This window comes from Arachis hypogaea, chromosome 13 (genome assembly GCF_003086295.3).
Source record: "Arachis hypogaea cultivar Tifrunner chromosome 13, arahy.Tifrunner.gnm2.J5K5, whole genome shotgun sequence".
Taxonomy (NCBI): Eukaryota; Viridiplantae; Streptophyta; class Magnoliopsida; order Fabales; family Fabaceae; genus Arachis; species Arachis hypogaea.
In genome coordinates, this window is record NC_092048.1 from 24,140,776 (window position 1) to 24,212,864 (window position 72,089).

At 36.2% G+C, this 72,089-nt stretch overlaps 3 protein-coding genes and 1 non-coding gene across 5 annotated transcripts; 2 read left to right on the forward strand and 2 right to left on the reverse strand.

Moving 5' to 3' along the window:
• Window positions 1-24,320: 24,320 nt before the first annotated feature.
• LOC112738713 (small nucleolar RNA R71) lies at window positions 24,321-24,428 on the forward strand. Its single transcript, XR_003169656.1, has one exon. It is a non-coding gene; the product is annotated as a small nucleolar RNA R71 (small nucleolar RNA).
• An 11,770-nt stretch (window positions 24,429-36,198) lies between these two features.
• LOC112737736 (acyl-coenzyme A oxidase 3, peroxisomal) lies at window positions 36,199-41,747 on the reverse strand. The gene is made up of 13 exons (XM_025787796.3): window positions 41,094-41,747; window positions 40,095-40,212; window positions 39,878-39,985; window positions 39,578-39,750; window positions 39,378-39,477; window positions 38,845-38,919; window positions 38,590-38,720; window positions 37,943-38,078; window positions 37,746-37,865; window positions 37,150-37,296; window positions 36,962-37,066; window positions 36,787-36,888; window positions 36,199-36,685 (listed from the first exon to the last, which is right to left on the reverse strand). Exons 1-13 carry the CDS (start codon window positions 41,570-41,572, stop codon window positions 36,437-36,439), a joined length of 2,043 nt encoding a protein of 680 aa, XP_025643581.1. The 5' UTR covers window positions 41,573-41,747; the 3' UTR covers window positions 36,199-36,436.
• A 19,473-nt stretch (window positions 41,748-61,220) lies between these two features.
• Window positions 61,221-64,852, forward strand: LOC112737738 (cinnamoyl-CoA reductase CAD2). 2 transcript variants are annotated; one of them, XM_072211492.1, is made up of 7 exons: window positions 61,221-61,466; window positions 61,879-62,084; window positions 62,175-62,344; window positions 62,427-62,618; window positions 62,800-62,968; window positions 63,322-63,508; window positions 64,491-64,852. In XM_072211492.1, exons 2-7 carry the CDS (start codon window positions 61,964-61,966, stop codon window positions 64,633-64,635), a joined length of 984 nt encoding a protein of 327 aa, XP_072067593.1. In that variant the 5' UTR covers window positions 61,221-61,466; window positions 61,879-61,963; the 3' UTR covers window positions 64,636-64,852. The 2 variants fall into 2 exon arrangements, with proteins under 2 accessions (XP_072067593.1, XP_025643583.1); XM_025787798.3 differs by lacking the exon at window positions 61,221-61,466 and having other exon boundaries at window positions 61,520-62,084.
• Window positions 64,853-67,747: 2,895 nt separating this feature from the next.
• On the reverse strand, window positions 67,748-70,792 carry LOC112737739 (ras-related protein RABA1f). The gene is made up of 2 exons (XM_025787799.2): window positions 70,308-70,792; window positions 67,748-68,422 (listed from the first exon to the last, which is right to left on the reverse strand). Exons 1-2 carry the CDS (start codon window positions 70,526-70,528, stop codon window positions 67,990-67,992), a joined length of 654 nt encoding a protein of 217 aa, XP_025643584.1. The 5' UTR covers window positions 70,529-70,792; the 3' UTR covers window positions 67,748-67,989.
• Between the last annotated feature and the right edge of the window lie 1,297 nt (window positions 70,793-72,089).

The following is a 72,089-nucleotide window of genomic DNA, read 5'->3' on the forward strand; positions in this document are numbered from 1 at the left end:
AGCTTGCAAAGAGGTGGAAGTTGTCAAGGAAGAACTCAAGGGAATGGAGCTGGAAATCACCTTGCCAAAGCTGTTGGAGACCTTTCCCCCAAAGCCATCACCATCCATTTCTTCATTCAAGTGGGTAAATCTTTCATCTCTAAGCTTAGTTAGCCCACTTGAATATGCTTTGCTTGAGACGGATGGGCAACTTAGAGCTCTTTATGGCTTTAAGAGTAAGAGGGAGATGGTTAGTGGTAGGAAATGTCATGCAAGGTTCAACATGGTTGCATGCTCCAAATTGAAGTACAAAGGTTGGTATAATTCTCAATTGAATGGGTCTAGGAAGCTGTTTGGATGTCTCAGTGAAAATTTAAATTGCATGCCACCCGGATGGAATCATGATGATCAACAAGAAGACGGGTGCAAAAGCAAGGTTTGGGACCCCGAAATTCATTCTAGCAATCAACACTCTTGGGGCCTTGTCACTTCCTTTGACTTGCTTGAAGGCTTTATACGCCTAGTTTGGGACCCCGGAGGCTATTGGAATTGCAAACATTGGTGGAGATTCCTGGATGAGTTCAAGCACAAGCCTCCATGACAAGGAGCTCACCAAATGTCCAACTTAAGGACTTTAACTAAAAGTGCTAGGTGGGAGACAACCCACCATGGTATGATCGTTCTTTTTCAGTCTTGGTTTTATTTTATTTTGTTTTATTCTTAGTTTTATTTTATTCTATTTTTCTTAGTGTTCATGCATATAGTCTGCATTTGCATCTGCATTCTGCATAAAAAAAAGCATGCGACGCGCAAGCATCGTTGACGCATTCGCATCATAAGTGCTTTCGCAACAAGAAGAAAAGAAACAGAGAGTCACGCGAGATCGTGGCTGGACGTGTGCCTTAAGCACAACCATGCCCACGCGAATGCGTTGCTGATGCGTCTGCGTCATTTTGAAAAATAGTCTCCCATGCGTCCGCGTCACCCACGCGACTGCGTGACTCTGCAAAATCGACGTAAATGGGTATGTGGCAGAGAATCATGATGGAGCTGGGCTAGAATGATGCTAGAAGCACTAGCCCTACCACGCGACCACACGCTCCACGCGGCCACGTCGTTTTCAAAATATGGCCATTCACGCGATCGCGTCAACCACGCGAATGCGTTACCCAGGCTTTTGGCAAATTGCATTTCAAACAGAGAGTTGTGCGTACACGAGGCTACACTCGCGCCAGTGGCACAAATCATTCCATGCGAACGCGTCCCTGACGCGTCCGCGTCACTTGAAAATAGCCCAACCTACGCGAACGCGTGCCCCACGCGTCCGCGTCACATGCAACGCACAGTTTACCCAGATCAGCGCCAGAATTCCTATCTTTTCTTCTCCAATCCTACTTATCTTTCTACTATCATTCTTTCTTCTTTCTTCTATCTTTTCTTATTCTTTCTTCCTCCTTTCTTACTTTCTTTTTCTTCGTTTATTTACCTTCTCATCATTATTCTCTTTCATTCTATTTTTTCTATTGCATTTGCATACTTTCATTCATTGCATTTTAATTTTGTGCATATTTTTATTTCCTTTTCTAAATTTATTATTTTTCCATTGGTGTTAAATTTTCTTATTCAACTGTTGTATCTTTTCTTGAATTATTCTGGTGCTTCATGACTTTTTTATTCTGATTGGGTATTATTATTCATTAGTCAATGCTAACTTTTATGATACCTGCATTCCATTTGCATTGATATGCACTTACACTATCTTGCATTACCCACACTCTTTCCCCCATTGTTGCAATTTTTGCACTATTGATATGCCATTCGCTTCTACTGTTTTCTCACTTGCATGTTGTAGCTACCATGTAATTGAGACCCTCGTTATTTGGCATTAACCCAACCATATTTTGTTTTTTCTCTTATCTTTATTTCTGGGTTACTTTTCTTCTTTTTCCTCTTCTTTCATGATGGCCACTGAGGAAGGGATACGGAAAACTTTTACATGGGGCAACAGACAAGTCCATCTGCACAAACTTTAGAGAAAAGCATTAGTTGAAACAACCCGTCCACTTGCACATCTTAGCATGCACCAAGGACGATGCAATCTTTAAGTGTGGGGAGATCGATACCGACTTCCGTGGGTTAGTACTTCCTGACTCAACACCAATGTTTTATTTTCTTTGTTTGTTCATTGTTGCATTTGCATATTTGATTGCATATTTGTTTGATTTTGTGCATATTTTACCACCACTTGGTTAAAGTAATATTTACTTTTTCAAGAAACTTTTTAGAGTATTTCACTAATTTAAATTAAAACTTTTTATTAAACTTTTTTGAAGGAATATTATACTGGAACATTGTTTAGAGCTCGAACACACAAAACCAGTGAGATTTTGAGCCTATTTGAATTGGTTGCATTCTATCAACCAATATTTTATTTTTGGTGTGTGTTTTTCTCTCTAAAATTGTGATCTTTGTCTCGCTTAATTCTATATTTTCATGGTTTGATGTATGCATGCACTTATATGATTGAGGCCTTTGTTTCACTGAGCTCACATACCCATATGGCCTTACCCTTTCATTATCCTTTACAAACTAATTTGAGCCTATTATACCCCTTTGTTCTTTACTTTAGCTCATCACTAACTCTAAGCGAAAAATAATAATGTCCTTAATTTGAATCCTTGGTTAGCTTAGACTAGTGAGAGTGCTCATGAATTAAATGTGGGAAAAGTGAGTTTGGAAATGTTTGGTTTAAGAATTGGGTGTTATATATCTTTATGAAAATGTGAAAGAAATGTTTAGGACATGTTCATGCATCCAATAATTTAATCATATGCATCGAGAAAAACAAAAGAAAAAGAAAAAAATATATAAAAAATAAAAAAAAAGAAAAAAGAAAAAAAGAGAGAAAAAGAAAAGAAAAAGAGCAAATAACAAAAAGGGGACAAAATGTCCCAAAGTAAATGTTGGTAGCAATGCATATGAATTGTACTAAAGTTGGGATGCATGAATATGTGGAAAACATGGTTAATGGATAGTTAGGTTTTATACTATAATTACATGGATTGTCCTAAGTTAGGTGGAAAGTTTAAGTTAATTAAGGATTCAAATTTTAGTCCACTTGGCCAAATACAATCCTACCTTGACCCTAACCCCACTACAACCCTTAAAAGACCTCTTGATATGTGTATTTATGCATTAAATTTATGTTAATTGTTAGATGAAGAGCAAGCCTTAGAAAGCAAGATTAGTAGAGAACTGAGAGATCGAACCTTAAACACCTGAGCGATTAGAGTGCATACACTTCCAGTGAGGGTTCGATGCTCGATTCTTTGTTCCAGACTTTCATGAGCTATTTTCTTCTGCAAGTTTACTTGTACTTTATTTTATGATTTGAATTAGTGAAATCCATTTTATGTTTGTCTTGAAGAGCTTATTTACTTTTAACCAAGTAGGTAGAAACATCATAGCATGTAGCTGCATTTCTTACATTCTCCCATTCCTCTTCACTCCTTTATAGCTTCTTTTGAGCTTAGCATGAGGACATGCTAATGTTTAAGTGTGGGGAGGTTGATAAACTACTATTTTATGGTTTATCCTGTGCTTAATCTAGTGGATTTTATCCATTATTCTCACACTTATTCATAAAAAATGCATGGCTTTACAATTTTCTTCCTAATTTTGTGCTATGATTGAAAACATGCTTCTTTGGCCTTTAAATTGATAATTTTAATCCTCTCTTATTACCATTTGATGCCTTGATATGTGTGTTAAGTGTTTTCAGAGATTACAGGGCAGGAATGACTTAGAAGATGTAAAGGAAGCATGCAAAAGTGGAAGGAATACAAGAAACTAAAGGAACTGCTAAAGCTGTCCAGCTTGACCTCCTGGTACTAAATCGACGATAACTTGAGCTACAGAGGTCCAAATGACACGGTTCCAGTTGTGTTGGAAAGCTAAAGTCTGATGCTTCACAATGATATATAATTTTCCATATCTACTCCGAATCCAGGCGACGCAAACGCGTGGATCACGTGAACGCGTGACCTGGCAAAAACCCAATCCACGCTAATGCGTGGACGACGCTTCCGCGTGACTTTGCAGCGACCTGTACGTACCAAAAATTGGTGGGGGCGATTTTTGGGCTATTTTTGACCCAATTTTTGGCCCAGAAAATACAGATTAGACGCTATAAAGTGGGGGAATCCATCCATTCATTCGAACAACAGAGACAACATTCATATTCACAATTTTAGGATTAGATGTAGTTTTTAGAGAGAGAGACTCTCTCCTCTCTCTTAGGATTTAGGATTAGGATTAGGATTTAGGATTTCTATTATGATTAGGCTACTTCTCTTCATTCCAGGTTCAATGTTCCTTTAATTTATTTTCTACTTTTATTTATTCTATTACTTTAATTGTTATTTATCTTTTCAATTTGGTTTATGAACTCCATGTTAGGATTGATTTTCTTAATTAATACATATTGAGGTATTTTAGATTTATGATTGCTTTCTTTAATTTATGTTATTGATGGTTCTAATTAATCCAAATTATTTTCATTCGAGTAGATTTTATTTTCTTTTGGCTTTGGTTGAGTAATTGGTGACACTTGAGTTATCAAACTCAGCAGTTGATTGGAAATTGGGATTGCTGATTGATTTGGATCCCTTTAAAGCTAGTCTTTCCATAGGAGTTGACTAGGACTTGAGGAATCAAGTTAATTAGTCCACTTGACTTTCATTTATTTAGTAAGGGTTAACTAAGTGGGAGCAAAATCCAATTCTCATCACACCTGATATGGATAACTATGATAGGATTTCCAGTTCTCATACCTTGCCAAGAGATTTTCTAATTATTAATTTATTTTTCTTTCATTTAAATTACTTGTTTCTTATTTTAAAAACCCAAAAATTATATCTTTTTCCATAACCAATAATAAATCATACTTTCCTGCAATTCCTTGAGAAGGCGACCCGAGGTTTAAATAATTCGGTTATAAATTTTATTGGGTTTTGTTACTTGTAACAACCAAATTTTTGTACGAAAGGATTCTCTGTTGGTTTAGAAACTATACTTACAACGCGATTATTTTTATAAAAATTTCTTTACTGGCAGAATTCCTAATCGTCAACCATGAATTATATTATGCTTTCTCCGTATAAGCGTCTGGATATGAAAGAACTTGGTATTTCTATCCCTGAATTTTATCCACTGCTCTATGAATTTCTGAAGCCATAGAAGTTCCTCCCGCACAAGCGTGTTACTAAATTCCTCAATCAACTGTTGTTCTTTTGCCGCATAGACAAATCCTCCATGACTTCTAGTCTTCTGAAGGAAATTAATCTGCCTCTCTAATTCACATTTCCTAATGAAAATGTTGCCAAACACTTTAGAATTAAACTCTAAAGAGTTCTTTGCACTTTTGAAAGCTTGCCATGCACCTCTCTGTAGCCAGCCCGCCATGACTGGTTCACAATATCTCTGTATCCCAGATGAGTTACCCAAGCCGCAATAAACTGAAAAGGTCTATTCTTTTTCGATTGGGGACGACCTGTACAGCGCACTAGGATAGGACAATGATCAGACTGAAGCCTATTTAAAATTTTTACATAAGTCTTTGGAAACAGAAATAACCATCCACTGTTAATACAAACCCGGTCAAATTTTTTCGCTACCTCAACACCATTTTTAACCCTTCTATACCAAGAAAACTGTCTCCCAATAGTCTTTAAGTAAAACAGATCACTATCCCCTAGAGAGGCAGCAAACCGATCTGCATGCGACTCGAGAAAAGGCAACCCTCAGATTCATGAGAGAATAGTACATCATTAAAATCACCAAGAACAATCCATGGCCCGCAGAAAGACAAGGACTGAGTAACAAGATAATCCCATAGCAGAACTCTGGTATTAAATTGAGGACTACCATAGATACCAATGCACCTCCAAATCACATTATTTACCTGAACCTCAACTGTAACACACTGATCGAAAGCATCAACCCATTTGCAGTGAACACCCTACATTGCAGAAAGGAACCAAATACCCCCCTTATGTCATGATGCCTCCACTATACCAAAAGAGTGATAACCAAGTCTTTCCCAGAACAATTTCAAGTGTTGAAAAAGACAGTGAGTTTCAACCATAATAAAAAAATACATGTTTAAATTTTCTAACCAGCTCTTTACAATTCACCCGGGCTAACTTATTAGAAGCACCCTAATATTCTAAACTATTATATTTAAACTATCTATAATATAAAAGATAAAAATATAAAACAAGGGAAACAAAGTGCTTCACCAACCTCAAACCGAGGCTTGCCCAGCAGGAGTGACTCTCGTGACCTTCATGTTTACTGGATCTCCATGGAATATCTCCTCATTCCCGCCTACCGGTGTAGCAACAACTGGCAACACGCCTTCCATCTCTAATGGAACCACTACAGTAACACTCTCCTTCACGACTGCAAGAGGACATGATGCTTCCACTGCTAGGCCTCCACTCTTCTCAATCGGTGAGCTCTGTAGGGACGTCGGCCTTGGTCATTTCCGGAGAGAGGAGCCATAAGGCACAAGGGTACGGAAAGCACCCGACCTTGACTCGTGACCCGACCCTGGCACGATTGGAGCTAGAACCATCCGTGTGAGGGAAGTGGATGGTGGTCCTAGTTACCCTACCCGAACCAGTTCTAGATTGAGTGCCTCTTTGGGACTTGTTAGATTGCTTCTGGCCCAGCTTGGTTTTACCTTTCCTAACAACTTGCTCCCAGCGCGGTTCATCATGCATACAAGCCTCCTCAATGTTATTTCCATGCAACTTATTAGGTGCCAAATCCTCTTGCAAATTCGGTGCGGGATTCTCGCCAATAACGCCGCCTACCACATCAGGTACACACACGGTCTGACTGTTGATTCTGACCCTCATCTCGGTTCCTCCGGCGGTGATAATACTTAGATATATGTCCAGGTTTTTCACAAGCATAGCATCGACCATTTCCTTTCGCCTGATGAAACTGGGCTTTGTTGTCCTTTCTGAAGGTTCCTTGACCTTGCAGATACTGAGGAGTATGTCCATCTTTCTTGAAGTTCTGTCCCCTTGGTCCGAGGTAATCATCGCGTTCCCTACTAGTGTTTCCTCCATGAGTGCCCCTTGACGAGGCTACCGTAATTGCATATTCTTCAACAACCCTCGCATTGTCCACCAATTCAGAGAATCTCCTAATCTCCAATGGAGCCACAGCACGGCTGATATCCCCTCTGATCCCTACTTCGTATTTGATGCATTTCCATCCCTCATAAGACTCAGGAGTACCCTGCCTTATCCTTGAGAATTTACAGAGTTCTTCGAACTTGCTGGTGTATTCAGCTATAGTCATGGACCCTTGTTTCAGCTGTAAGAGCTCCAATTCTCTGGCCTCTCTTATTGACTCATGCAAGTACTTTTTGTAGAAAGCTTCCTGAAATAATGCCCATGTAATCTCCACATTCCCATTCTATTGGTGTAGTAGTCGGCGCTCTCTTTGCCACCATTGCTGAGCTTCTCCCAATAGTTGATATGTCGCATATTCCACGAACTTGTCATATGGTACATGTTGAGTCTGCAAGACCCGTTCCACAGCTTGGAACCAGTTGTCTACTTCAGTAGGAGCTGTCGATCCACTAAAAGCAGGTAGGTTAGCTTTCAGAAAAGTAGCTAGAGTTCTCAGGATACCACTCAAGTTGTCTTGAGCACCCTCTCCATTTCCGTTCCCGCTTCCGGCCGGTTGGGCTAACCTTTGCATAGCTTGCAGAGTCACAGTAGCATTTGCTTCCATCGTGTTCGCCAGATTCACCATCGTCGCCATGAACTCGGCATGGTTATTAGCTGGTTGCTCATTCCTACTCTCTCGTGAACGTGCTTGACCTCGTCCGCGAGTGGCCATTGGGTTTCCTGTCTACACCAAACAGTTGATATCAAGGTGATCAGTCTCAATATCAAAAGCCAAGTGATTTAATTATCCCTAAACAGGCACTCACAAACAAGCATGTTATGAAATATCAAGTAGATAACCTAAATAGCATGAAAGAAAAATGACCCAGAGTATACAATGAAGCACAATCGGTCCATCCCTCAGGCTCACGAGGACGAACCGCTCTGATACCACTAAATGTAACACCCTAATTACCCTAAGCCTTACCTTTAGCTGTAAGGCAAAGGTTAATCAGAGGTTACGACAGTTCTAAGGCTTATACATACAATATATATAGAAAGAATCGTATAATCTATAAGCCCGATGAAGGATATAGCTCAAAACAGGATTTAAAAGTGCAAAAGGGTACTAACGATGCTACTAACTTAAAGTGCAAGAAACAGATGTGATATATCAAAAGATAACTATAATATCATAATAATCTAGCCACAGCTCGTGGAGTTTAAGCCGGCTAGCTATATGCAGACATACAGGAACCAGACAGTTTTAAAATAGCTTATACAAGTTTGTTCTCTCAAATACAAGCCTCTAGGCAAAACAAAATACAAAAGATGAGAGAAGTATAATCAAAATAGACAAAAGACCCCCAAAAGGTATCTGGATCCTCCGCTTCTGTCACCATCCAAGAAATTCACTGAGGTGGGTCGCGACCTGCATCTGAAAAACACAACAGAAATATGGTATGAGAACCGGAGGTTCTCAGTATGGTAACAGTGTCCAGTGATGTAGGATATAAGACCCCGGGACGCCAAAGGCAATCCTAGACTTCATATCCATCACAAGATTCATCTTAGGCATACTAGAACATTAAGGCATAAACATATAAAACCTTAACAAAACTTAAGACCTTAGTATATCAAGAGGGTAATCTATCTTAAAGGATTTCTACTCTAACCAAACACCGCTGTCCCACAGCCTTCACCAACCTATCCTCCATGCGATCCCATCGCCACCGCCTTCCGAACCTCCTCAATCCCAGTAGAAATCACAATTATATACAATGCAAGTAAATCACAAGTAGAAGCATATAAGGCAAGTAACTAAAGTAGCAATTAGACATGTTATACAAATAGGTATACAATAATTGCAAGTCGGCAAAGCAAACAAACAGATAGAAAATACATATGATGAATGCCTGCCCTATTAGCTATGATATCACATTGTCGGTTCAACTGCCAACCCGACACATCTCCATGGAGATGTCGCCCTTCGGAATCATCATTGGGAACCCCCGAGATATAGTGCTCGGATCACTATCCAGGATTTTGCGCATGTACACTCTAAAGATCTAAAGGGATGCAAGCGGGATACTCTTGCCTCAGACCTCACATCTCAACGTAAGCGGGATTAACCACCGTCCTTACGCCGCCGCCGCCACCTCGACAGGCGGGATTAACCACCGTCCCTGCCGGACGCATAGCGTCTCAAAATCTAAATACAAATTAGTACTTCAGTGGTTTTCAGAAAACATTTTCAATGTACATGGATCCATCATCTCTTTCCGAGTCCTCGACTCATCTCAACCATTATCAATCTACATTTTAGTTTTCGAACATTACAGTTCATCATTTCTCATATCATATATCAATCATCCTTCACATACCTTCAAACCATCCTCAGTACACCAAAAACCTAGGCCTCCATTTTCTAAGTTTTCCAATTAACAACCTCTAAAACCCTTAAGTCCTTTCCCATGTTTTAAATATCCCAAAACTAGGCCCAAAATTCATATGCACTGTCACCGCACGGCTAATCATCTGTCGATTTCCGCTAGCATCGGAATAGGACCATTGTCCTTTTGCACACTGTCACTGCACCCAACATTCGCAAGTTTGAAGCTCGTCACAGTCATCCCTTCCCAGAGCCTACTCGGAATACCACAAACAAGGTTTAGACTTTCTGGATCTCAGGAATGCTACCAATGATTCTAGCCTATACCACGAAGATACTAATCTCACGGACTCGGTCCGTGTATTAGATATCCAAGAGAGCATACTCCAGCTGTCGTCCAATGACTACGTTGAACATCATGTAGACGCTTTGTGGTTGTCAGGCACGCGATCTTGGCTAAGCGAGTAACGAAGATTGGGTGATTATCACGGGTCACCCCTTCTTTCTGACTTAACTGAATTAAAAACGAGAGTATATCTTGGAGAAGAAGTAGGCGTGAATTGAATAGAAAAATAATAGTACTTGCATTAATTCATGAAGAACAGCAGAGCTCCACACCTTAATCTATGGGGTGTAGAAACTCCACCGTAGAAAATACATAAATGAAAAAGGTCTAGGAATGGCCATGAGGCCAGCCTCCAAATGTGTACAATAGCATAAGATGGTAAAAGTCTCTAGAATAAATCTCTAAAAGTAGTTTTTATACTAAACTAGTAACCTAGCTTTACAGAAAATGAGTAACTAAGTGCATATAGTGCATAAATCTACTTCCGGGGCCCACTTGGTGTGTGCTTGGGCTGAGCATTGAAGCTTTTTCGTACTTAGGCTTTTCTTGGAGTTAAACGTTAGCTTTGGTACCAGTTTGGGCGTTTAACTCCAATTCTAGTGCCAGTTTGGGCGTTTTACGCCAAAATGTTTTAGTCTGACTTTGAACGCCAGTTTGGGCCATCAAATCTCGGGAAAAGTATATACTATTATATATTTCTGGAAAGCCCAAGATATCTAATTTCCAACGCAATTGAGAGCGCACCAATTGGGCTTTTGTAGCTCCAGAAAATCCACTTCGAGTGCAGGGAGGTCAGAATCCAACAGCATCTGCAGTCCTTTTTCAGCCTCTAAATCAAATTTTTGCTCAGGTCCCTCAATTTCAGCCAGAAAATACCTGAAATCACAGAGAAACACACAAACTCATAGTAAAGTCCGGAAATATGATTTTTGAATAAAAACTAATAAAAATATAATAAAAATTAACTATAACATACTAAAAACTATGTAAAAATAATGCCAAAAAGGGTATAAATTATCCGCTCATCACAACACCAAACTTAAATTGTTGCTTATCCCCAAGCAACTAAAAACAAAATAGGATAAAAAGAAGAGAATATACAATGAATTCTAAACTTATCAATGAAGATTAGCTTCAATTAGATGAGCGGAACTTGTAGCCTTTTTGCTTCTGAACAGTTTTGGCATCTCACTTTATCCTTTGAAGTTCAGAATGATTGGCATCTATAGGAACTCAGAATTTAGATAGTGTTATTGATTCTCTTAGTTCAGTATGTTGATTCTTGAACACAGCTACTTTATGAGTCTTGGCCGTAACCCTAAGCATTTTGTTTTCCAGTATTACCACCGGATACATAAATGTCACATACACATAACTGGGTGAATCTTTTCAGATTGTGACTCAGCTTTGCTAAAGTCCCCAGTTAGAGGTGCCCAGAGCTCTTAAGCACACTCTTTTTTATTTGACCACGACTTTAACCGCTCAGTCTCAAGCTTTTCACTTGACACCTTCACGCCACAAGCACATGGTTAGAGACAGCTTGGTTTAGCCGCTTAGACCAGGATTTTATTTCTTTGGGCCCTCCTATCCATTAATGCTCAAAGTCTTGGATCCTTTTTACCCTTGCCTTTTGGTTTAAAGGGCTATTGGATTTTCTGCTTGCTTTTTCTTTTTATTTCTTTTTTTCTTTATTTTTTTCTCTTTTTTTTCTCTTTTTTTTTTTTGCAAGCTTTTGTGTTCACTGTTTTTTCTTGCTTCAAGAATCAATTTTGTGATTTTTCAGATTATTAATAATATTTCTCCTTTTTCATTATTCTTTCAAGAGCCAACAATTTTAACATTCATAAACAACAAATTCAAAAATATGCAATGTTCAAGCATTCATTCAGAAAACAAAAAGTATTGCCACCACATCAAAATAATTAAACTAATTTCAAGATAGAATTCGAAATCATGCACTTCTTGTTCTTTTGCAATTTAAAAACATTTTTCATTTAAGAAAGGTGATGGATTCATAGGACATTCATAGCTTTAAGACATAAACACTAGACACTAATGATAATGTAATAAGGCACAAACATAAATAAAACATAAAGCATAGGGAATGAAAAACAGAAGAATAAGAACAAGAAAATTAAAGAACGGATCCACCTTAGTGATGGCGGCTAGTTCGCCCTCTTGAAGATCTTATGGAGTGCTTGAGCTCCTCTATGTCTCTTCCTTGCCTTTGTTGCTCCTCCTTCATGGCTCTTTGGTCTTCTTTAATTTCATGGAGGAGGATGGAGTGTTCTTGGTGCTCCATCCTTAGTTGTCCCATGTTGGAACTCAATTCTCCTAGGGAGGTGTTGATTTGCTCCCAAAAGTTTTGTGGAGGAAAATGCATCTCTTGAGGCATCTCAGTGATTTCATGATGAGAAATTTCCTCAAGCTCTTGTTGAGGTCCATGAGTGGGCTCTCTTGTTTGCTCCATCTTCTTCTTAGTGATGGGCTTGTCTCCTTCAATGAGGATGTCCCCCTCTATGACAATTCCAGCTGAATTGCATAGGATACAGATGTAATGAGGGAAGGCTAACCTTGCCAAAGTGGAGGGCTTGTCCGCCACCTTGTAGAGTTCCAAAGATATGATCTCATGAACTTCTATTTCCTCTCCATTCATGATACTATGGATCATAATAGCCCGGTCTTTGTGACTTCAGACTGGTTGCTAGTAGGAATTATAGAGCGTTGAATGAACTCCAACCATCCCCTAGCCACGGGTTTGAGGTCAAGCCTTCTTAGTTGAACCGGCTTGCCTCTTGAATCTCTTTTCCATTGAGCGCCTTCCACACAAATGTCCCTAAGGACTTAGTCCAACATTTGATCAAAGTTGACCTTTCTAGTGAAAGGATGAGGATCTCCTTGCATCATAGGCAAGTTGAATGCCAACCTCACATTTTCTGGACTGAAATCCAAGTAATTCCCCCGAACCATTGTGAGCCAATTTTTTGGGTTCGGGTTCATACTTTGGTCATGGTTTTTAGTGATCCATGCATTGGCATAGAACTCTTGAACTATTAAGATCCTGACTTGTTGAATGGGGTTGGTGAGGGTTTTCCAACCTCTTCTTCAAATCTCATGTCGGATCTCCGGATATTCACTCTTTTTGAGCTTGAAGGGGACCTCGGGAATCACCTTTTTCTTGGCCACAACTTCATAGAAGTGGTCTTGATGGACCTTTGAGATGAATCTCTCCATCTCCCATGACTCGGAGGTGGAAGCAATTGCCTTCCCTTTCCTCTTTCTAGAGGTTTCTCCGGTCTTAGGTGCCATTAGTGGTTATGGAAAAACAAAAAGCTTTAGCTTTTCCCACACCAAACTTAGAATGGTTGCTTGTTCTAGAGCAAAAAAAAAAGAAAAGGAGTAGAAGAAGAAGAAATGAAGGAGATGGAGGTGAGGAGAGGGTTTGGCCAAGGGGGGTGTATTGTGTATGATGTGTGAAGATGAAGGTGGTAAGGAGGGGTATTTATAGGGTAAGGGAGAGAGGGTAGCCGTGTATGAGGGGTTGGGTTTGGGAGGGAAATGGTTTGAATTTGAATAGTGAGGTAGGTGGGGTTTAATGATGGATGGATGTGAGTGGTGAAGAGGATATGGGGAAGAGGGTAAGATTTGATTGGTGATGGGTGTTTGGGGAAGAGTATTATGGAAAGGTGTGAAGAGGAGAGAAGAAGAGGTGGGATAGGTGGGGATCCTGTGGGGTCCACAGATCCTGAGGTGTCAAGGAATTCGAGTCCCTGCACCATTCTGGCGTTTAAACGCCCATTGTGTGCCAAATCTGGCGTTTAACGCCAGCCAGATGCCAGACATCCCTTTCTGGCGTTAAACGCCCAGAGTGCTGCCCATTCTGGCGTTTAACACCCAGAATGCTGCCAGGCTGGGCGTTAAACGCCCATTCTGCTATCCTTACTGGCGTTTAAATGCCAGTAAGTCTGTCCTCCAGGGTGTGCTATTTTTCATTCTGTTTTTGATTTTTTTTTTTTTTTTTTTGTAACTTCACATGATTATCAACCTAAAGAAAACATAAAATAGCAATGGAAAATAATTAAATATAATTAAATAACATTGGGTTGCCTCCCAACAGGCGCTTCTTTAATGTCAATATCTTGATAGTGAGCTCTTAGAGAGCTTCACAAAGACTCAGAGCTTGATGTTGGCCTCCCAACACCAAACTTAGAAGTTGAGTGTGGGAGCTCTATTTGACTCTGTGTTGAGAGAAGCTTTTCATGCTTCCTCTCCATGGTTACAGAAGAAGATCCTTGAGCCTTAAACACAAGGTAGTCCTCATTCAATTGAAGGACTAACTCTCCTCTGTCCACATCAATCACAGCTCTTGCTGTGGCTAGGAAGGGTCTTCCAAGGATGATGGATTCATCCTCTTCCTTCCCAGTATCTAGGATTATGAAATCAGCAGGGATGTAGCAGGCCTTCAACCTTCACCAAGACATCCTCTACAAGTCCATAAGCCTGTTTCCTTGAATTGTCTGTCATCTTTAGTGAGATTCTTGCAGCTTACACCTCAAAGATCCCTAGTTTCTCCATTACAGAGAGTGGCATGAGGTTTATACTTGAACCAAGGTCACACAGAGCCTTTTTAAAGGTCATGGTGCCTATGGTATAAGGTATTAAGAACTTTCCAGGATCCTGTTTCTTCTGAGGTAATTTCAGTTGAACCAGATCATTTATTTCATTGATGAGCAATGGAGGTTCATCCTCCCAAGTCTCATTACCAAATAGCTTGGCATTTAGCTTTATGATTGCTCCTAAATATTGAGCCACTTGCTCTTCAACAATATCTTCATCCTCTTCAGAGGAGAAATACTCATCAGAGCTCATGAATGGCAACAGTAAGTTCAGTGGAATCTCTATGGTCTCTGTATGAGCCTCAGATTCCTTTGGTTCTTCATTAGGGAACTCCTTAGTGGCCAGTGGACGTCCATTGAGTTCTTCCTCACTGGAAATCACTGCCTCTTCCTCCTCTACAGGTTCGGCCATTTTGGACATATTGATGGCCTTGCACTCTCTCTTTGGATTCTCTTCTGTATTGCTTGGGAGAGTACTAGGAGGGAGTTCAGTAATTCTTTTACTCAGCTGACCCACTTGTGCCTCCAAATTTCTAATGGAGGACCTTGCTTCAGTCATAAAACTGAGAGTGGTCTTAGATAGATCAGAGACTACAGTTGCTAAGTCAGAGTGGCTCTGCTTAGAATTCTCTGTCTATTGATGAGAAGATGATGGAAAAGGTTTGCTGTTGCCAAACCTATTTCTCCCACCATTATTGTTACTGAAGCCTTGATTAGGATTCTGTTGATCCTTCCATGAGAAATTTGGATGATTCCTCCATGAAAAATTATAGGTATTTCCATAGGATTCTCCCATGTAATCCACCTCTTCCATTGTAGGATTCTCAGGGTCATAGGCTTCTTCTTCAGAGGAAGCTTCCTTAGTACTGCCTGTTGCAGCTTGCATTCCAGAAAGACTCTGAGAAATCATATTGACTTGCTGAGTCAATATTTTGTTCTGAGCCAATATTGCATTCAGAGTATCAATCTCAAGAACTCCTTTCTTCTGAGTTGTCCCATTATTCACAGGATTTCTTTCAGAAGTGTACATGAACTGGTTATTTACAACCATTTCAATGAGTTCCTGGACTTCTGCAGGCATCTTCTTCAGATGAAGAGATCCACCAGCAGAGTGGTCCAATGACATCTTGGACAATTCAGACAGACCATCATAGAATATACATATGATGCTCCATTCTGAAAACATGTCAGAAGGACACCTTCTGATCAATTGTTTGTATCTTTCCCAAGCTTCATAGAGGGATTCACCTTCTTTCTGTCTGAAGGTTTGGACTTCCACTCTAAGCTTGCTCAACTTTTGAGGTGGAAAGAATTTGGCCAAGAAAGCATTGACCAACTTTTTCCAAGAGTTCAGGCTGTCTTTAGGTTGTGAATCCAACCATGTCCGACCTCTGTCTCTTACAGCAAAGGGGAAAAGCATAAGTCTGTAGACCTCAGAATTAACCCCACTCTTAACAGTGTCACATATTTGCAAGAATTCAGCTAAGAACTGATGAGGATCTTCCAATGGAAGTCCATGAAACTTGCAATTCTGCTGTATCAGAGAAACAAATTGAGGCTTAAGCTCAAAGTTGTTTGCTCCAATTGTAGGAATTGAGATGCTCCTTCCACAGAAGTCAGAAGAAGGTGCAATAAAGTCACCAAGCATCTTCCTTGCATCTCCACCATTGTTGTTGGGTTCGGCCATCTCTTCTTCTTTTTCGAAAAAATTCTGTCAGGTCCTCTCCAGAGTATTGTGCTTTAACTTCTCTTAGCTTCCTCTTTAGAGTCCTTTCAGGTTCCGGATCAGCTTCAACAAGATTGTTCTTATCCTTACTCCTGCTCATATGAAAAAGAAAAGAACGGAAAAGAAGAGGAATCCTCTATGTCACAGTATAGAGATTCCTTTATGTGAGTAGAAGAATAGAAGAGTAGAATGAAGAAGAGAGAAGATGAAGAATTCAAACACAGAGAGGGAGAGAGGGTTCGAATTATAAGAAGAAGAGAAGTGTTAGTAAATAAATAAATAAATGGAAAGAGATGCGAGAGAGAGAATTCGAATTTTAAATTAAAATAAAAGGAAAATATTTTTGTTTTTATTTTAATTGTTGGTTAGTATTCGAAATTTAAAAAGAGAAATAAAATAAAATTAAAATTTAAAACAATTGGTTAATTTAAAAAGAATTTTGAAAAGGTGGTGAGGAGTTCTCAAAAATTAAAGGAAGAAAAGTAGTTAGGTGGTTTTGAAAAAGATATGATTGAAATAGTAAACTTTTAAAATCAAACAAAAAGTCAAGTAGTTAATTGAAAAAGATTTGAAAATCAATTTTGAAAAGATAAGAAGTTAGAAAAGATTTTGAAATTGATTTTGAAAAAGATATCATATGATTGAAAGTCATTTTAAAAAAGATTTGAAAAGGAAATTAAAAAGATTTGATTTTGAAAATAAAGTTGATTACTTGACTAACAAGAGACTAAAAGATATGATTCTAGAATTTAAAGATTGAACCTTTCTTAATAGGCAAGTAACAACTTGAAATTTTTGAATCAAAATACTAAATGTTAGTAATAAATTTGAAAATATGAAGTAAAATTAAGAAGAAGATTTTGAAAATCAATTTTAAAAGTTTTCAAAAATATTAAGAAGAAAAATGAAAAATATTTGATTTTTGAAAAAAGATTTGAAAAATATAGAATTTTTAATTTGAAATTTTGACTTGACTAACAAGAAACAACCAAATTTTAAATCTAAATCAATTCAAAATTTCGAAATTTATGAGCAAAGTAAGGAAAAGATATTTTTTATTTTTTTGATTTTTTTATGAGGAGAGAGAAAAACACAAAAATGAAACAAAACACAAAAATTTAAGATCAAAACAAAAATGCATGCAAGAACACTTTGAATGTCAAAATAAACACCAAGAACACTTTAAATGTCAAGATGAATACCAAGAACTTATTTTTGAAAAATTTTTCAGAAAAGAAACACATGCAAGATACCAAACTTAAAAATTTTTAAACTTTAGACAACAAGAATTCAAAAATGCATATGAAAAACAAGAAAAGACACAAAACAAGAAAATTCAAAGATCAAACAAGGAAAATCATCAAGAACAACTTGAAGATTAATGAAGAACATAATGCATGAGTTTTCGAAAATTAAAGAAAAATTAAAAAGATGCAATTGACACCAAACTTAAAATTTGACACAAGACTCAAACAAGAAACATAAAATTTTTTTTGTTTTTATGGTTTTATTAAATTGTTTTTGGATTTTTCAAAAATTAATCAGGAAAGGAAAATAAAGAAATTCAAAATTTTAATAAGAATTCCAAGAATCATGCAATGTTAGTCTAAAGCTTCGGTCCAAAAATTTAGACATGGCTTAATAGCCAGCCAAGCTTTACGTGAAAGCTTCGGTCCAAAAGATTAGACATGGCCAAATGGCCAGCCAAGCATCAGCATACAAATCAGACATACAACAGCCAATTAGATGGAAATCCAAGGGCTCTTGCAATGATAAGTGGAAGCCTCGGTCCAAAAGAATTTAGACATGGCTTAACAGCCAGCCAGGCTTCAACAGATCATGATGAAACTCTAGAATTCATTCTTAAAAATTCTAAAGAACAAAATAAAATTTTTTTGTATATTTTTTTTCGAAAATAAAAATAAAATACAATAAAATTACCTAATCTAAGCAACAAGATGAACCGTCAGTTGTCCATACACGAACAATCCCCGGAAACGGCGCCAAAAACTTGGTACGCAAAATCGTGATTATTCGTTCCCTAGCTATAGCGCCAAAAACTTGGTGTGGGAGAACGTGATCTCAAGACTTCTTCACAACTCAGCGTAACTGACCAGCAAGTGCACTGGGTTGTCCAAGTAATAAACCTTACGTGAGTAAGGGTTGATCCCACGGAGATTGTCGGCTTGAAGCAAGCTATGGTCATCCTTGTAAATCTCATTCAGGCGGATTCAAATGGTTATGAGGTTTTGATAATTAAAATATAAATAAAATATAAATAAAATAGAGATACTTATGTAATTCATTGGTGGGAATTTCAGATAAGCGTCTGGAAATACTTTGTTGCTTCTGAACTTCTGCTTTCCTACTGCCTTCTTCCAACCATGCGTTACTTCCTTCCATGGCAAGCTGTATAATCCTCTCGGATGAAAACAAATCCATATGCGCTGTCACCGCACGGCTAATCATCTGTCGGTTCCTGCTAGCGTCGGAATAGGACCATTGTCCTTTTGCACACTGTCACTGCGCCTGGTGCACGAAATTGTGATCCCTGGTAATGGCTCCAAAAACTTGGTGCTCTAATCTTAATTCATAATTTGTCACAACTTCGATACAACTAACCAGCAAGTGCACTGGGTCGTCCAAGTAATAAAACCTTACGTGAGTAAGGGTCGATCCCACGGAGATTGTCGGCTTGAAGCAAGCTATGGTCACCTTGTAAATCTCAGTCAGGCGGATATCAAATGGTTATGGAGTTTTCGAATAATAATAATAATAAATAAACAGAAAATAAAGATAGAAATACTTATGTAATTCATTGGTGAGAATTTCAGATAAGCGTATAGAGATGCTTTCGTTCCTCTGAACCTCTGCTTTCCTACTGTCTTCATCCAATCAATCCTACTCCTTTCCATGGCAAGCTGTATGTTAGGCATCACCGTTGTCAATGGCTACATTCTGTCCTCTCAGTAAAAATGGTCCAATGCGCTGTCACTGCATGGCTAATCATCTGTCGGTTCTCGATCATACTGGAATAGGATCCATTGATCCTTTTGCGTCTGTCACTACGCCCAGCACTCGCGAGTTTGAAGCTCGTCACAGCCATCCCTTCCCAGATCCTACTCGGAATACCACAGACAAGGTTTAGACTTTTCGGATCTCGGGAATGGCCATCCATGGGTTCTAACTTATACCACGAAGATTCTGATTAAGGAATCCAAGAGATACTCATTCAATCTAAGGTAGAACGGAAGTGGTTGTCAGGCACATGTTCATAGGGAATGATGATGACTGTCACGATCATCACATTCATGTTGAAGTGTGAATGGATATCTTAGAAGCGGAATAAGTTGAATTGAATAGAAAAACAGTAGTACTTTGTATTAATTCATGAGGAACAGCAGAGCTCCACACCTTAATCTATGGTGTGTAGAAACTCTACCGTTGAAAATACATAAGTGATGAAGGTTCAGGCATGGCCGAATGGCCAGCCCCCAAACGTGATCAATATGATCCAAAGTAGAACTAAAAATCATAAGATGTCTAATACAATAGTATAAAGTCCTATTTATACTAAACTAGCTACTAGGGTTTACAGAAGTAAGTAATTGATGCATAAATCCACTTCCGAGGCCCACTTGGTGTGTGCTTGGGCTGAGCTTGAAGTTTACACGTGCAGAGGCTTCTTTTGGAGTTGAACGCCAAGTTGTAACGTGTTTTTGGCGTTCGACTCTGGTTCGTGACGTGTTTCTGGCGTTTAACTCCAGACTGCAGCGTAGAACTGGCGTTCAACGCCCTTTTGCGTCATCTAAACTCGGCCAAAGTATGGACTATTATATATTTCTGGAAAGCCCTGGATGTGTACTTTCCAACGCAATTGGAAGCGCACCATTTTGAGTTCTGTAGCTCCAGAAAATCCACTTTGAGTGCAGGGAGGTCAGAATCCAACAGCATCAGCAGTCCTTCTTCTACCTCTGAATCTGATTTTTGCTCAAGTCCCTCAATTTCAGCCAGAAAATACCTGAAATCACAGAAAAACACACAAACTCATAGTAAAGTCCAGAAATATGAATTTAACATAAAAACTAATGAAAACATCCCTAAAAGTAACTAGATCCTACTAAAAACATACTAAAAACAATGCCAAAAAGCGTATAAATTATCCGCTCATCACAACACCAAACTTAAATTGTTGCTTGTCCCCAAGCAACTGAAAATCAAATAGGATAAAAAGAAGAGAATATGCTATAAATTCCAAAATATCAATGAAACATAGCTCCAATCAGATGAGCGGGACTTGTAGCTTTTTGCCTCTTGAATAGTTTTGGCATCTCACTTTATCTATTGAGGTTCAGAATGATTGGCATCTATAGGAACTCAGAGTTCAGATAGTGTTATTGATTCTCCTAGTTCAGTATGTTGATTCTTGAACACAGCTACTTTATGAGTCTTGGCCGTGGCCCTAAGCACTTTGTTTTCCAGTATTACCACCGGATACATAAATGCCACAGATACATAACTGGGTGAACCTTTTCAGATTGTGACTCAGCTTTGCTAAAGTCCCCAATTAGAGGTATCCAGGGTTCTTAAGCACACTCTTCTTTTGCTTTGGACCTTGACTTTAACCGCTCAGTCTCAAGTTTTCACTTAACACCTTCACGCCACAAGCATATGGTTAGGGACAACTTGGTTTAGCCGCTTAGGCTGGGATTTTATTCCTTTAGGCCCTCCTATCCACTGATGCTCAAAGCCTTGGGATCCTTTTTATTTACCGTTGCCTTTTGGTTTTAAGGGTTATTGGCTTTTTGCTCTTGCCTTTTGGTTTTAAGAGCTTTTGGCTTTTTCTGCTTGCTTTTGTTTTCGCCATTTTTTTTCTTTCTTTTTTTTTCTGCAAGCTTTTGTATTCACTGCTTTTTCTTACTTCAAGAATCATTTTTATGATTTTTCAGATTATCAAATAACATGTCTCCTGTTCATCATTCTTTCAAGAGCCAACATATTTAACATTCTAAAACACCAACTTCAAAAGACATATGCATTGTTCAAGCATTCATTCAGAAAACAAAAAGTATTGTCTCCACATCAAAATAATTAAACTAAGTTCAAGGATAAATTCGAAACTCATGTACTTCTTGTTCTTTTGAATTAAAAACATTTTTCATTTAAGAGAGGTGATGGATTCATAGGACATTCATAACTTTAAGACAAAGTTGCTAAATACTAATGATCATGTAATAAGACACTAACATAGATAAGCACTTAACATAAAGAAAACGAAAAACAGAAAATTTGAGAACAAGGAATGAGTCCACCTTAGTGATGGTGGCGTTTTCTTCTTGAGGAACCAATGATGTCCTTGAGCTCTTCTATGTCTCTTCCTTGTCTTTGTTGCTCCTCCCTCATAGCTCTTTGATCTTCTCTAATTTCATGGAGGATGATTGAGTGCTCTTGATGTTCCACCCTTAGTTGTCCCATGTTGTGTGGAGGAAAATGTATCCCCTGAGGTATCTCAGGGATCTCTTGATTTGCAGTCAAATGTTCTACCACTGAGCTATAGACCCTTGAGATGAATCTCTCCATCTCCTATGACTCGGAGGTGGATACTTTTGTCTTCCCTTTCCTCTTTCTAGAGGTTTCTCTGGCCTTAGGTGCCATCAGTGGTTATGGAAAAACAAAAAAGCTATGCTTTTACCACACCAAACTTAGAATGTTGCTCGCCCTCGAGCAAAAGAAGAAAGAATAGTAGAAGAAGAAGAGGATATGGAGGAGATGAAGGGATGTGTGTATTCGGCTATATGGGTGGGCTTGGGTGGGGAAGAGATTTTGAATTTTGAAGGTAGGTGAAGTGTATGGATGTGAGTGGTGAATGGAAAACAGAAGGGATGACTGTGAATGGAGAGAGAGAGGGTGATATAGGATTATGAGGAGGGAAGGTGAGTGGAGGTATGTGGGGATCCTGTGGGTTCACAGATCCTGAGGTGATCCTGTGGGGTCCACAGATCCTGAGGTGTCAAGGATTTACATCCCTGCACCAATTAGGCATGTAAAATGCCTTTGCATGCATTTCTGGTGTTTAGACGCCGAAGTGGTGCTTGTTCTGGGCGTTCAACGCCCATATGCAGCATATTTCTGGCGTTGAACGCCAGCTTCATGCTCTGTTCTGGCGTTGAACGCCAGCCAGATGCTCCTTACTGGCGTTTAAACGCCAATAAGTCCCTCCTCCAGGGTGTGATTTTTCTTCTGCTATTTTTGATTTTGTTTTTAATTTTTCTATTTATTTTGTGACTCCACATGATCATGAACCTAATAAAACATGAAAGAACAATAAAATAAAATTAGATAAATAAAAATTGGGTTGCCTCCCAACAAGCACTTCTTTAATGTCAATAGCTTGACAATGGGCTCTCATGGAGCCACACAGGTGATCAGGTCAATTTTATAGACTCCCAACACCAAACTTAGAGTTTGGCTGTGTCCTCCCAACACCAAATTTAGAGTTTGACTGTGGGGGCTTTGGTTGACTCTGTACTAAGAGAAGCTTTTCATGCTTCATCTCCATTGTTACAGAAGGAGATTCTTGAGTTTTAAACACAAGGTTGTCCTCATTCAGTTGAAGGATCAATTCTCTTCTGTCTACATCAATCACAGCTCTTGCTGTGGCTAGGAAGGGTCTTCCAAGGATGATGGATTCATCCTCTTCCTTCCCAGTGTCTAGGATTATGAAATCAGCAGGGATGTAAAGGCCTTCAACCTTTACTAACACGTCCTCTACCTTACCATAAGCCTCTTTTCTTGAATTGTCTACCATCTCTAATGAGATTCTAGCAGCTTGTACCTCAAAGATTCCCAATTTCTCCATTACAGAAAGTGGCATGAGGTTTATTCCTGACCCAAGATCATATAGAGCCTTCTCAAAGGTCATGGTGCCTATGGTACAAGGTATTAGGAACTTTTCAGGATCCTATTTTTTCTGAAGCAATCTCAGTTGATCCAATGCATTTAGTTCATTGGTGAACAGGGGAGGTTCATCTCTCCAAGTCTCTTTACCAAATAAATTGGTATTTAGCTTCATGATTGCACCAAAGAACTTGGTAACTTGCTCTTCAGTAACATCCTCATTCTCTTCAGAGGAGGAATACTCATCAGAGCTCATGAATGGCATAAGGAGGTTCAATGGAATCTCCATGGTCTCTAAATGAATCTCAGATTCCTTTGGTTCCTCAGAGGGGAACTCCTTATTGATCACTGGACGTCCTAGGAGGTCTTCCTCCTTGGGATTCACGTCCTCCCCTTCCTCCTTGGATTCGGCCATGATGGTTATATCAATGGCCTTGCACTCTCCTTTTGGATTTTCTTCTGTATTGCTTGGGAGAGTACTAGGAGGGATTTCAGTGATCCTTTTACTCAGCTGGCCCACTTGTGCCTCCAAATTTATAATGGAGGACCTTGTTTCATTCATGAAACTCAAAGTGGCCTTAGATAAATCAGAGACTAAATTTGCTAAGCTAGATGGATTCTGCTCAGAATTCTCTGTCTGTTGCTGAGTGGATGATGGAAAAGGTTTACTATTGTTAAACTTGTTTCTTCCACCATTATTAAAGCCTTGTTGAGGCTTTTGTTGATCCTTCCATGAGAGATTTGGATGATTTCTCCATGAGAGATTATAGGTGTTTCCATAAGGTTCACCCATATAATTTACCTCTGCTATTGCAGGGTTCTTAGGATCATAAGCTTCTTCTTCAGAAGATGCCTCTTGAGTATTGTTGGATGCAGCTTGCATTCTATTCAGACTCTGAGAAATCATATTGACTTGCTGAGTCAATAGTTTATTCTGAGCCAATATAGCATTCAGAGTATCAATTTCAAAAACTCCCTTCTTCATAGGCGTCCCATTATTCACAGGATTCCTTTCAGAAGTGTACATGAACTGGTTATTAGCAACTATGTCAATGAGTTCTTGAGCTTCTGCAGGCATTTTCTTTAGGTGAATGGATCCACCTGCAGAAGTATCCAATGACATCTTAGCTAATTCAGACAGACCATCATAGAATATATCCAGGATGGTCCATTCTGAAAGCATGTCAGAAGGACACTTTTTGGTCAGTTGCTTGTATCTCTCCCAAGCTTCATAGAGGGATTCACCTTCCTTCTGTCTGAAGGTTTGAACATCCACTCTAAGCTTACTAAGCTTTTGAGGAGGGAAAAACTTGGCTAAGAAAGCCGTGACCAGCTTATCCCAAGAGTTCAGGCTATCTTTAGGTTGAGAATCCAACCATATTCTAGCTCTGTCTCTTACAGCAAACGGAAAAAGCATGAGCCTGTAGACTTCAGGATCTACTCCATTAGTCTTAACAGTGTCACATATCTGCAAGAATTCAGTTAAAAACTGAAAGGGATCTTCAGATGGAAGTCCATGAAACTTGCAGTTTTATTGCATCAGAGAAACTAATTGAGGTTTAAGCTCAAAATTGTTTGCTCCAATGGCAGGAATGGAGATGCTTCTTCCATGTAAATTGGAATTAGGTGCAGTAAAGTCACCAAGCATCCTCCTTGCATTATTATTATTTTCGGCTGCCATCTCATCTTCCTGTTTGAAAATTCCTGTAAGATTGTCTCTGGATTGTTGTATTTTAGCTTCTCTTAGTTTCCTCTTCAGAGTCCTTTCAGGTTCAGGATCTGCTTCAACAAAAATGTTCTTGTCCTTGCTCCTGCTCATATGACAAAGAAGGGAATAACAAAGAAAATATGAAATCCTCTATGTCACAATATAGAGATTCCTTTGTGTGAGTAGAAGAAGAAAAGAATGTAATGTAAGGAAAGAGAAGGGAGGAGAATCCAAACACAAGGGTGAGGAGAGCAGAGATATGAGATGAAGAGAAGTGTTAGTAAGTAATTAAATAAATAGAAGAAGATGAGAGAGAGAAGTTTTCGAAAATAATTTTTGAAAAAGAGTTAGTGATTTTCAAAAATTAAAGGGGGAATAAAATTAGAATCAAAATTTAAAACAATTAGCTAATTAAAAGAATTTTGAAAAAGGAGGGAGATAATTTTCGAAAATTAGAGAGGGAAAATTAGTTAGGTGGTTTTGAAAAAGATAAGAAACAAACAAAAAATCAATTAGTTAGTTGAGAAAAGATTTGAAAATCAATTTTGAAAAGATAAGAAGATAAGAAGTTAGAAAAGATATTTTAAAATCAAATTTTTGAAAAAAAATATGATTTAAAAAGATATGATAGAAAGATATGATTAAAATTAGTTTTGAAAAAGATTTGATTTTAAAAATCAAAATTAATGACTTGACTCACAAGTAATCACAAGATATGATTCTAGAACTTAAAGTTTGAATCTTTCTTAACAAGCAAGTAACAAACTTGAAATTTTTGAATCAAAACATTAATTTTTGATGATATTTTCGAAAATTATGAAATAAAATTAAAAAAAGATTTTTGAAAAATATTTTCAAAATTTTCAAAAATAAATAAGAGAAATGAAAAAGATTTTATTTTTGAAAAAGATAAGATTTTTAAATTGAAAATTTGATTTGACTCATAAAAACAACTAGATTTTAAAAATTTTTGAAAAAGTGAATCCAAATTTTCGAAATTTATGAGTGAAAAAGGGAAAGATATTTTTTATTTTTGAATTTTTAATGATGAAAGAGAAAAACATGAAAAAGACTCATAACATAAAAATTATGAATCAAAACACACAATGCATGCAAGAACACTATGAATGTCAAGATGAATACCAAGAACACTTTGAATGTCAAGATGAACATCAAGAACTTATTTTTGAAAAATTTTCAAGAAAAGAAAACATGCAAGACACCAAACTTAGAAATTTTTCATGCATAGACACTATGAATGCAAGAATGCATATGAAAAATAAAAAAAAAGACACAAAATAAGAAAAGATCAAGATCAAACAAGAAGACTTACCAAGAACAACTTGAAGATCATGAAGAACACTATGAATGCATGAATTTTCGAAAAATGCATAAATTTTTAGAAAAAATATAATTGACACCAAACTTAAAAATTGACTCAACACTCAAACAAGAAACACAAAATATTTTTGATTTTTTTATTTTATTAATTTTTTTGGATTTTTGTATATTTTTTCGAAAAACATATAGGAAAAAGAAAATAAGAAATTCAAAAATTTTTAATAAGAATTCCAGGAATCTTTCAATATTAGCCTAAAGCTCCAATCCAAGGGTTAGACATGGCTTAATAGCCAGCCAGCTTTAGGATATAAATCAGCCATACAATAACAAATTTTATTAGCAACAACTAGCTTGCTCTTGTAATTATGACTTGGAAACCTCAGTCCAAATGAATTTAGACGTGGCTCTACAGCCAGCCAAGCTTCTACATGTTTCATGAAACTCTAGAATTCATTCTTAAAAATTCTGAAATAATTTTCGAAAACAAAAGGAAAAATTTTTTGAAAGATTTTTGAAGAAAAAAAATTTTTTTTTGAAAATAAAACAAAAAGAAAATTACCTAATCTGAGCAACAAGATGAACCGTCAGTTGTCCAAACTCGAACAATCCCCGGCAACGGCGCCAAAAACTTGGTGCACGAAATTGTGATCCCTGGTAATGGCTCCAAAAACTTGGTGCTCTAATCTTAATTCAAAATTTGTCACAACTTCGATACAACTAACCAGCAAGTGCACTGGGTCGTCCAAGTAATAAAACCTTACGTGAGTAAGGGTCGATCCCACGGAGATTGTCGGCTTGAAGCAAGCTATGGTCACCTTGTAAATCTCAGTCAGGCAGATATCAAATGGTTATGGAGTTTTCGAATAATAATAATAATAAATAAATAGAAAATAAAGATAGAAATACTTATGTAATTCATTGGTGAGAATTTTAGATAAGCGTATAGAGATGCTTTCATTTCTCTGAACCTCTGCTTTCCTGTTGTCTTCATCCAATCAATCCTACTCCTTTCCATGGCAAGCTGTATGTTAGGCATCACCGTTGTCAATGGCTACATCCTGCCCTCTCAGTAAAAATGGTCCAATGCGCTGTCACTGCATGGCTAATCATCTGTCGGTTCTCGATCATACTGGAATAGGATCCATTGATCCTTTTGCGTCTGTCACTACGCCCAGCACTCGCAAGTTTGAAGCTCGTCACAGCCATCCCTTCCCAGATCCTACTCGGAATACCACAGACAAGGTTTAGACTTTCCAGATCTCGGGAATGGCCATCCATGGGTTCTAACTTATACCACGAAGATTCTGATTAAGGAATCCAAGAGATACTCATTCAATCTAAGGTAGAACGGAAGTGGTTGTCAGGCACGTGTTCATAGGGAATGATGATGACTGTCACGATCATCACATTCATGTTGAAGTGTGAATGGATATCTTAGAAGCGGAATAAGTTGAATTGAATAGAAAAACAGTAGTACTTTGTATTAATTCATGAGGAACAGCAGAGCTCCACACCTTAATCTATGGTGTGTAGAAACTCTACCGTTGAAAATACATAAGTGATGAAGGTTCAGGCATGGCCGAATGGCCAGCCCCCAAACGTGATCAATATGATCCAAAGTAGAACTAAAAATCATAAGATGTCTAATACAATAGTAAAAAGTCCTATTTATACTAAACTAGCTACTAGGGTTTACAGAAGTAAGTAATTGATGCATAAATCCACTTCCGGTGCCCACTTGGTGTGTGCTTGGGCTGAGCTTGAAGTTTACACATGCAGAGGCTTATTTTGGAGTTGAACGCCAAGTTGTAACGTGTTTCTGGCGTTTAACTCCAGACTACAGCATAGAACTGGCATTCAACGCCCTTTTGCGTCATCTAAACTCGGCCAAAGTATGAATTATTATATATTGCTGGAAAGCCCTGGATGTCTACTTTCCAACGCAATTGGAAGTGTGCCATTTTGAGTTTTGTAGCTCCAGAGAATCCACTTTAAGTGCAGAGAGGTCAGAATCCAACAGCATCAGCAGTCCTTCTTCTACCTCTGAATCTGATTTTTGCTCAAGTCCCTCAATTTCAGCCAGAAAATACCTGAAATCACAAAAAAATACACAAACTCATAGTAAAGTCCAGAAATGTGAATTTAACATAAAAACTAATGAAAACATCCCTAAAAGTAACTAGATCCTACTAAAAATATACTAAAAATAATGCCAAAAAGCGTATAAATTATCCGTTCATCAGCGCCCAACATTCGCAAGTTTGAAGCTCGTCACAGTCATCCCTTCCCAGATCCTACTCGGAATACCACAGATAAGGTTTAGACTTTTCGGATCTCAAGAATGCTGCCAATGGTTCTAGCCTATACCACGAAGATACTAATCTCACGGACTCGGTCCGTGTATTAGATATCCAAGAATGTATACTCCAGCTTTCGTCCAATGACTACGTTGAACATCATGTAGACCGCTTTGTGGTTGTCAGGCACGCGATCTTGGCTAAGCGAGTAACAAAGATTGGGTGATTGTCACGGGTCACCACTTCATTCTAACTTAACTATATTAAGAACGAGAGTATATCTTGGAGAAGAAGTAGGCATGAATTGAATAGAAAAATAATAGTACTTACATTAATTCATCATGAAGAATAGTAGAGCTCCACACCTTAATCTATGGGGTGTAGAAACTCCACCATAGAAAATACATAAATGAAAAAGGTATAGGCATGGCCGTGAGGCCAGCCTCCAAACGTGTACAATAGCATAAGATGGTAAAAGTCTCTAGAATAAATCTCTAAAAGTAGTTTTTATACTAAACTAGTAACCTGGGTTTATAGAAAATGAGTAACTAAGTGCAAATAGTACAGAAATCCACTTCCGGGGCCCACTTGATGTGTGCTTTGGCTGAGCATTGAAGCTTTTTCGTGCTTAGGCTTTTCCTGGAGTTAAACGCCAGCTTTGGTGCCAGTTTGGGCGTTTAACTCCAATTCTGGTGCCAGTTTGGGCGTTTTACGCCAAGATATTTTTGGCTGAATTTGAACGCCAGTTTGGGCCATCAAATCTCGGGAAAAGTATGGACTATTATATATTGCTGGAAAGCCCAGAATGTCTACTTTCCAAAGCAATTGAGAGCTCACAAATTGGGCTTCTGTAGCTCCAGAAAATTCACTTCGAGTGCAGAGAGGTCAGAATCCAACAGCGTCTGCAGTCCTTTTTCAGCCTATAAATCAGATTTTTGCTCAAGTCTCTCAATTTCAGCCAGAAAATACCTGAAATCATAGAGAAACACACAAACTCGTATTAAAGTCCTGAAATGTGATTTTTGAATAAAATCTAATAAAAATATAATAAAAAGTAACTAAAACATACTAAAAACTATGTAAAAACAATGCCAAAAAGGGTATAAATTATCCGTTCATCATCTATTCACTCGCACAACCTGTGCCAGCGTCCCCAACAGACTGACCTCCCCAACGTGTGCGTGCGCACATGGGTGTGCGTACCCACAGGTTGTAATTTCTGATTGGTGTGTGTGCGCACAAGCTGTGCTAACGCTGCAAGCAGACTGCCTGCCTCTGCGTGTGCGTTCGCATAGGTCTGTGCGTGCGCACAAGTTGAAATTTTTGCAGAGATATGCGTCCGCACACGGCTGTGCGTGCACACATACCAGAAAACACAGAATTCTGTAACTCTACAGAATTTCAGATTTTCAACACCAACTTTGAATGATCATAACTTCCTCTACATAATTCCAAATTTCACAAACTTTATATCGATTAAAAGGATTTTCAAAGGTCTTTAATTCTAGATAAGTTTCATCGATTTTGAAAACCAAGGCAAAAGTTATGATCAAACAAAGTTCACCAAAAATCTAGTTTTACCAAAAGTTCCCAAATGACTAATTTTTTCAACTTTCATATCTCAAACCAACCAAAACAATACCAAACCATCCCAAACTCTAATTTTTATCAAATATCACCCTTTATGTCACATTACACTAAACTTACCACATTTTCCTTCACCTTTCCTCATCCACAACCTCAACATCAATATATCACATACATCAAACCTCATTAACAATTTCCAACTACATTACCAATTCATCAACATCAATATCATATATATCAACACAATTCACCTCTCAACTTCACAACTCATTCATCCTCATCATATCATTATCAATCATCATAATCAAACTCAACAACCATCAATTCATCATAAATCAAAGTACAACAACATTCAACACTCATCAACCACTTTTAATTCAAACATATCCTATGGGTCACTAGCCTAAGTGTCCATGAATATTATATACTACATAGAGGAAACCGAAACCATACCTTGGCCGATTCCCTGTATGCACTAAAACCTAAAATGAGCACAAGCAAGCTCTCAACTCCAAACCAAGCTTTCAATTCCACTTCAACAAGCACCAATATGTTCCAATAGCTCCCAAACTCACAATAATCGAGCTATATACATATAAATCACCACAAATTAACTTAGGGTTCCACATAAACATAATCTCACAAGGGTTTAATATCTCTTACCTTTTCCAATAGCTTTGAAAGCCAAAACCCAATGCTAAGCAAGGATTAGAGTGAACCTAAACATCCAAAATCACAAAAACTCACTTAACCCAAAAGCCCTAAATACCTGAAATTTTGAGGAAAAGAACTGAATAGATTTCGAGCTTTACTTACCAGTTTCTTATATGAGTCTTATAGAGCTCTTCACAAGGAACGCGTGGCCGCAAATGGTGCGGCGATCGGAGCTCCGTAGCTCAAGATATGAGCTTGAGAAGTTGGAAGTGAATAGTGATAATGGAGTTCTCTTCTTCTCTTCTCAGCTGGTTGTGGGTGTGTTTGAGTGTGTTATGGGTGTTTGGGTTCATTAAATGAAACTTATATATGTTGGGCTTGGACCCGGTCTAACCCCTTAACATTTTTAGTCCGTTGGGCCAAACCTTTAAAATCAACACCCGGTTTTTCATTTCTAATGCTTTTCTAAGGTTTTTTACTGTTTTCACTTTTTCTCCCGCAGTACTGAACAGACTTGAACCGGTTCAACCAGTTCAACTGCCGATTTGTGGTTTTTCACGATTTTTCACAAAAAAAACACATTTTCTGACTCGGAAGGACCTACTGAGTCCAAAAATCATATTTAAATCCCCAAATTCTCATCCTAACTTTTCAGAATTTAATTTGGACATTTAAATGATTTTATTCGTGAAAATCTGGTTCTTACACTTCTTGTGTTTCACCCTCAAACGCTCGCTTCTGCTCTCTCTTTCTCTCATTCTCTCTGAGTACGGAGTACATATTCTTTCTCTGCTAAGATTTTTCTACCGAATTTAAAAACTGAAATATACATTACTTCATTTCTAATAATATACTTTATAATAAGGCAAAACATTTTTTTACTCTTTTAAAATATAAAACTAACCTTTTGCTAATTAATGACAGGATATTTTAGACTATATAAGTTAGAAAAACTTTTAAATATATTGATACATTGCTATTTCAATAAATTTTAATCATTAATATCAATTATATATATTATATATATATTTTTTATAATTAAAATCAACCGTTAAAAATTATCATTCACCGGTATACTTAATTTTCTTATAAACTGTTAATTGTTACTTACCTTTCTGGAACGAGAGTGTACCACCATCACAGAACTGGCAGTGGAAAGTGAAAAGCTTTGATTCCTAAATGCCTTGCCAGTGACGGCATCGAATGAGTGAAATCATAGAAAGCAAGATCAGGTTTACTCTGGGAAAGATGAACTTCTATGTCGCCTTGGGAGTTGGGTTAAGTCCATTGCTGTCATGATGAGTGAGTGCAGAGGGTAAGGAACGTCTGAAGTGGTTTCTGCGTTCGGTGGAAGGCCTTCCACGTGGGGAATGGCGACGGCGACGGCAACGAATGTGATAAGATCTGGATGGAGATTGAAAGGAACTAACTTGGATTGTGCAGTTTTGAGCGCAAAGAACGTGATCCTGTGGCCTGTTTTGGCTAACTTGTTGCATAGGTGAAGAAATGCGGTTTGGTGACCAAGGGCTAGCCATGGATACATTGCTATTTTCAGTGAATGTGAGTCCATGGCATCACATAGGAGTTGCTGATTTGAGTGAGGTTTATTACTTTTATTGGAGCTTGTCGATGAGTTAGTTGAACTCTTGGACACCCAATAAGGCACAGAAAAGTTGAGGTGGCTTAGTTCAATAATGCGATGTAAATACTTTTCTGAGGATAATTAATTAGGCGCCTATTCAAATGAATAGAAGATGTTAAAAGTTCTTTTTAGAAAGATCCTTATATTAAAAGTTTATTTGTTTAGTGATATTTTAAAAAAAAAAATATTTCTATAACATTAAAATTAAGTTTACAATTTATTATCGTATGATGCGCAGACATTGACATTGACACGGGACACGATACGATACGAGACACGTCGACACGTAAATTTTAAAATCTTGCATGACACGGAGACACGTATATATATATAAAATATAAAGTATTTTTTAAATAAATTATAATGATATTTTGATATTTTATTGATATTAAAATAAAAATTAAAATTGTTAATTATTTTTAATGTCTTATTTTAATTATATCAAGTATTTAAAATATTTTTTATTTTAATAAATAATAATTTATACTATATCTAAATTTATTTTAAGAATATATGCTAAGAATAAGACTAGATACGCTAACACGTGATGGTATTTAGGTGTGTTCAGGTGTGTCCAGAAAAGAATTTTTTATTTTTTAGTAAGACACAGTTGGACACAGTAAACACACATGTCGGACGAATGTCTGTGAGTGTCGTGTCCAAAATATGTCCGACATACGGATCCGAGAAGTGTCCGTATTTCATAGTTATTATCTAATGATAAAAAAGAAATATCTTTAGGTGAAGTAGACCATTGTAAAATCTTCGTTATATTACGGGAAAAGTTTGGGAGGGTAGCACAAGTGTACCGTAAATGCAGTTAGAATCGCGACTCAAGTTGTAAAATGGCGCGTTTTTTGCGATTCTGCACCCGTGTCCGTTCCGGTTTGGATGTTCGCGTTGGAGGAGTTTCTCTCGCGCGTCCGAGAGAGAAGACTAATCCAGGAGGTTTGTTCCCTGACCTAGAAACGAAACCCGACGCACACACTAAAGGCCAATCGGCGTTGAAGAAAGATGAAAGGCAGTAGGCACCCTATTTTCGCGTCTCTGCTCTCTCCGTCAATCTCTCTGGTTCTCTACCTCTCAAATCCGACATTGGAGTCTGGGTGCAGGGTGCTGCTGCTGGTGGTGGTGGATAGTTGGTGGGCGACTCTCTCTCTCTCTCTCTCTCTCTCTCTCTCTCTCTCTCTCTCTCTCTCTCTCTCTCTCTCTCTCTCTCTCTCTCTCTCTCTCTCTCTCTCTCTCTCTCGATCCCTCCCCTCAACCCTCTCTTCTCTCGCCGTCGCCGGAGCAGCAGTGTAGGTAAGCCGTAAGTCTCCTCTATTCTCCCTCTACTGTCTGGTCTGTTGTGCTTGTGCTTTCATTTGCTTTGTCATCCTTGAATCTGCTTTGAGTTTGCTCTATTATTTTTTAATGAGTAAAACTCCTCTCCGATCATTTATGAAAAAGATCTGTCCCTCTCTAACCATTCAAAAATAATAACGCGGTACTTATCTATTCTCTCTGTGTGACCAAAAGGACCTTCTTGTCAGTTTTTAGATAAAAAGTAACCGGAAGAGTCTAATAACCAGACGACGTCAGAAAAGCCTTTTGGTCCCACGGAGAAAATGGATAAGGATCGTGTTATTATTTTCTAATGGTTAGAGGTGTCAGATCCTTTTCATAAATGGTTAAGGACCGGAAAGAAATTTTACTCTTTTTTTAATCTGCTTTGTTAAGTTTTGAATCTGCTCTGCTATAGCATATAACATACATATTAACATATGAGGCTTGCTACACATACAAGTCTTTTTGACTTACAAGTTTTACAAGTTGTTATACATTAGGGTCTTTTAATGCGTTATTCAGTTTCCAAAGCACTACACTCACCGTGGATTATCTTCCTCTTCCTCTTCCTCTTCCTCTTCCTCTTCCTCCATGTATTTCTTCCTTATTCTCTTTGCCTTTTCATTAATTGTTTTACTTGCGTTTATTACTGGTATTCTTGCTTCCTTTTTTTTTCGATTTTCATGGTTTCTGAAATCAAGCTTTGAAATCGTTTTGAAGATAATGGAACTTCAGAAATACACCCAAACGATTACAGAAATACACCCAAACGATTATAGAAATACACCCAAACGATATTTCATCGTTATTCTCTTTGCCTTTTCATTAGTTGTTTTACTTGCGTTTATTACTGGTATTCTTGCTTCTTTTTTTTTATTTTCATGGTTTCTGAAATCAAGCTTTGAAATCGTTTTGAAAATAATGGAACTTCAGAAATACACCCAAACGATTACAGAAATACACCCAAACGATTACAAAAATACACCCAAACGGTTACAGGAATTCACCCAAACGATATTTCTTTGTTATTCTCTTTGCCTTTTCATTAGTTGTTTTACTTGCGTTTATTACTGGTATTCTTGCTTCTTTTTTTTCGATTTTCATGGTTTCTAAAATCAAGTTTTGAAATCGTTTTGAAAATAATGGAACTTCAGAAATACACCCAAACGATTACAGAAATACACCCAAACGATTACAGAAATACACCCAAAGGACACCTTATGCATAATTCAGAATTCTTTCTCTTTCTCCTCCTCATCTTCTGCTACTTCTTCTTCTTCAAAAACGATTTCAGAGCTTGATATCAAAAAATAATGGAAATCAAGAATAACGAAAAAAGAAAACAAAGAGAAAAGCACGTAAATGAAGAAGGAGAAAGAGAAGGCAAAAAACGAAAGAAAAGAAGAAGAAGAAAAGGAGGAAGAGGAAGAAAAATGTGTAGCAAGAAGAAGAAGAAGACGGTGTAGTGAAATTGTGCAGTAACGGTTGAAGAAGGAAAAAGAGAAAGCAAGAAACGAAAGAAAAGAAGAAGAGGAAGAGGAAGAAGAACGTATAGTAACGTTTAAGCGCGTTAATATAATAACTTGTAAAGACTTGTATAAAAATCTTGTATAAAAAAATGCTTGTATGTGAAGAATTTCTCTAAGTATGTTCTGTTCTAAACTCCTGAATTCTTCAACTTTTGTTGTTGTCCATCCTATGGATCTGGAATCCAATCTCTTTCTAGGATATACTTTTTCAAATTTTAATTTGAGTGAGAAATGACATCAAGTTACAATTTTTAAGTATTGTTTATTTGTTTCCTTTCAGTTTCACGATTTTACTTTTCCATTATGATTTTATATTAGCCTTACAATTTCCAAGATAAAGATCACGAGTTCACTGCGTTAGATTTAACCTCACAAGACAACCAACCACAAGTGTTTGACAACACTACAAATATAACCTAGATATAAGTAGGCCTAATTCCTTTTTAGAACTTTCTTTTTTTAATAATTACAAATATTATATTTTTATCTAAACTAATTCAACACTCAAAGTAGTTAATTAAAAAGCAATTTTAGTTAGTTTAACTATTGCATGCCGACATCCACCACCCACAACCACCGTCACTAACTGCGGGCAACCACCGTCCACATCCAGTGCAGACAATTAATAATCATTGCCACACTAATTTTAAAAGAAATAAGTTGTGGAACCAAAAACTACGGAAAAAAAACCTAGGTCATTTTTAACCGGATCGGTGTAACGAATTTCAAAATCCGTCATTAGTTTGTACCGTGTGCAAGAAATGCAAAACCAAAAAATTATTGTCCCAAAAATTCTCTCTTTCTTTGTGGAAAGCAATCTAACAAAAACAATATATACAATAGAAAAAGGAAGGAATATTGCCATTTTTGTTTTAAAAATATCATTTTTTTTATAAATTCATGTATATATACAATATAAAAAAAATTCATTATGTAAAGGGGCATTGGAAAATATGGGAGTGAAATTATCATTTTTCTAAATATAACAGTGTTACTTTATTAATGGATCCCACTTGGGAACCATGTACAAATTATTTGGCAGCAATTCAAATATTGCAGGTCTTTTAGTAACAGTAAGTAAGAATATTACTCACATTTTCTTAGGAGACAAGAAAAGTTAATTTGATCATATCCAGTATCAAAGTGTGCAGTATAACTGTATAACTTACCCTTTTGCCACAAACCATATGAAGAAATTTGCATCCACAACTAGTGTTGAGCAGAGGACCATGCATTCGAACCAACCCAGTCGAACGCAATAGGACTCAAGAAGGCATCGGGAATACCGAAGGAACTGACCAAGGCGAATGCGTGCGGTCGAAGTTCAGTACACAGTTTCGGCACTTCTTTCCGCACTGCAGCAGCATTCTCAGTTGACAAGTATCCATAGCGAAGAAAAGCAGAATCTTCATCCACAGAAATCAAGGCATATAACGACCTCAACAGACCCAAGACATCCTACAGAAGAGGAAAATACAGAAGTTAAATGGATCCTTCAGTTCTCTTTCTCAGAAACCTAAAAGGAAAAAAAAAAATTGTCATGAGTAAAGAAGATTTACCTTCAATGAACCAGCCGGCACCTTTGACTCGACCTCGATGAAGGTTTTCAGTATTGCGCGTTCGGAGAAAGCTCTGCCTAAGTCCTCTGCGACTTGATAGCTCTAGTAGAACTTACAAACTGTAAGGAAGTGAATCAATGAAAGAATGATTAACAAGACATGGTAGAGAACTCACTAGATTAAAGGCAGACTCTTTGCTTTCCCCCTGAGTTTGATATTGTGAAACCTCCGCAGCAAAGCGTCTCAATAGATCTCGCTCTCTTAGGTGGAAGAGATCAAGCTGTATAATTTAAAAAGGTAAGAGACAAAGAGAAGCTTATGCTGGTTCATCTAAATTATCGACAGTTTCAGTCGAATAATTACCTGAAATTCACTGCTCATGAGAATAGAACTCGTTAACTGAGACGGGAGGACAGGTGCAGGGTTGTTCATGTGTTCTAACCCCAAACCTCTAAATGGCTTCTTCTTAGTCTGACACACAATGAATTCTCCAAGGAGCGCCTTGCTAATCTGACATCAAATATTAGAAGTGTGTAAATTTGGACACTGAATCATTTCATGTATTTCAAATCTCTAATAAAATAACGCATGTAAAATTTACTGGGTGACAAACCACACCTACTGATACCTTTTCACCAGAACATGAGTAAATAGACAAAAAAAATGGCGTTATCAATTTCTAAGAACTTGATATAAAAGACTCAAATACTAGATTCAGAAACTAATGACAAGTTCACATTAAGTAGAAAGTACGTTTTTTCTCTCTTGAAGGTGGCCTTTATTTTTCAGTGTTGGACCTTACAGAAGTACACATTGTTCCTATATTTTTACCCAAGCTGTTAAGAAAATCAAATTAAATGTTATATTATATTGTGAGGTTTAATTATCTCATTGCGATCAACTCTGTTTTAGGTGAACGTCGTGCTTACTTATATATTTAGCATAAAAATTCATCCTACCTGCTGCATCAGAACATTATTGTCCCCTTCAAATGTTGAATGCACATCAAATTCGCCCTTGAACGGACCGATACGATTTTCACTTTTAACGCCCTGTCCTCCACAGGCTTCACGACATTCCTATTTTACACAACAAAAAACCTTAGGCAGGTCTGTAGCATAAATCCAACAAACAAGTTATAATAGCAGTACTAAACCTGAAGTGTGCGCATATTATTCCACGTAAAAGTAGCCTTATAAGCACTTGAAACAATATGGATTGCTTTGTTTGACTCGGGTGTTCTATTCACATACATCATTTTGAGCTCAATTGCAGCAAAACTCATTGCATATCTGCAGAAAAGGGTAATGAAATGAACATAAAAACTTAAACACGTAAATTAAGGTCCATTACATTTCTTCCAACAGTCAAACTATAGTAGTGACAACTCAGGTGTTTATATATTCAGGTCCTTTTTTCCCCTGAAAAAAAACCTTCTTTCATATAATTATTTTGATATTCCCAAGACTTGAATCCAATACCATTTGTTGACAGAACAAAGTACTTACCATTTTGACTAACCCCGCGTTAATGCCTTAAATCCATTATTCCTTTTAAATCAAATGTTTTCTTCCAGAATATATATGGCCAAATATCAGTAGAATGTATATTGAAAATATCAAAATATAACTATGTAAGTCACGGCCTTGACAAAAAAATGCACCAGACGGCATTGGCCGAAGTTATGTGGGATAAATGCCCATGGCCAAAGCACAATACCTAAATTCCATGTTCCTAGAAAGCTTGAATCATTTTGTGGTCAGAGCAAGTAGATACCGAAATGCCCATAAGTAGAAGACTTACATCTTTGCAAGTAAGGGTAGTAGACGCCGCTGATGACTTGGGTAATCAAGCAACAGAATTTCAGGTCCGTTTGGTGTCATAGAAAAGGCTCGTCTTGTCAATGCATATCTTATAGCAATGGATAAGCCAATCTATCAATAGTTGATAAATGGAAAGATATGTGACATACATTAGTTATAAATCTGTTAAATGCAGAGCAAAAAAAAAAGGGAGAAAAATGTGATCATTCCACAAAATAATGATGAAAATCAATACCTTGGAGATGTAAACAGCACTAGAGGCAATAGTTACACGACCAGAGGTCAAAGGGGCTAAAAATGCTGCAAATCTCTGGAGCAGTAATGACATAACAAAACTCATGAGGAATTTTTTTCAATTGTGAATAAAAGAAAAGCATACAACTCGGACAAAGTGTGTTGTGTCAGGCTTGTGACAGCTCATATAAACCTTTGTTGCATCCCAATGCATAGCTACGACGCAAAGACATCTTTGAATCTATGTAAGATTGTGTTAGGCCTACGACACCTGACATAAAACTTTGTCGCATCCTAATGCATGGCTACAACGCAATGACGTCTTTGCATCCATGTAGGATTGTGTTAGGCTTGCGACAGCCAATGTAAAACTCTGTTGCATCCTAATGGACATGACGCAATGATGTCTTTGATCCATGTAGCGACCCACCAATGGAAAAAGGCTTTTTAAAGGAGAATAAAGACAAGCATAGACAGAATGAAGAGAACCTTATAAAGCATAAACATAATTAAGAGAGATGATGTAACTATCACCTGATCTACATTTTTTATGGTACTCAAATATTCACCTCTTGGTGAAACATCAGCCACGGAATTCAGCAAATTCTCTCTTGGTATTCTTACATTGTCAAACCTGAAGTCGCATGTCTAAAACTATTTAGTGTACTCACTAAATAAAAAAATAAATAATTTTAATTTCCAGGTTGAAAACAGTTTGAAAATGTGTACATTACCAGATACGGCCATTATCAACTCCATTTAAACCAATTTTGTGACCACACTCAGCTATGCGGACGTTTGGGCATACATTTCCACTTGAATCCCTAATTGGGCAAATAAATGCATGCACGCCTTGATTGCCTCCATTTATGTAGAGCTGTGAAAAGACTATAGTGTGTGTTGCATGCTGCATATAAAAGTGAAACTATGTTAAATTTATGCATACAAAATTGAAACAAAAGAAAGACAAAAGCAGCAAATTAAACTCACAATGACCTAAAAAAAAGGACCATTTGAGTGTCATGAGTCCTTACATTTGCTGCACCACCAATCCAGTACTTCTGCGCCGATTCACATGGAGTATTGATGACAAATTCTCCAGTTCTCGAATCATAAGTAGTTACTGTTTCGACTCCCCGTACCTGTGTAAATTAGTTTGGAAAGAATTAATAGAAGTGATAAAGGCAAAGCAGAATAGAATGAATGAATGTGGGCTTTCAACCCAAAACTTATTGAGAAACCTTCACATACATTACTTCCATGTCCCAACTCAGTCATAGCGAAACAACCCTTCAGCTCATAGTTTTCAGTAGCTCTCAACCACTTGTCATGATGCCGCTTTGTTCCAAGAAATTTTACAGCCCCACCCCTGAAACCAAACACTCATAAGAGGAACAAGCAAAATTGTTTATAAATGATGTGGTATTTTTGGAGTACAAGTATTCTAGGTGGAGTGATGAGCAACAAATCCATTCTTATGTTTTGTTTTTGCTTCTTTTTTTTTTTTTTCATAACATCCTTGCCAAAAGATAAACAAAAAATAAAACAAGGCTCTGATTTAGTAATGCTGGAAGACCATCAAATGCTCTTTTGGTTGAATACAATGTTCTACGAGAAAGAGATTAACAGGTAAATCTGTTTGAAGAGGTGATTACATCCTTTTTGTGAGAAAAAAATGAAAATTACTTGATTGATTATTTAACCTCTCAGTGAGTTCAAAGTGATTGACTTTGTGACCTAAAAATAAAAAAGTCTGCTATGTTTCTATCCCTCTCCAAAATGAAAAACCAAAGGTTCCTATCCACCCTACTTCGTCAATTCGTCAGCTCCCCTGCTTACATCCAAGGACAACAAGCAAACAACAATGTAGAAGGAGAAAATAAATTTTGAATATGTTCACAACACATTAAACACACACACACACATTCACAAAAAGAAATGACTGCTAGTTAAGTTTATGCTTAAGCCATGAAATTGGAGAAACAATAACTTAGTCTAATACCAACACAAATGAAGGCAATTTGATTTAAAATTCATCACAATTATTTAAAATTTAATCTAAATTACAATATCAAATCAAACTAATCATTTACGGATAATTTGTCTAAAAAACTCATCTCAAACTTAAGCGGTTGGACAGAGGCACAATATCGAATTACAGAACTTAAGTTATAGAAGCATACCATGTCATGAATTTAATGGTTAACATATCTAACAGAATTTTCATTCCGAAGAAGATTATATACATACCACAAGAAGATATGGACACCGATCTTGACGGCGAGGGAGTGATCGTACATGGAGACGACCTCATGAAGGGCCAGCTTCCTGAGCTCTTCTTGAGGGCCATCGCCGGTGAGCCAACCTCTAAAGACGCCGCGATCGAGAAGGTAACCGATCCGGCGCATGGTCTCCTCGCGCTGCTGCTCCATGGAGTGGTTATAGTCGACGGAGACGAAGACGCGGCCGCCGCGCTCTTGGCGATTGAAGAGAGGGCTCTGAACGATGAGGCCGAAGAGCCAGTCACGGTCGTCGAGGTTGTGGCCGTCGAGGAGAGCGCGCATCCGGGAAGTGTCGAAGGAGACCGGGTTGGAGGAGGAGAGCTCTGGTGGAGAGTAACTGAGGCAGTTGGAGGTCGAGAGGAGGGCGGTCGTTGTGAGAGGGTGCGGGAGGAGGTGCTTCGAGAGGACTTCCGTGCGGCGGGAAGCGCGGCGGTTGTCGTTGTCCATGGCGGGGAGTAGTAGGAGGAATGGAGGATGATGTCGAAATTTTGTTTGGGAAAAAATGAGAATGACAGTTGGGACTTGGGAGCACGTGGACTTTATATCAAGTCATGATTGGATAAGAAAATAATGGAACATGGTCCATCAATCTGATTTTGTTCATAGTTATGGATTTGTGCATTGTTAGCATAATATTAATGGCATTAATTATGCTTTCTTTACTGTTACGAATTTGTGGATTATTATTATATTTTTATTACCACGCCAAAATTTATTTATTTTTATTTAGTAGAATATATTTTAGAATAAAAATTTACATACAGTTAATTATTAGTTAAAAATTATTATATAATAATTTAATTAAACATATTAAATTATTTAATAATAATATTAATAATTTTATATGAAAACATCTACATACCTGTAAGTCTTCATATATGTTGCGTGTTAATTTACAAGTAGAGTATAATATTAATAAAATTATCCTTTAATTTTTGAAAATAGAATATAACAAACAGCTTGATTGTATTGTCCATTCTTTCAAACTTGGAAAAGTATAGATATGAGAAAAATTATACAAATAATTTATATATCATATTAACAAAATAATTAATTTTTAAATTATTATCTTAAAAATTATCTAAACACATAAATTTTATTAAATAATTATATAAAAAAATTATTTCCTATTCGAACATTAAAATTAAATAAAAATATTCAACGTGTCCTTAGAACTTAGAAGCTTAAACCTTAATTAATCATTTAATTGTGGAGGAAAGAAGACTCTATCCTTGTTTGAATTATTCGGAACACGGTACCTTTATAAAAGACAACTTCAACCTTATCAGTTTTGGAACGTGTGCAATCTGCATACTGATCATAAGACATCAACTCTATTTAACAAGAGGCCTTATTTAAAAATTAAAAACAATTATTTTTCACTACAAGTATTTTTTTTATAAGCCTTTTCAAATCATTTATATTTACGCACAGTTATATTCACCCGTTTCTCCAAAAATATGCAGTCACTGCATTTTCTTTTTCTTTTTCGTTATCATAGTCATTAACACCACATCTTTCTTCTCTTCTTCCTTCTTCTTTTTTCATTGAAATTTCTTCTCCTCCTTTTTTTTTCTCTTTTTCCTCTATCATCAGTTATCTCGTTATTGAAAATAATGAATAATTCAGGTTCAAATTGTTAATTAAACCAAAACGAAATTGATTATTGTTTTGAATCCAATCAAGTGGCTAAGATGTGGTTCAATTCAGAAGAAAAAATATAGCATTAAAGGAAATATTTTTCTGTATTTGCAACAAATTTGGGTGTAACACAAACATATTTAGGTGTATAGGAAGTTGGGTGTATTTTTATTCTGATAAGTTCTGCATAATTCAAAACTCTTCCTCTTCCTCATCTTCTACTGCTTCTTTTTTTTCATCATCATCACCTTCTTCTTCTTTTTTTCTCATTCATCTTTTCCTTTTTGTTTTACCTTCTCAAGTTTCTTCTTATTTTACTCTCTTAACAAGAATAAAAATAAAAAAATCAAACAAAGAAGAAGAAAAAACACATAATGCTGCAAAATTACTTGGAAGTGGATGAATTTATATTCATTTAACTAAAAGAAAGAAAGAAATATGAGAAAAAAAATGTAGTATTAGAGAAAATATTTTTCTGTATTTGCAGCAAATTTGGGTGTAATAAGAAGATATTTGGGTGTATTTTAAGAAATTTTGGGTGTATTTTTATTCTGATAAGTTCTGCATAATTTAAAACTCTTCCTTTTCCTCCTCCTCATCTTCTACTGCTTCTTCCTCATCTTCTTATTTCATTTTCTTATAATTCTTCTTGGGAGAAAAAATCAAACAAAAAAAAAATACATAATGTTCCAAAATTAATAGAAAGAGGAGGGGAAAAAATGCAGCAACAACAACAGTAATAGAAAAAGACGATAAAGATAAAACACGCGAAGAAAAAGAAAGAGAAACGCAAAGAAGAAGGAAGAGGGGGAGGAGAAGGAAGAATGCGAAGAAGAAGAAGAAGAAGCGTCTTTCTATAATGGTGAGTGAGAGCGCGCTTTGAAAACGGTTGAATGATGCGCGTGTTATCACGCTCCAATTGGTGAGTGTAATTTTTGTTATGTTTGGCCTAACTTGTAAGACTTGTAAGCCAAAAAAATTTGTATGTGTAGCATAACTCATTTAAAAATCAACTACGTAAATATATAAATAAAAAAGAGTCATATTTAATATTCATGAAAAAAATAATTATTTTGTAAAAAATAAAATATATTAATTCTCTATTAACTAATAAATTTACTATTACAGATTTTAAAAAAATTATTTAATACTTCTTTTTGCAAAAAAATCTTATAAATTTATTAAAAGAACATTTCAAAAAAATTTTTATTATCTATTTTATTTTTTAAGAACTATATATACATCGAAAAATTCTTCAAAAATTCAGAAATTATTTTAGATATGGAAAAGTAAGTGGTGTTTTAGTTAAATACTGGTGTTTGAGATTTTTTACAAAAATGTGAAAGTTACAGAAATTCTGTTCAACACACAGGTAACGTGATACCTGCAGCGGAGATTCCTAGCAGTGATTCGCCACGTGTCGTCATCCCAAGCAACACGCAGGTAACGTGTTGACAGAGAAGAAATTTAGGACAGTTTTTCAAGACAATTTTATCAAAAATTTTCAACAGAGATTCACCACATGGCAACTATAGAACAATACGCAGATAACGTGAGACCAGCTGCTCCAAACACGCCAATGCCACATGTCTCCATCACATCCAGCACGCAGGTTTCGTGAAAAACGTGTCAGCAACGTGTTGTAGCTGTCTCCCATGCAAAAAGCAATCTTTGCTCTGAAACAGTGTTAATTAATGTTAAAGGTTGGGTTCAGTGGTATAAAAAAGAAGAGTAGAATTCACTTCGTATCACTTTCATATCTTCCTTCACCTTACCATACAACCTCATATCAAAAAGCCATTGCCAGCAGCAATGCCTCTTTCTTCTTCTTTTTTTCTTTCGTTTTATTTATTGTGTTAGGAGTGATTAGTTAATTTTAGAGTTTAAAATAAGATTAGAATCTCTAAAATAGTTCGTAATTGTACTTCTATAGAAAATTATATCATAAATTATTTGGGATATCATAACTATGTAAATTTACTATTTTCAATTAATTTGTTAGTATCTATTTAGTTAACATTAGGATAGTAGTTTAAACTTATTTATTTGAATAATTTTTATCTAAATGTACTCTTAAATATTAATATAAATAAATAATATAAGTAATAATAAATTTTTTTGAAATTAATGTTAGCGTTTTTTTTCTATTTTTGTGTTGTTAGTAGATATATAATATTCTTTTTATTAATTAGTATAATATGATTTTTATTCGAATTTTTCGTTATTATTGTTATGTTATATAAAGGTTTTAGCTTTTAATTTAAAAAATAATAAAAATATTTATTAAAAAGAATTTAATTTTATATTTTTATTATTTATTTAATTTTCTATTTTAACATTAGTATTTTAGAATTAAAAATCAATATGATTATGAAGATATACTTTAGTATTGAATAATATATATGTTGTTTTGTGTTTTAATGTTATTTTTACTTTATGTTATATTTAATTAATAAAATAACTTTATTAATGAAATTAATAAAAAAGATGAATGGGAATATAATAAATTCAATTTTTGTAATTATTATTTATTTTATTTTTTGTTATTAATTTATTTTTTTGTTATTTATTAAATTAATTTCTTTTGGGGTTAAACTTTGCTAGGCTGGTAGGAATCTTCTGCTTCGTAAGTTTGACCAGCTAGAGACGTGGTATTCGGCGATTGACCAAGCCTTATGAACCACCGGATTCTACCAGCTTTCGAGAGTTGGAGTGATCAGAGGACATTCCACGATGCTATCTGCTCTTGTGGAAAGGTGTGGCGACCGGAGACACATACGTTTGTAATGCCAGTGGGTGAGGTTACAGTGACACTAGGGCTACGTTTGTTTCTGAGAACATGACATGACAAGACACTGAGAACAGGACAGGACAAGATACTGATGGACAGAGACACAAAATTTTGTGTTTTGTATTCTATTTGGTGATAAACTAGAACAAATTATGAAAATCTAATTTATTCTCATTTTTTCAATAAAAAAATTTGAGATGAAAAATATAAAAATAAAAAAATATAATTATGAAAAATTAACAAAAATAATGAAAAAAAGAATGAAAAATAAGTTGTGTCCCTTGTTAGTGTCCCCGTGTCTTTCCTATCAGGATGGACACAAAATACACTAATTCAGTGTCTCTGGACACACTGTCTCTGTCCATGTCTCCTCTGTCAAACATAATTTTGTGTCTCAGTGTCCATGTCTCAGTGTCTTGTCTCTATAAACAACACAACCTAGAGGACGTGTTACACATATTCGGACTACCGATCGACGGAGAGATTGAGACTGGGTGGACTGATAGCAGTCACGACTTCTTGGTCACCCACAGCCTCGTGATATTCGGCAGCGAACTCCAAGTGAGCAGTTCCTCCAAGAGCTACATAAATCTTTCAAGGGTTCGCCATATTAGAGACACACAGCCATTAGATACATGAGAGTCTGTTATGTGATATGTTAGGTATCACATATTCTATCTGCTGGGTACCCCTTTCTTCGTGGATAAGTCAACGACATATGCCAAAGCGAAGTATCTACAATTATTCTAGAATTTTGATCAGATCGGCAATTACAATTGGGGTTCAGCTTGTCTCGTTCACCTTTACAGGTCATTGTGTCGTGCATCACGGTACGATTGTAAGGACATGGATAGCCCACTTGATTTGATTTTTTCTTGGGCGTGGGAGCGTATGTCATGGCTGGCGCCCATTCCCCGACACTAGCATGTGCCGGCTGAGATACCGGTGGCACGCAGGTAACCGTCATTAATTTAGATAAATTTGACTTGTATGTTATTTATGGTTTACTGAAAAGATGTAATTCAAACTATGTGAATAATGTTCTGTGTTGCAGATGGAGTCATCATCCACGGACTCGAAAATGGATGTCTATGAGTCTGGCGTTTATTAGGCACGCAATCGACTATATGAAAGACGTGAGTATGGGTTTTGAGATTTCTGTTATAATTTACGGTATTATTAATAATCTAATGCCCCTAGATATATTTTGCAGTTTGTTTGGAGGCTGTATATTGGCATCATCATTCCTGCCGAACTACACACACACCTTGATGTCTATGACACAGTGGGGTCATTAGTGTCATTCGAATGTGTCGAATGGCTTCCTGCGGATCGAGTGGTTCGCCAGTACGGATATGCACAATCCCCCTCTTGCAACATAAGTCATACCAGTTCCCACGCATTGTTATACTCTTCGGGGAGTACAGCACCATGACTGGCACGAGATTCATGACGAATGGATACAACAATGGGGTAACTACCACAACAGTCGTCTGCGATATCGGGGTCTGCAACCAATTGTCGACTTCACCCTGTCTGCCGATTACCGGAGTTGGTACATTGGATCATACGGTATGTACTTGAGGTTGTCAGAATTCATTCATCAGCACCCAACACAGTATCCACCTCAGCAGCCACCTCAGCAGCCACCACAGCAGGCAGCACAACCTTATGATGTGTTTTAGCCATTTTCTTATCATCGTCCACAGCCATCTCAGCACAGCTCGAGCCATAGCCATCAATCTCATGGGCAGTCGAGCTATCACATATCACATCACAGCTAGCACAACCATCACAGCCAGCACAACCATCTTGGATTCGGGCTCACACACGTTCCCCCATTCTCACCAGCACAACCATCACTTGGGAACTACGATATCATCTGTTGATTCCTTGATAGCAATGGTCCTACTCTTGATTATGCATACATCCCAACCATCCCATCACAGCAGTCCTCGCAACCCCACCGAAAATCGAACGACGGTTCGTCTCATCGACACCATTCACTGGCCACACCTGATAGTCGAGCCAGTGTATGCATCAAGTCGTATATTCGGATCAATCGGAGCTGGCTCCGATCAGTCTGGACTTGAATGAGCCGATATAGTAGCATGTTGGCGAGTATATCCCCAGTCCTTCTGCCCCGATAGATGGGTCAGGTCCAGTAGAGGGCCAGGCAGAGGCAGGTGGGTCCAGTCCAGTAGAGGGACAGGCAGATGGAGGTGGGTCCAGTCCGACAAAGGGACAGGCAGTTGGTTGGGGCCATCAGTACAACCTACAGACAGATGTCCATGACGGAAGAAAAATGTCGGTAAAGATTTTCACAAAAATATCGCATTGAAAGTATAGTTCTAAACTGACAATTAACCTCAATCAATGTTTAAATTGTTTGTCACTTAAGCAAACTCAATAAAATTAACCGAAGTATTTAAACCTCGGGTCCTCTCTCAAGGAATTGTAAAGGAAGTTTAGTTTATTATTGGTTATGGGAAAATATATTTTTGGAGTTTTTGAAATAAGGAACAAGAAAGTAAAATGGTGAGAAAATAAACTAATAACTAAGAAAGCTCTTAGCAAGGAAAGAGAATTAGAAGTCATATCCTCATTATCATCGTCAATTGTGATGGTAAATGTGAATTGCCTTCACTTAGTTAACCTCTAACCAATGGAGGAAGGTCAAGTGCATACAATCAACTTGAGTTCACAAGTCCAAGTCAACTCATAGTGAGAGACTAGCTTTGGTGAAGTTCAAGCTAACCAGCAATCTTCAATCACCAATCAACAAAAGACTTTTGATAACTCAAGAGTCTCTAATTAATCAATCCAAGTCAAGAACATAAAAACCTAATTTAAAATCCAACCAAGCATTTTATCAAACACTTGGAAGGCATAAAATAAAAACATAAAAAACCAACAAGACATAGCAAAATCTAAGACTAACAATTGCAAGAGGAAACAATAACAACAAATTAAAGAAAGCAATCCTAAACATGGAAACATAAATTGCATTAATATGGATTAAAGAAAACAAGAAGAATTCATAAACTAAATTGGTAATATAAAGAAATCAACGAGAGAAATAGATAAACTAAAGTACTAGAACAAATAAAAGTAGAAGAGGAACTAAATTAAAGTAAGGTAGAAATCTGAATTTGAGAAGGAACAAGACTAAAAACCCTAAAACCAAGAGAGAGGAGAGAGCCTCTATCTCTAGAAACCTACATCTAAAACCTAAAATTATGTGTATAAATGTGTGTCTCCCTTCCAGCTTCACTCTGCATCCTCTAATCTGTATTTTCGGGCCTGAAACTGGGTCAAAAGAGGCCCAGAAATCGCCCCCAGCAAATTCGCTTTACTTGAGGCATGTGACACTCGTCACGCATACACGTCGCTACCAGCTTATGAAATTCTCAATGTTTGGTGTTCCTTCCACTTTTGCATGCTTCATTTCCATCTTCTAAGCCATTCCTGCACTATAAACCCTGAAAACACTTGACAAACATATCACGGCATCGAATGGTAATAAGAGAAGATTAAAAATTAGCAATTTTAAAGCCAAAGAAGCATGTTTTCAATCATAGCACAAAATTAGGAAGGATTTGTAAAACCATACAATTTATATGAATAAGTGTATGAATAATTGATAAAATCCACTCAATTCAGTACAAAATAAATCATAAAATAGTGGCTCATTAGTCCGTCCACCAACCAGGTTTACACCGTCAAGTATTAGAGGGATAGCGAACAACGCGATGCACGTTTTCAAAAAGAAGCCGTAAGTGTTTGTTGTATTAGTTTTCAGTTTTGTCGAACTTTGTTTATTTTATCATTGTATTTGTTGTTTTAGTTTTTAGTTTAGTCAAACTTTGTTTACTTCATCATTGCATTTCTTGTTTTAGTTTTCAGTTAGTTAAACTTTGTTTAATTTTCTATTAGTCGAACTTTGTTTACTTTCATCATTCTATTTGTTGTATTAACTTTCAATTTGAGTTAAACTTAGAATTGAATGCGTTAACTTAAATACATTAACTTAAAATTACATAGATATCGAAATTCAGAATTGAACTACATGAACTGAAAATAACTACACTGAAATTCAGATTTAAAATACATTGATTCAAATTACATAGATATTAAAAATACTACAACTATAACCCTACAAACCACCACTTGAAATAAAACCTTACGAGCCACCACTGCCACCAACCCCACTTGGTCCAGCACGTTGAGGACATCTACTGCGACGATGACCCTGATTTCTGCAAAGACGGCATACCCGAGGACCACGCATTTTCTGTGAATCCATTTCATTCAGAAAGCGAGTCGATTTGGGACGACCTTTTGACTTTCGTCGCAAGGCCAAATTCGTGACCATCGTCGCTCCTGTGTAATTAGGCCATGTCTCCATGTCTCCTAACGGGACAAACTCCACTCTGTAGACCTTCCAAATCTCTGACATCTTGTATACATCGCTGACATACACTTGTCAATCCAGTCGCTGGTTAGCATAGCATGCAATAACATGGCGACATGGAAGTCGCTCCACCTAAAAATTTGCACAGTCGCACCTCCGTCACGCAAGATCAACAACTAACATTTTTTCACTATGCATTTCGCGTACCTCAAACACCTCGTTTCTTCTATCAAACCGGTGCACAACGATGTTACCTGCACGCTGCATGTTTCCCTCTATCCGCTGAGTGGCAAACTCAGAGAAAGTAAATCCATCACGCTTGCGCTGGTAAGCCTCAGTACCCTTCCGCATAAACAACTCAGTCAACCGATAATATGTTGCTCGGACTAGCACCAATATTGGAAGATTTAGAGCACCCTTCAACACCAAATTAATGCACTCGACAAGGTTCGTCGCCATGTGACCCCATCGATGTCCCTCGTCAAATGCCAACACCCACTGGGGATGTTCGATGTTGTCACACCAATGAACATATGCCTCGCCTCGTTCTTGCAACCACCTGTAGTTGGCGTTGTAACACCCTAATTAGCCTAAGCCTTACGTCATGCCGTAAAGCAAAGGTTAATCAAGGGTTATGACAATTATAAGGCTTATACAATTATATATATATATATAGAGAGAGAGAGAGAGAAAGAAATAATAATTCTATAAGTCTGATGAAGGAATAAACTCAAAAACCGAGTTTCAAAAGTATTCACACGAAGCTACAAACTTAACACACAAGATATAAGATACCAGATAACAAAATATAAGTGGATATGAGAATATAATAGTCATAAGTTACTAGCCTAAGCCGACGGAGTTTAGGCCAACTAGTTATATACAGACATACAGAATTTTGATAGTAAAACAACTTATACAAAATATCTCTCTCATAGTAAGCCTCTGAAGCAAATATAAATACAAAAGTGAGAGAATTAGCCAAAATCACCAAAGTGACAACAAAATGGAATAAGGTCCTCCGCTCTACCACCATCAAGCAACTCACCGAGGTGGGTTGCGACCTACATCTGAAAACAACAACAAAGTATAGAATGAGAACCGGAGGTTCTCAGTATAGTAACAGTGCTCAGTAATGTAAGATATAAGATTTCGGGATGCCAGAGACAATCCTAGAACTTCATATCCGTCAAAAGATTCAACTTAAAGCATATCTAAAAATTAAAACCAAAACTTTAAGACCATAATGTTAATAGGGGAATCTAACTCAGTGGATTTCTAATCTAGCAATTCTTCGCTATTCCATAGCCTTCGCTAGCCTAATCGCCATGCGATTCCATCGCTACCGCCTTCCGAACCTCCTCAATCCCAGTTGAAAATACAAGTAATAACAATGCAAGTAAAGTACAAGTATAGCATGTATATCAAGAAATTCAAGAAACAAATAATCATGTTATACAATTTGGCAAACAATTCAAGTCGGCAAAGCAAGCAAACATATAGAAGATGCACATGATGAATGCCTGTCTTATTTGGCTGTGATATCATATTGTCAGTTCAACTGCCAACCCGACACATCTCCATAGAGATGTCGCCTTTCGGTCATGAATAAATGGGAACCCCCTGGGATATCGTGCCCAACACACAGTCTAGGATATAGTGCTTGCACACTCTTATGATTCGAAAGGATGCGAGCGGGATACTCTGCCACAGACCTCACATCTCAACATAAGCGGGACTAACCACTGCCCTTACGCTGCCGTGACCTCAACAGGCAAAATTAACCTACCGTCCCTGCCAAGCGCATAGCGTCTCAACAGTCTCAGTATAAAACAATATATCAATGGTTTTTAGAAATTATTTTCAATACTCAGTAAAGCCATCATTCCACTCCAAGTCCTTGACTCGTCTCAAACACCATCAATCCGTAACTCCACAACTCATTAGGCAATTAGGCAAATCAAAACAAGTGCACACTCAATCAAAACATACAAATGCATATGATGCATGCCTGTCCTATGGCTGATGAGTCTCATCTGTCAGTTATATAGCCAACCCGACATGTCCTGGTAGTTAACCATTGGATAGTCCCTCTGTGCGCGCATACCCAAGCTCAAATAATATCTATGGAGTCAAACTCCAAGCTCAATAATTTAATATATATGCATGTCCATGGGAGAACCCAGGAAGGTAAAGTGTCCGGTCACATCTTGCAACAGAGTATTGAGTCTCAACCTGTAGCAAGTGGTGGCAAGCTACTGCATCTACCCAGAAAAACTCGTGTCTCAGATATTCCAAATTAATAAGCCATATGAATATTTCAATCATAACTCATCAATATTCACATCATTCTCAATCATCACCCCACATCACTATAATTAATCAGAATCATCACGATACCTCAATCATACTTAATCATTATCCTCTCCCAACCTCGAAATCATTATCAGACCTTAACTAAAATCAGTTGTCACTGAATTACATCTCAATTTCAAGTATAACCTTCAAACAACTCACTAAACTTACCTCCAAATCAACACCACACTTTTCTCACCATACACCTTAAAATAACTTTCTTCCTCTTAACTCTTATGTTCAATTTCATTAAAAACCTTAAACTCACATTTCTATTCCCAAACCCTTGAATTTATATTCAATTTACTATTTTAAAGTATTTAGCTAGTTAATCAAATCTCTTCTTATTATTAGAAACCAAATGAGTTTAAAACCACAAGTTAACAAAATCATAAAAATCTAATTTTCTTTAATAATCTTTAAAAGCATTCAAAACATACCTCTTTATTGAAGTTACTTAAATCAAAATCAATTTCGAATTCACAACTAAAACTTCTTCAAATTCTTAGAAAAATTCTGACAGCACCTCCCCTAAAAACTGAAGTTTGCCACCCATTACAGGTCCTCTCTTTTCAATCTCAACTCAACAAAACCAACATTTTAAATTGACATTTCCGAATCCATCATTCAGAATCAATAAGAACCAATTTTAATGAAAAGTTCAAAATCAACATATTCAATAATTTCCACCGGAATTTTAAAAAACTGACAAATCAATAATCAATTCAACCACAACTTCAATCACAGTAGAAAATCATTTCAAGTACAGAAATGAATTCACTTGCATTAATCTACTAAACTTATCAGGTATTCAACCCCAAAATATTTTAACTTTAAAACAATTCCCTACCTGAGTCCGCATAACTTATCGTGACAATTCCCTTTCCTTTTAATTCATGGCAACAGCGACAGCATACTCTGACGCCTCTTATAGCGACCGCGTTATTACAATTTGAAATTACAGTAGCTGAAACAGCTTCAAGAAACCCAAACAAGTACATATACAAAAAAATTGAATCAGAACAAGCATGGCAAAGATAGTAAAACATGTAAATGGCCTAGAATCGAAAAATATACCTGACCAGAATCATTAGGAACAGCTCCGGTGTCTGTTTCCAGTAGCAAAAAAAATAGAAATCAGACCCAGACATCCGTTCTAGCGGCAGAAGCATCACTCCGAGTGATTAAGGCAGCGGAGACACCAACAATAATCAGAATGGTGAAGCAAAATAGAAGCAAAACAGATTCAACAAAGGAAGAAGCAGTTACTAGTAAAAATCTGGCCCGGTTTTGGTGACGGTTGTACAACCGAGTAACTCGTGGAAATTAAAACCCAAGAAGACAAAGGCTTTAGTTGCGGTCTCCGATGGCCAGCACGGCGGCATGGAGCTCTGGTGACGCAGCAGCAACCTAGGTGCAATGACGGTGAGCCCAACAACTTCGATGGTGGATCTTCGACGACGGTGGAGGAACGACGGCGACATAGGTAGCGACGCCTCCCTCTCTCACTTGCAAGCTCGATAGCAACACCCATGGGAGCTCTGCGCGAAGCTGATGGCGACCCAGAGCTTCAGCGGCGATGATGGCTTCACGGACGGTGACTGGACGCGGCGGCAACACGCGATTCTATCCTCCTTCGCGGCTCTCTCTCTCTCATCTCAATTCCAACCTTCGTGACGGCCTCTCTCTCTCTCTCTCTCTCTCTCTCTCTCTCTCTCTCTCTCTCTCTCTCTCTCGACCTGGGCTCGACGGCGACTACTCCACAGCGACAACGGTGCGTTACTATGGCGACAGACCCAGCAATGCCGACCAGCTCCTCTCTTTTCTGCTCGTTTCTCCCTTTCTTTCATCCCGCTTTTCTTTCTTTCTTTCTCGGTGAATGAGTGAATGGCTGAGGGTTTTGGGGGGTGGATGGCGGTGCTGTCGGTGTTAGGGGGTTAGGATTTTGTGTGTTTAATTTTAGAATTGGGGTTTGATTTAGGACAAATTGTAAAATTAGAAATTTTTTGACAAATTGAAATTTGTTAAATTTTAATAAAGTTAGGGGATATTGTATTAAATTGAATTTTAAATTAATCCCTCAAAATTATTTTAAAAATATTATTTAATTATCAACTTAAAATTTATTTTCAAATAAATACTCCATTTCAATAATTAGAGATCATAAAAATTAATTTCCTTTATAATCATGAAATAGAGTTAAAAACCTAATTATTCAACTTAAAGCCTATAAAATTCTTATTATTGTTCAATTACAAAAGTTTTAAATCATAAATAAGAAATTGCTTAATTTATATATAAAATCTCTTAAAATATAATCTTAGTTAAATATAATAAATCATAAACAAATTTATTATTTAATTTTATAAAAACACAGGATCTTACACAGAATACCCAATGAAGAATCCTAACACTGTCCACCTCTTGACTCCCGTTATACAGAGGTTGTGTTTTTATTTGGACTTGTGAAACCAGGCATCTTTTGAACCATTGCCAAGAACCACAACGGCAAAACTTAGTAAGATTCTTTCCATCCACCAAAAACCTTGACTATTGACTTCTGCTTTGCCAGCCAAGTCTTCCAGCAACTAACAGTGTAGTTGAATCTTGCCTGGACTTCCGAAATTATAAATTTGACCTTTATGGATGGGTTGGATTCAACCAATGACTTCATATCCTCAACAATCGTGTCCGAGTCTAACTTGAAGTGATCCTGTGAGATCGTTCCCATGAAACACGTGTGCCTCCCGTTGTACCTCTGAATCTCTCAACAGAATTTCTTCTATATCAAGCTGGCTCAGATAAGGCAGTCGCACCCACGTCCATAATTCTTGCACTTTGCATATAACGTCTGTGGCTCGGATTTATAAACAACGTAATTGACTCCTCTGGAGATAGTGTAACTCCGAATTGCCGCAATGACTGATTTTCTTGAACTGTATTCCATTTCGATTCTAAAATCCCTATCCTCTGAATCAGCAAAACCTATGAGAAAACAAATTTGTTGTTCATCGATCCGCTAAAACAAAATCAAGTAAACATACTACTCACTGCTCACGTACTTACGTTTGCATATTCGAAAACTCTGGTGCATGCATGACGTCAAGATCCAAGATACGCATAAAAGGTGGAACGTCTATTGGTTGACTAACTGCGGCTGCTGGAACCACTAAAGTTGTCGCCACTACCTCACCTCCCCCATCGTCGTCCTCGTCTTCATCACCGGCTTCGTACGTAGCCTCGAACTCCTCATCGCTATCATTGTTCATTCCCAAGTATGCCTCAGCTCTATCATCTTGCACATCTTTATCATGTTGAACCTCATCTGCAACAATATGCTCAAACTCAATGCATAAATCAATCCTCGGGTGTTGCACCTGAGTTTGCTGGTGAATATGAAACATCCGCTGAATACTAGTTTCGTCGATGATTGGCATAACCTCAAACTGTATTAGGCTGCCAAATACGACAATCGGACTCCTATAGAGAATGTTGGTCACCCCTTTTAAGATATCAACCTCTATGCTTTGACAGATCCCATACTGTAGTTTCATGAACGTTATAGTGCACAAAACCACAAACGAAAATATATTCTCACACGCAAAACTCACACTCTCATATGTATTTCGTACGACCTCACTGTTGTGGTAAATCACTATATTTGCAGTGCCCTCCATCGCACCGACCCTGGAGAAAAACACTTCTCTCATAATGAAGAAAAATGGTTATGAGCTTTGGTTTTTATAGACAGAAGACTTACCTCGCAGGCTACGTGTTGAATGGATGAGCGCCACGTGGCAACACGTTACTTACGTGTTACGTGCAATTTTGCCATGTGTCCAACATGTGAGTTGCATGCTGACTCAGCATGTTACCTGCGTGTTGTGCCTATATGTTTGCAATTGCCACCCACCTGTATATACATCAAAAACTTCCATTTCCAAGTAAAGCACACCTCTAAAATTTATATTAAAATTCTTTAGCCTAAAAAATTTACTTTTAAAATTTTTTCCTTATATGTCTCTTTTTTTATGATAATCAATTAGTAGAAGCATAACTCCAAACAAAAAAAAATTAAGAAAATTGCTTTTAAGATTTCAATACATTAACGGTATTCTATAAAGTACGGACACTTTTTTAATTTATCGTATTCGCGTGTCAAATGCATTTTAAACACAATATTCATCAACACTCGATGCACGTGTCTTTTGTGTCGAACCGTGTCCTAATAAAAAATATAAAAAATCCTCTAATACGCTAAGACACACCTAAATACTATCACATGTCAACGTATCTAATCTTATTCTTAATATGTATTCTTGAAATGAGTATAAATATAGGTGAAATCACACCAAATTAGCTCCAAAAGTGTTCAGGTCCGGGCAGGGTCTTCGGATCGCACTGGACCATGTACACCCCTAGTTAGCAGTGGGTTTACCGACGGGATTTACCGGTGAATTTGACAAAAAAAATTCATCAGGTAAAAAAGTTATATCGGATTTGATTTTCCAACAGTAAATTTGCCAGTAATAAATGGAGGTAAAAAAGAAAAAAATTGGCGCGAGCATTACCATCGGATTTACCAGTGAATTTATCCATCGGTAACCTTAATTAGTGCAATGCTGTGGTCATTCGCAAAGCATTATCGGTGGATAAATCCTCCGGTAAATATGACGGTAATCTTGTCATAAATTAAAATTACCCACCCCACCCACAGCTCTCTCACTCTCACTCCCATCCATACACATAGAGGCACACCGCCGCCCCCTTCTCGCCCAGCCCTCCCACTCTCATCTCGGTTCACCGCCACCACACGCTAGCGTCCGTTGCCGTGCCTTTCGCCGGATCCACCACGTCATTTGCTCTCACCGAATCCACCACATGCCCGCGTCTCGTCACGCCTCCTCCGCTCGTCGTCTCTCGCGTGCTCGTCGCTAGCTGTCTTGCTCTATCTGTCTCGTATTCTGCTCATCCGCCATCACTGCACTCAACGCCTGGTGAGTGCTTGCGTCTCGCCGCACCACATCGTGTCCCAATCCCTCCCTCACCTCTCTTTTGTGGATGTTACTTCCTGCATTGCACTGCTCGATTCTATAGTTACAACAACAGTCAACATGTAAGTTTTTTTTAATTATTCTAATATTCTATATTAATTTTTAATAGTTGATTCATTTATTAGAATATGATTTATGAATCTAATTAGAATATGGAAGAGGTTAAATTAACATGTTGAAATTGTTGAAATGTTATTGTTGTTAATTTTATTGTTGAATTAGGTTAGGATTGGATTTGCTAACTATGAATATGCTAATTTTATTAATTGTTGAATTGGTTTTGTTGATTGTGAATACAAATTAGTTGCTCTGGACTCAAAAAATTGAACATAATAATGAAATATGTTGTTTAAATGTCGGTCCAAATGTTAGTGCACCTTCTACTTTGTCAAAATATAAGGATAATAAAGTTGTATGTCTTATTTTCTATTCTAACTATTAGTGAAATTGTGAATCCACTTTGTTTTCGCAACTATACTTAACAACCCCTTGGTGAATTAAGATTATACGAGCAAGTGCCGGCAGTGATGTTGCTGTGCTGGCCGTGATGCTTCGTTTCTCTCAGTCTTTGCACCTCTGTGGCTGCATCTTTCAATGGAGTTTAGGTATAATTTGTTCATTCTTTATTCTTATTTCTTGTTAATTATGACTTTTAAATTTTACAAGCCTTAGAATTTTTATTTATTGAATTCTGTTTATAAATTGTGTTTACTTGTTGAAACTTGTAAAGTTTTTGTTCTGGTTTCTTAGGATTTTTTTTAGTTTTGTTTGTAAAATTTTTTTATTTGTTGAAATTTGTTGTTATATCATGAAATATTGTATCCTCAAGTTTTGAAATAAGATGTTTAATATGCATGAATTATATATTAGTTTTTAAACAATGTTTTTAAAAAATTAAATTTAAGTTTATTGTCAGATTTACTATCGATTAAATCCGTCAATAGTTATTAATTTAATTATTAATAATATATTACCGTCGGATTTACCGAGAAAAATTTGATGGTAAAAACTACAAGCGAAAATATTCTGACGATAATTAGCGGCAGACGAAAGAATTCGCCATCAGTAAATAATTACTAGCGAGATTTATACCGTCGGATTTATTCCGATGATAAACATATTACCAAAATTTTTTTTGGTAAATTCACTGACAAATCCGACGATATTCAACGTTTTTCTTGTAGTGATATATTAAAAGAGAGACCAAGATCATTTTAGGATTATTCTCTAATAGTTATTTTTTTTCTAAGATGGCATAACCTAGTTTCATTCTTCGTATTACAACTTAGGATTCTTCTTTATTTTTCTTTTCACTCTCGTGACATTTATTTTTCTTTAGATTATTCTTTGATTTTTATATTCTCTTACTCTTTACTTGTTTATAGGGTACTATGTATATGCCTTCAATGTTAATATTATTTTTCTTTTAATAGATATAAATTGAATAATAAAACATAAATAATGCATCTTCTCTTTTCATACTTACTGACTTACTCTCTTTTATATTTACTATATAAAAGTATAACTTAAAATGCTTCTTCATTTTTCTTCTCATGCTCATGACATTTATTTTTTTTAGGTTACTCTATATTTTTTATATTTTTTTACTCTTTACTTTTATATAAGACAATATTAATATTATTTCTCTTTAATAGATATAAACCAAATATTAAAACATAATACATCCTCTCATTTCATATATATTTACTATATAAAACAACATTTACTTCACGCTTATTTTTTATCTTCTCTTTTTTTTCTCTCTATCTATTCTTACTAATACTTATGTGAAGAATATGGTTGATGACTATAGTTTTTCTTTTAATTGGTTAAACTTGTATATTAGATGATAAATTTCTAAAATACTAAAATATATGATGTCTTTTATTCTTTTTTTTAATTCTTATTATATTTTTTTATTTAATTGTATTCATTAGTTATATAATAATCTATATATCACATTTTTTTCTTTTAACAATCTATATTGTTTAATTGTAATATTATTAAAAATATATGATATTATTGTAATTCATGAAAAATAAAATGAAAAAATTGAATATTAATTTTAACTATTGAAAGATTATATTCAAACTTGTATTTTATCTAATAATTTATATTTGTACTATAGTATTTAAATATAATCTAAAAAAATAAAAATAACTACTTAAAGAACAAAAATAAAAAAAATATAATATGAAGTCAAATAAATAAATTTAAATGGATTATTTTTTAAATTTTATTTAAAGTTCAATTTTTATGTATAATTTTTTTAATTTTATAATTATTAAATTTAAAATTAATTTATATATTTTATAAAGTATATCTCGTCTAAATCTAGTACTATTTGTTTTAAAATACATCAATCAATTCACTAATAGAGTAAGTTAACTTATCCGAAAATTCAAACAAAATTTTCAAAACAATTAGATATTTATATAACTTTTTTTAATCTTACTTTCGCAAAACCCAGCATTGCTTATCTAAAACAGAATTTTTTTAATTTTGAATTAAAAAAAATTAAAATTTATATCCAAGCCAGTTAATTTCAAAAATAAAAAAGTAAATAATAATTAGTACCGCCAAATTTAATATGTGATATTCATTTTTTTTAAAGATATATAATTGCATTGCTTTGTAAAAAAAAAGAATATGGATCTTCTCAATTTTGGATTTTTACTTTAAAAAATAAAGTGTGATCTCTTACTTTTTAAATGTTCTCTTTTTTTTTTTCTTTTGGCCTTACCTATAAAATAGATGATAAGAGATCACACTTTATTTTCTAAAGTGAAATTCAAAATTTAGAAAATCTAAATTCAAAAAAAAAAATACATTGTTTATTATAAGAACAAAGACAAAAAAAAAAAAATCTTCCACTTTAGTAAACACCAAATACTAGTAAAAGAAAAATTAACCAAAGAGATTGAAGATTCACAAAATACGATACTCTATAACTTAGTCATCTTTTGTTAGAATTTTCTTGCTATTTCCATAATTATTGTTACTGCTAGTTTTTCACTTTCAATAACCTCTAAATTTCTTGCCTTCTACAATGTCCAATACAAAAATACAAAGATTCCCGTATAACAAATTTTTCGCATTCCACAACGTCCAACAGAGAATTACTTTGATTTTAGAAAAATGTGAAAATTCAGGTGCAGTCAATTTTAAATGAAGTTGATAGTTAAAAACTGTTAGAAGAAATTAAATCATTTAACTCTTGGTCCATGTGGAATTGGTGCCAGAACTTTGTGTTGTTATCTCAATAAAGAATCATCAGAATATGGCTCAACAACAACAACGGCCACATTCAATAACTTGAACTTAATTAGGTTTATATCATTGGAGGATGAACTAGAAGAAGAACATAATTACTCATTGTTTTCGGTGTTTATATTTATTGTTTGTTTCTGTGTTTTAGCGTTGTCTTGCAAAATACTCCTAGCTAGAATATCGGTGTGCTGTCTTGAGGGTGTTATACTCTTATTTAGATTTCAATTATTTTGTCATTTTTATGCCAAACAATTTATCCTAGCTTCATGCTGTACGTTTGTTATTAATTAATATAGTTTGATGCAAGTTTTTTTTATCTGTTACTCGGCCAGACAATGACTCAATGAGAACAATGGAAGATAGAAAGAAAGAATGCTTTTAAGAAAAACGGTAAATTGGATATTTCACACGAGGCAAGTGTGATCTGTCATGTCAAAATTAGGAGTGTTATGTTGTCGGATATTAGAGAAGGTAGGTGTAATTTCCTCTAACATTTATGAATGACTAATTTAGGAAAAGTATAGGTAACCAACAAGATTTTTGAACAATGGATAAACAATGTGAATTAATAAGGTTAAAAGAGTAAATTTAATTAGTAGCATTAAATTAGAGTGTAGTGTATTTTCATTTAATTTGTGGTTGTTCACATTGTTCAAACTTTTCATTGAAAACCAAAGTATGTATGAATGATTTTACATGAACTCACCCTTATTCATTGGACGTAAAACTGTGACAAGTGCTTAGGACTGTTAGTTTTATCTGCAGTCATGAGGGACATGTAAGCGCATTCGTCATGTTGAGTTGTGAACTCATAAGGTAGAGTTATGAACTTGTGTCTATATAAAGAACCCAAGTGTATTCGACTCATCATCCAACGCATATAACAAAACAGATCAAGAAAATCAAGACTCAAGTGTTAAATAATTGGTTTTCTGTTAATTCAATTTTTTGAGTCTGTGACATAGTGTTAGTTAGTACCTTAGGCTATAAATAGCTTACACTATGTAAATGAGAGTGTGTTACATTTATTTTGGAATAGTTCTGTTTACTTCTATTGCAAGTCATTTGTTTTTCTCCTTCTGCACTCTGTTTTTCCTTTCTATTCTTTCTTTCTCCTTCCATTGTGCTTCTGGTTCTTGGTTCAAAGAGAATAGGAATGGATTCTCTCCATTTTTGTTCCTTAATTATTTTATCAAGCGTGATTTTTCACCATATATTTTTTAAGCAGGACTAAGAAAAATACGGGAGGATCCATTCCGAAAGAGAACCGATAAGTATAGCAAGCAACAAAGTAGCGAAGAGAATATTGAAGAATGAGCAGCAGCGACGGCAAGGTGGTGTGTGTCACCGGAGCTTCCGGTTACATCGCTTCATGGATCGTCAAGTTTCTTCTTAATCGCGGTTACACTGTCAGGGCCACTGTTCGTGACACAAGTCTGTTATTCTTACTCTACCATCACTTTTAATTTATTTATTTATTTATGTATTTATCTCTTCAAATGTGTTGCTCTTAACAACTTGCAGATGATCCGAGAAAGGTAGAGCACTTAACTAAGCTTGAAGGTGCCAAGGAGAGACTACAGCTGTTGAAGGCGAATCTTCTAGAAGAAGGTTCGTTCGACTCTGCTGTTCAAGGCTGTGATGGTGTCTTTCATACAGCATCTCCCTTTTATCGTGATGTCAACGATCCACAGGTTCGGTTCGGTTATACATTTCATTTGTATCTTTTATTCTTATCTCCTCTTCATGACGCTGCGTTTCTTTTTGTTTCTTCAGGCTGAGCTTTTGGATCCGGCAGTTAAAGGAACCCTCAATGTTCTTCAAGCATGTGTTAAATCTCAGTCGGTGAAGCGCGTAGTTTTAACTTCTTCAATGGCTGCTGTTACATTTAATGGAAGGCCTCTGACTCCTGAAGTAGTAGTTGATGAGACCTGGTTTTCCGATCCAGAACTCTGTAAGGAGTCGAAGGTATGTGCCCTGTCCCTAAAATTGTTATCATATTCGCCTAATTAGGTCAAATTAGCGGAAGTGGAATTAGTTTTATGTGTTGTTGACTTGATTTTGATTCATATGAATAAGCTCAATCCCTTGTAAATTTGAGACTCTGGCACCACCAATTTTATTTCCCATTTTTTTTTTTCTTTTTCAGTCATGGTACTGGTATGTGCTTTCAAAGACATTGGCTGAAGATGCTGCCTGGAAATTTGCAAAAGAAAACAACATCCGGTTGGTCACTATTAACCCAGCAATGGTGATTGGACCTCTTCTGCAACCAGTACTTAACACAAGTGCTGGTGGTGTTTTGAATGTAATTAATGGTAATTTTTAAAATTCTGTTTTTCGCATGTGGAATGAAAATTGAAATAGTAAATGAGGGTTATAAAAGTACAATATAAATGTGTGAATTTAACCGAAATATTTGTTGACAATATATTCTCTCTTATGATTGTCTAATTGATCTAATTAGATGCATAGCAACCAGAAGATGCAGAATAAGACAACAAAAATATTGAAAAAAAAAAAAAGTATCTATATATTTTGAGTTGTTTGTTTATTTAGTTATTTTATGAATATTAGTTGTTTTTGTGTGATCCAAATATTTTTGGTTTTCCAATTGATAAGACCTCTCCTCGTGCTTAATAGAAGAAAATCATTGACATCCTTGATGCAGGTGCACAAACATTTCCAAATGCTACTTTTGGATGGGTCAATGTGAAAGATGTTGCAAATGCTCATATCCAGGCTTATGAAATTCTTTCAGCTAGTGGGAGATATTGCATGGTAGAAAGAGTAGAACATTTCTCAGGGATTGTGAAACTTTTACGTGATTTATACCCAACATTACCCCTTCCAGAGAAGTAAGTTTCATTATTTGATTACCTTCAAGAATTCATACGAATCCCTATTTGCTGAATCAATTTCTTTTGATACTTCCATTATTTGATTAAAAACTCAATCTACTTAAAAGATTCATCATTGATTTGAATATAGTATTTATTACTTTATTTATTGTCTATCTAAAATGCAATTGGAAATGTCTAGAAAATTTGGTGCAGAAGTTTTACAACTAGACAACTAGTACAACTCTTAGTTCTTATAATGATAATTTCATTGAATTTCTCAGTCCAAACCAAGAGCTGTGTTCTGAAGGGCCTTTGTATTTCCAGATAAGGATTAATCTTGGAAATTAAAATATTGCTAGATTTAGGTTTTATGAACTTTGGATGTGAGAATGATGAAGTTAGTTGTCAAGCATGGGCATAAGAATACTTGTAATATTAGTAGGATACCTCATAAATTTCATTCTAATCTGATCTATTTATCTCTAAGTTTTTGTGATATGGTAATGCACATGTACTTTTTAATTTACTTATAGCTGATTTTTTTTTTCTTCATCTAGGGTTTAGTACTCTTGTTTAATTCAATATTGCTTCAAAATTAAATTTACAATTTGTAGGTCAAGTGATTTATGATATTATTGTTAGCCATTCAGCATGCAGAGTCTCACTCTCAATAGTGGTGTTATAAGTTATAACTCTAATCTCTAAGCATTCAGTTATTTCCTTTTCTTAGCGTGTTCTTTATTATGCAAGCTGAAGGATCTGTATCTCAATTGTCTTCTTCCTTAAAGAAAAACAGACCTTAGTAATGAGTTTATATTTAAAAGAATTTTCTAATTTGTAGACTATTCATACAAAATTCCTTAAGTCGTTACATATATGTTTTATATGATATTTTTTACCACTTTTATTGTTTCACATTTACAAAATTTAAACAATTCTAGTTTTTCTTGTGTTGATTTTTCTTATACCACTTTCATATTGTCATCATTGTTATTAGGTCCGCCGATGATAAGCCGTATGTGCCAACATATCAAGTTTCGAAAGAAAAGACAGAGAGCTTGGTACTTGAATTTATTCCTTTGGAAGTGAGCCTCAAGGAGACTGTGGAAAGTTTGAAAGAAAAGAAGTTCACCAACTTTTAATTCATCATATATTAGTAGAGGAGAAAATGTTTAGTCATGAACTTGATTTTTCTTGCTGATGCTACAGAATGAATGTACTGTTAAATAAAACTTGAAATAAAAATTGATTATTGCGTGAATAGTAATTGTAATCGGAGGAGTGCTAGGGGCCAGCAACTTTTGTATTTTGTAATCATCAATTGGCCATCAATAATGTTTTTAATGGTGTGAGATTAAATTCAATGGTGTGGAATCATTCAATTTTTTTTATGGTTAAATGCTGACCAACTTTTAAAAAAGTTGCTGACCCCTAGACTTTCCCAAGTGGAAGTTGTAGTTGAAATATAAATTGGAATGAAGGTTTATGAGTTTGGCAGGATGATGCTCACAATAACTCCCTTTGAATATAATACAATTTTGTGCCTTTTTTAGAGTTGTGCTATATGTATAGCACGCTCTGCCGTCGTATTTGATACTGATTGAGCCTTCAGCAAAAAAATAAACATATTTATATAAATCAATATGAATTAAAAAAAAATCTCGTCGTGTGTTAATACAAAACAATAACTATGATATTCAATTCTGCACGGTGACAAAATTTGAAGAAGATTTTTGGGGATTTGTTTACCAATCTTAATTTATAAAATTAATAATTATTCCAAAGACTGGCTGAATTATCGGTCTCACGAACTTTAGAAAACTTTCTCTTCATCCGGTCTAAAATCAGATAGGGAGGACAATCTACAAAATTCTTTCTATACTAGTGTTTTTATATGTTCAGTGTTTTTTTTATTAATGGATAATAGCTGACCTTTTCCTTAGTTTTTCATCCCCACTTTATACCGATCACCATTGTTATGGTAATAACGGTTTTAGATTAGATTTATATGTAACCTCTTTCTTTATTTGGAGTGGAGAAAGGATACATGGATGAACACTAACTGCTTTCATGTTTTCAAATTGATAAGGAGATGATTTTCAATGCAGCAAATAAAATATGATTTTGCTTTACAAGAGTAGAAGTGCGTTATTTTCTCTTATTGTATGAGTCTGTTGTCATTTTACAATAAAATAATGAGTAAAACTTTAATTTAATCAGGTCTTTTATTGTTTTAGATAACTGTGTTTAGCTGCACTCACACAAATGTTTTCATCTAATTGTGTGCGTATATGTATGTCTGCATTTGTAAATTTGGCATTTGGTCAGTGTTTATCATAAACTATGATGCACGGACACTGACACGGACACGGGACACGACACGACACGGGATACGCCGACACGCAAATTTTAAAATCTTACATGACACGGGGACACGCATATATATAAAATATAAAGTATTTTTTAGATAAACTGTAATGATATTTTAATATTTTATTGATAATAAAATATAAATTAATTTTTTAAATTATTTTTAATGTCTTATTTTATTATATCAAGTATTTAAAATATTTTTTGTTTTAATAAATAATAATATATACTATATCTAAATTTATTTTAAGAATATATATTAAGAATAAGACCGGACACGCAGACACGTGATGGTATTTAGGTGTGTCCAAGTGTGTCCGGAGAAGAATTTTTTATTTTTTATTGAGACACGGTTTGGACACAGCAAACACGCGTGTCGGACGAGTGTCGGTGAGTGTCGTGTTCGAAATGTGTCCGACACGCAGACACGACAACTCAGCAAAGTATTTGTGCTTCATAGATCATAAATCATTGTCATTTCATTCTCGGGTTTAGTTGCCAAACCTTATTGAATCATGACAATAGCCTAAAAGTTTTCCAATGTGAATCTGATGATAAACAATCATGGCCATTTTGTTCTTACTACAATTACTATATGTAGGGAACTTGGTACTTTCAGTGTCAATGAGCTACTTGATCTTCTTTTATATTGGTTTTTGGGACAATATAGATTAGGGTTAGCAATACATACTCTATCTGCAACCCGACCTGGTAAGATAGAGATCGGTCCAGGTATGCCTGCGGGTAGGGTAGAATAGGGTACGGGTTTAGGATGTACTTTACCTTACCCTACCCGCACCCCATTTTATAAAAATTTAGATATATATTGAAGGAGGTGAGAGTTGAAGTCACAATCTCCCTCCTACTCGCAACCCATATATAATACATATTTTATAAAAATTAGGTATATAAATTGAAGGAGGCGAAAGTGAACCCACAACCTCCCTCATGTAATGAATTGCAATAAGTGAGCAACCACTAAACTAGTTAAGGCAATTATATATTTATAAAATTAATATAAAATAAAGAGATAATACTCAATTTGGTCCCTTAACTTGTATCCAATCCACAATTTAGTCCTTGAACATAACTCATGTTAGTCCTTGAAACAATTTTCAACGTACAAACGTTAACGGAACACTGTCGTGAACAGCCGGATGCCACACTAAACCTTGTAAAATGATGTCGTTTTAATTTTGGCACTCAAATAACCTAAAAACAGCATCGTAAATGGTGTTTATTAAAATTTTACCTAACAAAATAAGTGATATGATGCCGTTTTGAACTATTTAAATGCCAAAACCAAAACTGCATCAATTTACAAGTTTTAATGTGACATCTGATAGTCTATAACAGCACTCCATTAACATTTTTATACTAAAAATCGTCTCAGGGACTAATATGAGGCACGTTTATAAACTTTGGGGACTAAATAGAGGCAATTGAAACCTCAAAGACTAAATTGAGACTCACGTGTAAGGTAAGATTAAAGTTGAGAGATTCTCAACTCACAGGTAGAATAGGGTAAAGTTTTAATGAAATTTTCAACCCGCGGATAGGGTTAGGATATGGTCCAAACCCTACACTACCCTACTCATTGCCAGCCCTAATGTAGATAGTGTTAGTGGGAATAGATTGGTTTGGTAAAGCACATTATCTCCTTATTAATATAAGCTACTTTTGAAAAATAAAAGTTTTATCAAACTAAATCATTTGCTTGACCAATCAATTTAATAACTTTGGGTCAATATTTGCTCAATGAACTTTTAGTTTTCAGCATTGAATATCATTTGGTCACTATAATTTTCTTCTATTTTTCAGTGGAAGGGAAATCTGAGCAAGTGATAAGTATTGTATCTTCAGGTCAATCTGAGAACTAGGATATTCAACAGAAACAGTAAAATTTGTATATATCTAAGGCAACATCATTCCTATAAATAAACAATGCTTATAGAGTGGGAAAAGAGGAGGGGGGAGGGGCTAGAAAAGATTACAAAAATGAAAAGCATAAGTATTAGAACATGTAGCATGGATCTCAATGTTGTCCTGCTGGGGATTAGTTGAATCCTGCGCTGATAAATATGTGTTTTGCTGTCAAGATTCAAGAACTTCCTTTCATTATCAAACTATGAAGAGCAGCATCCAGCCTTTTTAACAGCCGAGACATCATCCTTACCACCGACATTGATCGTTTGCCCCTTTGGCAAGGCAGTAGGGTCATCTCCAATCTCAAGAGTTTTCCGACTAACAACGCGATAGATCTGAGTGAGCACTTCTGTGAAAGCATTGTCAACATTCAAGGATTCGAGTGCAGACGTTTCCATGAAGAATGTGCTTTCTCTCTCGGCAAATGCCTTGGCGTCATCAGTGTTCACGGCACGCAGGTGCCGAAGATCCGCCTTGTTTCCTACAAGCATGATTACAATGTTGGCATCTGTGTGATCCCTAAGTTCCTTTAACCATCTTTCCACATTTTCAAAGGTCACGTGTCTGGTAACATCGTACACAAGCAATGCGCCAACAGCTCCTCGATAATATGCACTAGTGATTGCGCGATATCTATGGCAAAGAACAAGAATGAGACTAATGTATACGACATTATGCAATACATCAAACATACCAGATTTACTCAGAAAGGCAATCATGTCAGAGATGAAACGATTGCAACTTCAAAAGCAGGAACTAATTTGTATGCACAATCAGTGTAAGAAAAATTTTACAAAGACATTCAATCCCGTATTACTACATCAGTTAAAGTGTTTGATTCAACCATCTATTAACTTGAAAGCCTTACAATCACGTGCAGTATAAAGCTCTCATAGTATCAATGCATAGCAATCAGACTCAGACTTGCTCTAGTTAGACTCAAAAAATTAAAAGTACCCAAACTAGCTCCCTGTTCCCATTCTCAATGAAGTTGTTCATGCATGTGTCTTCCATTCACGTTGATAGATGAAATAAACCAAAATATCACATTAAAATTAAATCCTGAAATTGAAATGGTCATCCTAATCCTACATTAACTTGTTTCTGATTCAATCATTTGCCTCATTACATTCAAAATAATTCTCTACACCTGAGCAATATAAAAGCAAGCCAAATATTTCTGGAACAACAAACTATCACCCCGGAAAAATAAAAGTAGAAGAAAGAAGTCACGTTCAAAAGATTAAAAGTTTTGCAAAAGTCAATATACATGGAAGAAACAGGCAGTGATCATACTCATTATACATTATTTCACAAGAACAAATATCCTACACTTTGCCCCATTATTCACAAATAGTCTTTACAGAACCATTTCAGCTTCCAAGGCTTGAAAAAGGGAAGAAATTAACATTGGCATTTAACAGGAACATTCTTCAATGTTCAATCCACTGGCCATCTCACAAGTTCATCAATTTGATGAAATTAACAAACCTTCTTTTCATTATGCATGCCTCCATCAAGGTATCAAATAGCAAAATCACCATTGCACTAACCATCCCATCCCAAGAAAAAAAGAAAGAAAAAGTGGTAGATAATCCCCACGCTATGTGACAAAGTTTAGCTAGTTTCAGCAGTGGTAATTCTACTAGGTCAGGTATGCCTCTATTCTTACATATCATCTACCACAGTGGATCTCATATCGAGAGTGAAAATTGAACTTGCATCTTTGTAGGATATGAGGTAGTTCCTTATCAACTAGCATATACACAACCCTATCTACCCATTCTTTTATTTAGTGCTTGGCTTAAGAGACACAACAAGAATACAGGATTGGAACACAATTCTTTTATTTGTCCCTATGTATTGCCGGCTGATTTTTGGTGTGCACATAACATTTTTGTTCAACCATTAATATCAAACAAGATATGAAGACATTAATCTTTTTCTTTTCCCATTTTAATCTCTGTCTCCACTATATCAGTCTCTTTGTCTGTGTTCCTACATTATCCAAACACGACATCAAGGAAACCACTTAAAAAAAAAAAAAAAAAAAAAGATTGCTTTTGCAGCATCCTCATCATACATATAAAAAATACTGGACAGCCAAATAAGATACAAAGGCTTTTTTTTTTCATGTCCACGTTCTCTACGGTACCTTATTCTCTGTCCCTACACTATCCAAACACTGTCTTAAGGAAAGGTAATATATATATATATATATATAATATACACACACAGTTACACACACAACGCACATGCACAAAAACATTGATTGGCTGATCAAACAAATCCAAAGAAAGAACCACCAACAGACCAATCCAACCAAGGCAGAGAAAATCGAAGTGAAAACATGAAATCGTAACAAAATTTAAAACGTAAATTCGTCTGACTTAGTATCGGTGAACTCATTTAAAATTGAGATTCTAGCTATTACGAATCCAACACAAAAATGGAAGCAATTAGCACTAAAAAGGGAGCATCTAGAATGAGATCAGAAGAAAAAAGAGTGAGGAATGACCTTTCTTGTCCAGCAGTGTCCCAAATTTGGGCCTTAACGATCTTATCATCGACGTGGATGCTGCGAGTGGCGAATTCAACGCCAATGGTGGATTTGGATTCCAAGCTGAATTCATTTTTTGTGAATCGAGACAAAAGATTCGACTTTCCGACGCCGGAGTCTCCGATCAGCACCACCTTGAACAAGTAATCGTAATCATCGTCCGCTCTGTATGCTCCCATTTTTCTGATTGGAGGAGGGGGAGAAGGGCGTGTTTTGTTCTATCTAGATCCGAATACAATAGAAATTGGGGGTTTTGTTTGAATATGAATTGGTTTTAAGGATTTGAATTTGGAAACTGCGTTTAATGGCTGCAACTTTCGGCATTGGAAGAAGAGAGACGAGTTGTTGCAGAAAGGAGGGAGAAGCATTCAAAGCTCAAAGTGTCTTATTCTATTCTCTTTTTTATTTTATTTTTTTGTTAATTGAATTGCTTATATTATAGTAACTACTTTACTTCACTTTTGGCTTTTAAATACATAAATTTAATTAAATGATCATCTAAAAATTCTTCGTATGGAAATTAAACTTTTTAGATAATTATCTATTTTTTTTTATGTTTTATCTGTTTATAAAAATAAATGACTATTTGAAATTTTAGACATTTATAAAAGGGATAAGTATTGTTTTGGTCCCTCACGTTGAGGGACCCGTCCCTGATCTAATTTTCGATTTAGAATTGTCCTTAATGTTTTTTTTCGTATTAAAATCGTCTTTTTTATTTTTTTGGACAAAAATACCCTTCCCCCCAAAAAAAACCCGGTCTCCCTTTCCCGCCTCCCCCTCCCCTCCCCTCCCCCACCCCCGGTCTTCCCTCACCCTCCCCCTCCCCCTTCTCGCCACCCCCACCTCCACTCCACCCCCGGTCTCCCCTTCCCCCTCCCCCACCCTCCGGTCTCCCCTTCCCACCACCATCCACCCCCACCCCCACCCCCACCCTCACCCCACCCCCGGTCTCCCCCTCCCTGTCTCCCCCTCCCCTCCCCCACCCCCACCCCCACCCCCACCCTGTCTCCCCTCCCGCCTCCCGCGCGTTTTATTTATTTATTTTTTTTAAATTTTATTAAAGTAAGGGTAGTTTAGGAATAAAATTAAAAATTTTATTAAAAATGATGATTTTAATACGAAAAAAAACGTTAAGGATGATTCTAAATCGAAAATTAGATCAGGGACGGGTTCGATTCCGACCCTCAACGTGAGAGACCAAAACAATACTTATCCCTTTATAAAACATCTTATTTTAATTACACTCTTAGTTAATAATATGATAGAAAAAGTGAAGAGAGATATTTATAAAATTAATATTTTAAAGAAAATTAAAGTTTAATCTAATTCGGATATTTTTTATCTTCACTTTAATTTTTTTATTTAATTGTTTATAAAATTAATATTTTAAAGAAAATTAAAGTTTAATCTAATTCGGATATTTTTTATCTCCATTTTAATTTTATATATTTTTTCTTCATTTCTATTTTTTATATTAATTTCTTTCGTTCTTTTAAAATTCATAGGAATTTTTTAAAGAAAAAGTTTAAGGGATCAGCAGATTTTATGGCTTTTAGCCATCAATTAACTATCAATAATGTTTTTAATAGTGTGAGATTGCATCTAATGATGTAGAATCATTCAATTTCCTTTTGATGGTTAAGTGCGGACCAGAATTTAACAAAAATGATACCCCTAGCACTCCTCTTTTTTAAATAAGCAAATGTGACCAAAAAAAAAAGTTAGAATGCACGAATT

Coding starts and splice junctions, on each gene's coding strand:
- LOC112737738 (XM_072211492.1), top strand. CDS start 61,964: ATGAGCAGCAGCGACGGCAAGGTGGTGTGTGTCACCGGAGCTTCCGGT. Junction 62,619..62,799: donor AACTCTGTAAGGAGTCGAAG/GTATGTGCCCTG, acceptor TTTCTTTTTCAG/TCATGGTACTGGTATGTGCT. Junction 62,969..63,321: donor TGTTTTGAATGTAATTAATG/GTAATTTTTAAA, acceptor TCCTTGATGCAG/GTGCACAAACATTTCCAAAT.
- LOC112737736 (XM_025787796.3), bottom strand. CDS start 41,572: ATGGACAACGACAACCGCCGCGCTTCCCGCCGCACGGAAGTCCTCTCG. Junction 37,866..37,942: donor ATAATATGCGCACACTTCAG/GTTTAGTACTGC, acceptor TGTGTAAAATAG/GAATGTCGTGAAGCCTGTGG. Junction 37,297..37,745: donor ATAATGTTCTGATGCAGCAG/GTAGGATGAATT, acceptor ATTTGATGTCAG/ATTAGCAAGGCGCTCCTTGG.
- LOC112737739 (XM_025787799.2), bottom strand. CDS start 70,528: ATGGGAGCATACAGAGCGGACGATGATTACGATTACTTGTTCAAGGTG. Junction 68,423..70,307: donor GACACTGCTGGACAAGAAAG/GTCATTCCTCAC, acceptor TCTTTGCCATAG/ATATCGCGCAATCACTAGTG.